This window comes from Cynocephalus volans, chromosome 10, assembly GCF_027409185.1.
Source record: "Cynocephalus volans isolate mCynVol1 chromosome 10, mCynVol1.pri, whole genome shotgun sequence".
NCBI classification, from domain to species: Eukaryota; Metazoa; Chordata; class Mammalia; order Dermoptera; family Cynocephalidae; genus Cynocephalus; species Cynocephalus volans.
In genome coordinates this window covers 58698188-58770276 of record NC_084469.1, presented here as the reverse complement: position 1 = coordinate 58770276, position 72089 = coordinate 58698188, and the positions used below count along the sequence as shown (strand labels likewise).

General features: G+C 39.9%; 1 protein-coding gene and 1 pseudogene across 1 annotated transcript; one reads left to right on the top strand and one right to left on the bottom strand.

The window, feature by feature from the left end:
* The first annotated feature begins 16552 nt into the window (after positions 1–16552).
* On the top strand, positions 16553–17868 carry LOC134387421 (carcinoembryonic antigen-related cell adhesion molecule 6-like; annotated as a pseudogene).
* A 25036-nt stretch (positions 17869–42904) lies between these two features.
* On the bottom strand, positions 42905–52104 carry LOC134387420 (carcinoembryonic antigen-related cell adhesion molecule 1-like). Its single transcript, XM_063109899.1, has 4 exons — positions 52026–52104; positions 49324–49602; positions 48695–48936; positions 42905–42970 (listed from the first exon to the last, which is right to left on the bottom strand). The coding sequence occupies exons 1-4, from the start codon at positions 52102–52104 to the stop codon at positions 42905–42907; spliced, it is 666 nt and encodes a 221-aa protein (XP_062965969.1).
* Between the last annotated feature and the right edge of the window lie 19985 nt (positions 52105–72089).

The window sequence follows — 72089 nt, the reverse complement described above, 5'->3', positions numbered from 1 at the left end:
AATGTACAAAGAAATCAATGTCCTGAAAAAAAATGTAGCAGAACTTGCCGAACTGAAGAAGTTATTCAGGGGCCGGCCCGTGGCTCACTCGGTAGAGTGCGGTGCTGATAACACCAAGGCCCCGGGTTCGGTTCCCATATACGGATGGCCGATTCGCTCACTGGCTGAGTGTGGTGCTGACAACACCAAGTCAAGGGTTAAGATCCCCTTACCGGTCATCTTTAAAAAAAAAAAAAAAAAAAAAAAAAGAAGTTATTCAGCGAAATAAAAAACACAACGGAGAGTTTAACCAGCAGGCTTGTCGAAGTTGAAGAGAGAACCTCTGAACTTGAAGATGGGCTGTTTGAAATAACACAAGCAGACAAAAAGAAAGAAAAAAGAATCAAGGACATGGAAGAAAATCTGAGAGAGATATCAGACAACCTTAAGCGCTCAAATATCCGAGTCATACGATCTCCAAATGTATTCAACCCAAAAAGGCCTTCTCCAAGACATGTCATAGTCAAATTGGTAGAACTCAGAGACAAAGAGAGAATCTTAAAAACTGCAAGAGAGAAGCGTCAAACCACCTATAAGGGAGCCCCAATCAGGCTAACATCAGACTTTACATCACAAACCCTAAAAGCTAGAAAGGAATAGGATGATATTTTCAAAATACTAAAAGACAAAGATTGCCAGCCAAGAATACTCTACCCTGCAAGGCTATCCTTCTGAAATGAACGGCAAATAGTATATTTCTCAGACAGACAAAAACTGCGGGAGTTCACTACCACACGACCACCCTTACAAGAAATCCTCAAGGGAGTACTGGGTTTGGTTCCTGAAAAATAACTACCACTGCACTAAAAAAACCCAAGAAAAATCAAAACCCACTAGTATAATAAAAATGGTATTCATGAAGAGAAAACAAGCAAACAAAAATGCTATCTACAACCTAAGGAACCAACAAACACAGAAACCAAACAGTAAATCAGAAAGCAAGGAACAAAAGACACCTAAGACAACCAAACAACCAACAAAATGCTAGGAATAAGTCAACACCTTTCAAAAACAACTCTTAATGTAAAAGGCTTAAATTCCCCAATCAAAAGACACAGACTGACTGACTGGATCAAAAAGCAGGACCCAACTATATGCTGCCTACAAGAGACCCACCTCACCCATAAAGATTCACACAGACTAAGAGTGAAAGGATGGAAAAAGATTTACCATGCAAACAAAAAAGAAAAATGAGCTGGAGTAGCTATTCTTATATCTAACAAAATAGACTTTAAACTAAAAACCTTAAAAAGAGACAGTGAGGGACACTACTTAATTATAAAAGGACTGATCCATCAAGAAGACATAACAATCATAAATATGTACGCACCCAATGTTGAAGCAGCCAGATTTATAAAACAAACTCTATTAGACCTAAAAAAGGAAATAGACACTATACCATAATAGCAGGGGACCTGAACACCCCACTGTCAATATTAGACAGATCATCTAGGCAAAGAATTAGTAGAGAAACACAAGATCTAAACAATACTCTAGACCAATTGGAATTGGCAGATATCTACAGAACATTCCACCCAACAACCTCAGAATATTCATTCTTCTCATCAGCACATGGATCATTCTCCAGGATAGATCACATATTAGGTCACAAATCAAGTCTCAATAAATTTTAAAAAATTGGAATTATCCCATGTATCTTCTCAGACCACAATGGATTAAAACTAGAAATTAATAACAAACGAAACTCTGGAAACTATACAAACACATGGAAATTAAACAGCATTCTACTCAATGACATATGGGTGCAAGAAGAAATCAAGCAGGAAATCAAAAAATTTATTGAATCTAATGAAAACAATGATACATCATACCAAAACCTGTGGGATACTGCAAAAGCAGTATTGAGGGGGAAATTTATTGCATTAAATGCTCACTTCAGAAGAATGGAAAGATGGCAAGTGAACAACCTAACACTTCACCTTAAAGAACTAGAAAAACAAGAATAATCCAAACCTAAAGTTAGCAGACGGAAAGAAATCATTAAGATCAGAGCAGAACTAAATGAAATTGAAAACCAAAAAACAATTCAAAAGATCAACGAATCAAAAAGTTGGTTTTTTGAAAAGATAAATAAAATTGACAAACCATTAGCATGGCTAACAAAAAAAAGAAGAGAGAAGACTCAAATCACAAAAATTAGAAATGAAAAAGGCGATATTACAACTGATTCATCTGAAATACAAGGAATCATTCGAGACTACTATAAACAACTGTACGCCATCAAATTTGAAAATCTGGAGGAAATGGATAAATTTCTGGACACACACAAGCTCCCAAAACTGAACCATGACGACGTAGAAAATTTGAGCAGACCAATAACAATAAAGGAGATTGAAGCTGTTATCAGAAGGCTCCCAACAAAGAAAATCCAAGGACCAGATGGATTCACAGCAGAATTTTACCAAACATTCAAAGAGGAATTGACACCAATTCTTTACAAACTATTCCAAAAGATTGAAACGGACACAAATCTCCCAAACTCATTCTATGAAGCAAACATCATCCTGATACCAAAACCAGGTAAAGATATAACCAAAAAAGAATACTAGAGGCTGATATCCTTGATAAATATAGATGCAAAAATCCTCACTAAAATACTAGCAAACAGAATACAGCAACACATACGAAAAATTGTTCATCATGATCAAGTGGGATTCATCCCAGGGATGCAAGGTTGGTTCAACATACGCAAATCAATAAATGTGATACACCATATTAATAAACTCAAACACAAGGACCATATGATCATCTCTATAGATGCTGAAAAAGCATTTGATAAAGTTCAGCACTCATTCTTGACAAAGACCCTCTATAAGTTAGGTATAGAGGGAAAGTATCTCCACATAATTAAAGCCATATATGCCAAACCCACTGCCAATATCATCCTGAGTGGGGAAAAGCTGAAAGCTTTTCCTTTAAGAACAGGAACTAGACAAGGATGCCCACTCTCACCACTCCTATTCAACATAGTGTTGGAAGTACTAGCCAGAACAATCAGAGAAGAGAAGGAAATAAAGGGCATCCAGATTGGAAAAGATGAAGTCAAACTGTCCCTGTTTGCAGATGACATGATCCTATATATCGAACAGCCTAAAACCTCTACAAAAAAACTGCTGGAATTGATAAATGATTTCAGCACAGTAGCAGGATACAAAATCAATACACAAAAATCAGTAGCATTTCTTTTCTCCAATAGTGAACATGCAGAACGAGAAATCAAGAAAGCCTGCCCATTTACAATAGCCACCAAAAAAATAAAATACTTAGGAATTGAGTTAACCAAGGAGGTAAAAAATCTCTATAATGAGAACTACAAACCACTGCTGAGAGAAATTAGAGAGGATACAAGTAGATGGAAAGATATTCCATGCTCTTGGATTGGAAGAATCAACATAGTGAAAATGTCCATACTACCCAAAGTGATATACAAATTCAATGCAATCCCCATCAAAATTCCAAAGACATTTTTCTCAGAAATGGAAAAAACTATCCAGTCATTTATATGGAACAATAAAAGACCACGCATAGTCAAAGCAATGCTGAGCAAAAAAAATAAAGCTGGAGGCATAACACTACTGGACTTTAAGCTATACTACAAAGCTATAATAACCAAAACAGTATGGTACTGGCACAAACAGACACACTGACCAATGGAATAGAATAGAGAATCCAGAAATCAACCCACACACTTACTGCCATCTGATCTTTGACCAAGGCACCAAGCCTATTCACTGGGGAAGGGACTGCCTCTTCACCAAATGGTGCTGGGATAACTGGATATCCATATGCAGGAGAATGAAACTAGATCCATACCTCTCACCGTATACTAAAATCAACTCAAAATGGATTAAGGATTTAAATATACACCCTGAAACAATAAAACTTCTTAAAGAAAACATAGGAGAAACACTTCAGGAAATAGGACTGGACACAGACTTCATGAACACGACCCCAAAAGCACGGGCAACCAAAGGAAAAATAAACAAATGGGATTATATCAAACTAAAAAGCTTCTGCACAGCAAAAGAAACAATTAAGAGAGTTAAAAGACAACCAACAGAGTGGGAGAAAATATTTGCAAAATATACATCTGACAAAGGATTAATATCCAGAATATATAAGGAACTCAAACAACTTTACAAGAAGAAAACAAGCAACCCAATTAAAAAATGGGCAAAAGAGCTAAGCAGGCATTTCTCTAAGGAAGATATACAAATGGCCAACAGACATATGAAAAAATGCTCAACATCACTCAGCATCCGGGAAATGCAAATCAAAACCACACTGAGATACCATCTAACCCCAGTTAGGATGGCTAAAATCCAAAAGACTCTGAACGATAAATGCTGGCGAGGTTGTGGAGAAAAAGGAACTCTCATAAATTGTTGGTGGGACTGCAAAATGGTGCAGCCTCTATGGAAAATAGTATGGAGGTTCCTCAAACAACTGCAGATAGATCTACCATACGACCCAGCTATCCCACTGTTGGGAATATACCCAGAGGAATGGAAATCATCAAGTCGAAGGTATACCTGTTCCCCAATGTTCCTCGCAGCACTCTTTACAATAGCCAAGAGTTGGAACCAGCCCAAATGTCCATCATCAGATGAGTGGATACGGAAAATGTGGTACATCTACACAATGGAATACTACTCAGCTATAAAAACGAATGAAATACTGCCATTTGCAACAACATGGATGGACCTTGAGAGAATTATATTAAGTGAAACAAGTCAGGCACAGAAAGAGAAATACCACATGTTCTCACTTATTGGCGGGAGCTAAAAATTAATATATAAATTCACACACACACACACACACACACACACACACACACACACACACACACACACACACAAAACCGGGGGGGGTGAAGAAGATATAACAACCACAATTACTTGAAGTTGATACGACAAGCAAACAGAAAGGACATTGTTGGGGGGGAGAGGGGGAGGGAGAAGGGAGGGAGGTTTTGGTGATGGGGAGCAATAATCAGCCACAATGTATATCGAGAAAATAAAATTTTAAAAAAAAATTAAAAAAAAAAAAGAAAGTTTATAACTGACATATAGCTGTAAATGATTATGGGGTACAGTGTGGTGTTTTAATACATATATACATTATTTAATAATTAAGTCAGGGTAGTTATTATATCCATCACCAAAACATGTATCATTTCTTTGTGTGTCAAGGTCCTCTTTTCTAGCTGTCTTGAAATACACGTATTATATTATTAGCTTTAGTCACCCTACTGTGTGTAAATCTCCAGAAATTGTTCTATCTAACTGTAATGTTGTACCTGTTGACCAAATCTCCCCATCTTTTCCCCTACCCTCCCCAGGCCACATAACTGCTATTCTACCCTCTGCTTCTATGAGACAAACTTCTTTAGATTCCACATATGGGTGAGATCTTGTGGTATTTGTGTTCCTGCATCTGCATTTTTTCACTTAACATAATGTCCTCCAGGGTCCTTCATGTTGTCACAAATGAGAGAATTTCATTCTTCTTCATGGATGAATAGAATTTAATTGTTGAAGTACACAACATTTTACTCATCAGTTCTTCTGTTGATGGACTCTCAGGTTGATTCCATATCTTGGCTATTATGAACAGTGCTGCAATAAACATGGGAATAAAGATAGCTCTTTGACATACTGATTTCTTTTCCTTTGGCTGTATCTTCAGTAGTGGGAGTGCTGGATCATAACATAGTTCTATTTTTTAATTTTTTGAGAAACCTCCATTCTGCTATCCTTACTGGCTGTACAATTTACACCACCAACAGTGCATGAAAGTTCCCCTTTCTCTACATCCTCACCAGCATTTGTTCTTTGTTCTTTTTCAGTATAGATGGTCTAACTGGGGTGAGGGGATACCTCATTGTGATTTTTATTTGCTTTTCCCTGATGATTAGAGATGTTGAGCATTTTTCATATGCCTGTTGGTCATTTGTACATCTTCTTTTGAGAAATGTCTATTCATGTCTTTTGGCTACTTTTTAATTGGATTATTTGGAAGGTTTTTTGCTGTTGTGTTATTTTAGTTTCTTTTGTATTCTGGATATTTGCCCCTTGTCAGGTTTATAGTTCACAAATTTTTTTTTCTATTCTGTAGGTTGTTTCTTCACTCTGCTGAATGTTTCTTTTGCTCCACAGAAACTCTTCAGTGTGATGTAATACCATTTGTGTATTTTTGCTTTCATTGCCTCTGGCTTTGAAGTCTTATCCAAAGACTCCTTAGCCATTTCAATGTCATAAAGAATTTTCCCTATAATTTCTTCTCAAAGATTCATAGTTTTGCATATTAAATTTTAGGTCTTTAATTCATTTTGAGTTGAGTTTTGTTTATGGTGGGAGATAGCAGTCTAGTTTTAATCTTATGCATGTGGGTATAAGGTTTTCCCAGCACATTCACTGAATATACTTCCTTTCCCCAATGTGTATTTTTTTTCACATTTGTCAAGAGCCATTTGGCTGTAAATGGGTGGAATTGTTTCTGAGCTCTCTATTCTGTTCCATTGGTCTATGTTCGTGTTTCTATTCCAGTTCCATGCTGTTTTGGTTACCATAGCTTTTTGGTAAATTTTAAAGTCAGGAAGGGTGATACCTCCAACTTTGTTCTTATTGCTGAAGATTGCTTTGTGTATTCAGGGTCTTTTGTGATTTCATACAAATTTCAGGATTATATTTTTTATTTCCATGTAGAATGTCATTGGTATTTTGAAAGGGAATGCATTGAATCTGTAGATTGCTTTGGATGGTATAGACATTTTAATGATATTAATTCTTTCAGTATATGAGCACAGGATGTATTTCCATTTGCTTCTGTCTTCAACTTTGTTCATTAAAATTCTATAGTTTTCATTATAAACATCATTCACCTCCTTGGTTAAATTGACTTCTAAGTATTTTATTTTATTGCTTGTAGCTATTATAAATTAATTATTTTCTGATTTCTTTTTCAAATAGATTGCTCTTGACATACAGAAACACTACTGACTTTCGTGTGTTGATTTTGTATCCTGAAAATATACTGAATTGATTTTTAGTTCTTTTTTTACAGAAACATAATGGATCATACATATTTGTGGGTTACAGAGTTGAATATCAATGCCTATGTACAATATGTGATGATCAAATAAGGATAATTAGTATATTCATCATTTAAAAATATGATCACTATTTGTGACCCTTAACTAGTTTCTTGCTACCTCCTCCCCTCCCACCTTGTTGTGTCTTGTAACCACAGTTCTGCTCTCCTTTTGAAAATTCAGTGTATTAGTGATTTTTGTTTCTTTCTTTCTTTCCTAGTTGCTTACTTTCTTTTTAATTTATTTATTTTCATACCTCCAAACTTATGAGTGAGGATGTGATATTTCTGTGCCTGTCTTTTTTTATTTCCCCAAATTTTGCCCAAACTCATCCATGTTGCTGCAAACGGCAGAATTTCATTCATTTGTATAGGTGAGTAGTATTCCATAATGTATATATACCACATTTTCTTTATCCAGTCATCCGTCAGTGTACATTTATGTTGGTTCCATATCTTGGCTATTGTAAATGGAGCTGTCATGAACATAGGAGCACAGGTATTCCTTTGAGCTGATGATTTCCATTCCTTTGGGTGTATACAAATTAGTGTTATTGCTGGATCATATGGCAGTTCTATGTGTACTTGTTTAAGAAGCTTCCATACAATTCTCTGTAATGTCTTCCTAAAACTGTGTTGAAGCATTCTCCTTTCTTTGCAACCTTTCCAGCAGTTGTTTTCCTGTATATTTTGATAATAGCCAGTGAAATGGGGTGAGATGATATCTCAATGTGGTTTTGATTTGCATTTTTCTGATGCTTAGTGATGTTGACCATTTTTCATGTACCTGCTGGGCATTTGTATGTCTTCCTTTGAGAAATGTCTATTGAGCTCATTTGCCCAGTTTTTAGTTGGATTCTTTTGTACTGAAAGTGTTTGAGTTCCTTATACATTCTGGATATTAATCACTTGTTGGGTGTATAGTTTGCAAATATTTTCTCCAATTTTGAAGGTTGTTAGTTCACTCTATTGGTTATTTCCTTTGCTGTGCAGAAGCTTTTTAGTTTTATGTAATTCCATTTGTTATTTTTTTTCTTTGCTGCCTGTGCCTTTGAAGTCTTATTCGTAAAGCCTTTGCCAAGTACTACATCTTGAAGTGGTTCTTCTGCTTTTTCTTCTAGGAGTTTTATAGTTGCAGGTCATTATTTAAGTCTTTAATCCATTTTGAGTTGATTTTTGGTATATGGTGAGAGGTATGGGTCCAGTTTCATTCTTCTACACATACCCAGTTTTCCCAGCAATATTTATGGAAGAGACTGTCCTTTCCCAAATATACGATCTTCGTGCCTTTGATGAAGATCAGTCATCTGAAAGTGTGTGGGTTTGTTTTTGAGGATTTTTAATTCTGTTTCATTGGTCCATGTGTCTGTTTTTGTGCCAGTACCATGCCGTTTTGGTTACCGTAGCTTTGTAGTACATTTTGAGGTCAGGTAGTGTAATGCCTCTAGATTTATTAATTTTTGCTCAGGATTACTTTGGCTAATTGGGGCCTTTTGTTGTTCTGTATGAATATTAGTATTTTTTTTCTATTTCAGTGAAGTATGTCATTGGTATTTTGATGGGGATCACATTGAATCTGTAGATCCCTTATGGTGATATAGATATTTTCACATTAATTGTTCCAATCCAAGAGCATGGAATGTCTTTCTATCCTTTTTGTGTCCTCTTCAATTTCGTCCAACAGTGCTTTGTAATTCTCATTGTAGCAATCTTTCACTTTCTTGGTTAAATTTATTCGTGGTTATTTTATATTTTTGCTAGTTATTGTAAATGAACTTGCTTCCTCGATCCTGTTCTGCTAATTCAGTGTTGGAGTATAAAAATTCTACTGATTTTTGTATATTGGTTTTGTATCCTGAAGATTTACTGAATTCATTTATCAGCTCTAGTCGTGTCTTGGGAAAGTCTTTAGGTTTTCTATATATAAGATCAAGTAATCTGCAAACAGGGACAATTTGACTTCATCTTTTCCAATTTGGATGTTCTTTATTTCCTTCTCTTGCCTGATTACTCTGGCTAGTACTTCCAATGCTATGTTAAATATTAGTGATGAGTGCACATCCTTGGTCTGTTGTTATTCTTAAAGTAAAATCTTTCCCAATTTAGGATGATATAGGTGGTGAGTTTGTTGTATATGACTTTTCTTTTGTTGAGATATTTTCGTTCTATACCTAACTTGTTGAAAGTCTTCAACATGCAGGGATGTTGAGTTTTGTCAGTGAATTTCTACATTTGTTGAGAAAACATATGGTTTTTGTCCTTGGCTTTGTTGCTGCAGTGTATCACATTTATAGACTTGTGTATGTTGAATGATCCTTGTATCACCAGAACGAATCACAGTTGAGCATCATGTATAATACTTTAAGGTTCTGCTGTATTCTGTTTTCTAATATTTTGTTGAGAATTATCTTCATCTATCTTCATCCAGGATATTTACCTGAGAGTTTTCGTTTTTTATTGTATCAGGGTGATGCGAGCCTCATAGCATGAGTTTGGGTGAATGGCATCTGTTTTAAGTTTTAAACATATATTGTAAATATTTGTTATTAATTCCTCAGTAAAGGCTTGGTAGAATTCAGCAGTAAAGCCATCTAGTGCTGGGCTTTCTTTATTGGAAGACTGGTGATTAGTGCTTCAGTCTTTTTCTTGCTATTGGTCTGTTCAGGTTCTCTATTTCTTCTAGGTTCAGTCATGATAGTTTGTACGTATCCACAAATTTATGCATTTCCTCCAGGTTTTCAAAGTTGTTAGTGTATAGTTCTTCATAGTAATCTCTATTGATTTTTTGTACTTTGGTCAATCTGGATGTAATGTCTCATTTTTCATTTCTGACTTTTGTTATTTGGGTCTTCTGTCTACCTTTTAACACTAGTCTTGCCCAGTGTAGATGCTTGCTGCCTTTGTCAAATATCAGATGGTTGTAGGTGTGTGGGTTGATTTCTGGATTCTCTATTCTATTCCATTGATCAGTGTGTCTGTTTTTATGCCAGTACCATGCTGTTTTGATTATTATAACTTTGTAGTATAGTTTAAAGACAGGCAGGATTATGTGTCCAGCTTTATTTATATTTTGCTCAGAATTGCTTTGGCTATGTGTGGTCTTTTGTTATTCCATACAAATGTCTGGATTTTTTTTTTCTATTTCTGAGGAAAATGTCATTGGAATTTTGATGGGGATTGCATTGAGTTTGTATATCACTTTGTGTAGTATGGACCTTTTCACAATGTTGGTTCTTCCAGTCCAAGAGCATGGGATATCTTTTCATCTTCTTATGTCCTCTTTAATTTCTCTCAGCAGTGGTTTGTAGTTCTCATTATAGAGATTTTTCACATCCTTGGTTAACTCAGTTCATAAGAATTTTATTTTTTTGTTGGTAGCTATTGTAAATGGGCAATCTTTCTTGATTTCTTTTTTCATGTTTACTATTGGAGAATAGAAATGCTGCTGATTTTTATTGTGTTGATTTTATATCCTGCACCTTTGCTGAAATCATTGTTCAACTCCAAGAGTTTTTTTTTTTTGTAGAAGCTTTAGGCTTTTTAATATATAGGATCATGTCATCTGCAAAGAGGGACAGTTTGACTTCATCTTTTCCAATCTGGATGCCCTTTATTTCCTTCTGTTACCTGATTGCTCAGGCTTGTACTTCCAATGCTATGTTGGATAGGAGTGGTGAGAGTGGGCATCCTTGTCTAGTTCCTGTTCTAGTTCTATCATCCTCATTCAGTATGATATTGGCAGTGTGTTTATCATATATGGCTTAAATTATGTTGAGATGCTTTCCATCAATACCTAACTTGTAGAGAGTCTTTATCATGAATGAGTGTTGAATTTTATCAAATGCTTTTTCAGCATCTACAGAGATGATCATATGGCTCTTGTGTTTGATTTTACTTATATGGCGTATCACATTTATTGATTTGCATATGTTGAACCAACCTTGCATCCCTGGGATGAATTCCACTTGATCATGGTGTATAATTTTGTGTATGTGTTGCTGTATTCTGTTAGCTAGTATTTTATTGAGGATTTTTGCATCTATATTCATCAAGGATATTGGCCTGTAGTTTTCTTTTTCAGTTGTATGTTTACCTGGCTTTGGTATCAGGGTGATGTTTACTTAATAGAATGAGTTGGGGAGAACTGTGTCTGTTTCAATCTTTTGGAATAGTTTGTAGAGAATTGGTGTCAATTCCTCTTTCAATGTTTGGTAGAATTCTGATGTGGATTCTATCTGGTCCTGGGATTTTCTTTGTTGGGAGCCTTCTGATAACAGCTTCAATCTGTTTTATTAGTATTGGTCGGTTCAGATTTTCTGCATCTTCTTGGATCAGTTTTGGTAGTTTCTGTGTTTCCAGAAATTTATCCATTTCCTCCAGGTTTTCAAATTGTTGGCACATAGTTGTTTATAGTAGTCTCTAACGATTCCTTGTATTTCAGAGGAGTCAGTTGTAATATCACCTTTTTCATTTTTAATTTTTGTTATATGGGTCTTCTCTCTTCTTTTTTTTTAGTTAGCTGTGCTAATGGTTTGTCAATTTTATTTATCTTTTCAAAAAACCAACTTTTTGATTTCTTGATTTTTTGTATTGTTTTTTGGGTTTCAATTTTATTAAGTTCTGCTCTGATCTTAACGATTTCTTTCCATCTGCTAACCTTAGATTTGGATTGTTTTTGTTCTTCTAGTTCTTTAAGGTGAAGTGTTAGGTTGTTCACTTGACATCTTTCCATTCTTCTCAAGTGAGCATTTAATGTGATATATTTCCCCCTTAGTACTGCTTTTGCTTTTTTTCCCTTAGGTTTTGGTATGATGTATCATTGCTTTCCTTAGTTTCAATAAAATTTTAAAATTTCATTTTGTCGATATAAAATGTGGTTGATTATTGTGGCCCATTACCAAAACCTCCCTCCCTCCTCCCTCTCCTCCATCCCACCCAACAGTGTCCTTTGTTTGCTTGTCGGATCAACTTCAAAGAATTATAGTTGTTATGTGTTCTTCCCCAAACTCCCAGGGTTTTTTTTGAGTGTTTGTTTTGTGTGTGTGTGACGTTATTTATTTATTTTTAGCTCCCACCAATGAGCGAGAACATGTGGTATCTCTCTTTCTGTGCCTGACTCGTTTCACTTAATATAATTCTCTCAAGGTACATCCATCTTGCTGCAAATGGCAGTATTTCATTCGTTTTTATAACTGAGAAGTATTCCATTGTGTAGATGTACCACATTTTCCGTATCCACTCATCCAATGATGGACATTTGGGCTGGTTCCAACTCTTGGCTATTGTAAAGAGTGCTGCGATGAACATTGGGGAACAGGTATACCTTCGACTTGATGATTTCCATTCCTCTGGATATATTCCCAGCAGTGGGATAGCTGGGTCATATGGTAGATCTATCTGCAATTGTTTGAGGAACCTCCATACCATTTTCCATAGAGGCTGCACCATTTTGCAGTCCCACCAACAATGTATGAGAGTTCCTTTTCCTCCGCAACCTCGCCAGCATTTATTGTTGAAGAGACTGCCCCTTCAGCAAATGGTGCTGAGATAACTGGATATCCATATGCTTGAGAATGAAACTAGACCTGTACCTCTCACCATATACTAAGATCAACTCAAAATGGATTAAAGAATTAAATATACAGCCCGAAGCAATAAAACTTCTTAAAGAAAACATAGGAGAAACACTTCAGGAAGTAGGACTGGGCACAGACTTCATGAATACAACCCCGAAAGCATGGGCAACTAAAGGAAAAATAAATAAATGGGATATACCAAACTAAAAAGCTTCTGCACAGCAAAAGAAACAATTAACAGAATTAAAAGACAACCAACAGAGTGGGAGAAAATATTTGAAAAATGAACTTCTGACAAAAGATTAATATCCAGAATATACAAAGAACTGAAAAAAATTTACAACAAAGAAACTAGTAACCCAATTAAAACATGGGCAAAAGAGCTAAATAGGCATTTCTCTGAGGAAGATATACGAATGGCCAAAAGACACATGAAAAAATGCTCAGCATCACTCAGCATTTGAGAAATGCAAGTCAAAACCACACTGAGATACTATCCCTCCCCATTTAGGATGGCTAATATCCAAAAGACTGAATGATAAATGCTGGCGAGGTCGTGGAGAAAAAGGAACTCACATACATTGTTGGTGGGACTACAAAATGGTACAGCCTCTATGGAAAATGGTAGGGAGGTTCCTTCAACAATTGAAGATAGATCTACCATATGACCCAGCTATCCCACTGCTGGGAATATACCCAGAAGAATGGAAATCATCAAGGTGAAGGTGTACCTGTTCCCGAATGTTCATCACAGCACTCTTTACAATAGCTAAGAGTTGGGACCAGCCCAATGTCTGCGATCAGATGAGTGGATATGGAAAATGTGGTATATCTACACAATGGAATACTACTCTGCTATAAAAAAGAATGAAATACTGCCATTTGCAACAAGATAGATGAACCTAGAGAGAATTATATTAAGTGAAATGAGTCAGGCACAGAAAGAGAAATACCACATGTTCTCACTTATTTGTGGGAGATAGAAATAAATAAATGAATACAGAAATAGATTGGGTTGGGGTGGGAAGAAGACACAACAATTACAATTCTTGAAGTTGATACGACAAAGCAAAGGGATATCGGGTTGTTGGGAGGGAGGGGGGAGAGGGAGGAGAGAGGAAGGTTTCGGTAATGGGCCACAATAATCAACCACATTGTATATTGACAAAAAAAATTAAATTAAAAAATAAAATAAAATAAAATATACAGTTCTGTGAAATTAGTCACATTCACAATGCTGTGTAAGAACTATCTCTATTTCCAAAACTTTTTTGTCATCCTAAGCATAAACTCTGCGCACTCATTAAGCAATTACTTCTAATTACTTCCCCCCATTTCTAGTAACCTGTAGTCTACTTCTGCCTCCAAAATTTTCTTTTTAATTTACTTTTTTCTTAATTGACCCATGATAATTGTATATATTTATGGAGTAAAATGTGATATTTGGGTACATTTATACAGAGTGCAATAATCATATCGGGCTAATTAGCATATCCATCACCTGAAAAATTTGTCACCTCTTTGTGGTAGGAACATTCGAGATCCTCTTAATTAGCTACTTGAAGTTACATAGTAATTTGTTGTTGACTGTCGTCTTCCTGTATTACTATAGAACACTAGATCTTAGTCTTCCTATGTCTCTACAGTTTTGTATCCACTGATGACCCATTCCCTCCTTTTCAGTCTCTAGTAACCACTATTCTGTTCTCTCCTTCTATGAGATCAACTTTTTTAGCTTCCACATATGAGTGAGAACAAGCAATATTTCTCTTTTTCTGTGCCTGGCTTATGTCACTTAACATAATTTTCTCCAAGTTCATCCAAGTTGCTGCAAATATCTGAATTTCATTCTTTTTTATGCCCGAGCAGCATTCCATTGTGTAAATATACCATTTTCTTTATCTAGTCTTTTGTTGATTTACATTTTGGTAGGTTTCACATCTCAGCTATTGTGAATAGAGCCACAGTAAGCACAGGAGTGTGGGTATCCCTTCCTCATGCTGATTTCCTTTCCTTTGGATATATGCCCCAAAGTGGGATTGCTGGATTGTATGGTAGTTCCTTGTGTAGTTTTTCGAGAAACCACCATATTATTTCCATAATGACTACACTAATTTACATTCCGACCAGGAATGTATAAGAATTCCTCCTCCTCACCTTCCTTGACAGCATTTGTTGTTTTCTGTCTTTTTGATAATAGCCTTTTAACTGTGGTAAGATAATATCTCATTGTGGTTTTGATTGCATTTCTCTGATTATTAGTGATGTTCAGCATTTTTTAAATATACCTGTTTGTCATTTGTATGTCTTCTTTTGAGAAATGTCTATTCAGTTCCTTTGTCCCTTTTTAACTGAATTATTATATTTTTTACTATTGAGTTACTTGTATATTCTTGTTGCACGCATAGTTTACAAGTATTTTCTCCCATTCTGCAGGTTGTCTGTTCACTCGGTTGATTGTTTTCTTTGCTGGCAGAAATCCCTTAGTTTGATAAAGTCCAATTGGTTTATTTTCACTTTTGTTGCCTGTGCTTTTGAGGTCTTATTCGTAAAATGTTTGCCAAGACCTATGTCCTGAAGCATTTCCCCTATGATTTTTCTAGTGGTTTTGTAGTTTCAGGTCTTACATTTATGTCTTTGATCCATTTTGAGTTGATATTGGTATTTGGTGAGTGACAGGGTTCTGATTTCATTTTTCCAAACATGGACCTCCAGTTTTCCCAGTTCTATTTATTGAAGAGACTGTCCTTTCCCCAATGTATGTTTTTGACATTTTTGTCAAAAAACAGTCTTCTGTAGGTATGTAGATTTATGTCTGAATTCTTTATTCTGTTCCATTCCTCTATGTGTCTCTTCATGTGCCAGTGTCTTAGTGCTTTGATCACTATATCTTCGTAGTGTATTTTGAAAGCAGGGAATGTAATACCTTCTACTTTGTTCTCTTTGCTCAGGATGGCTTTGGCTATACAGGGTGTTTATTGTTTCACATGAATTTTGGATTTTTTTTTTCTATTTCTGTGAAGTATGTCATTGGTAGTTTGATGGGAATTGCATTCAATCTGTAGATCGCTTTGGGTGGTATGGTCATTTTGACAATATTGGTTGTTCCAATTCATGAGCATGGGATGTCTTTCCATTTTCCTTGTTTTCTTTATCGTCTTTAATTGGTGTTTTATAGTTTTCCTTGTAGAGATTGTTCTTCTTGATTAAATTTATTGTGAGGTATTATTATTTTGTTGCTATTGTAAATGGTATTACTTTCTTTCTTTTTCTGCACATTCCTTGTTGGTATATAGAAATGTTAACGATTTTTGTATATTGATTTTGTATCCTGCAACTTTGCTGAATTTGTTTATCAAGTTTAAGAATTTTTGTAGAGTTTCTAGGTTTCTCTATATATAAAATCATGTCATCTCAAACAGCAACAACTTGAATTCTTCCTTTCCAATTTGTATACTCTTTATTTCCTTTCTCTTTCTTAAATGCTCTGGCTAGGACTTCCAGTACTATGTTGAATACAAGTGGAGAGAATGGATATGTTGTCTTTTTACAGTTTTTAGGTGAAAAGCCCATTCAATATGATGTTAGCCTTGAGTTTGTTATATATAGCTTTTATTGTGCAAAGATACTTTCCTTCTGTACCTTATTTGTTGGGAGTCTTTAACATTACAGGATGTTGAATTCTATAAAATGCTTTTTAAGCATCCATGGAGATGATTATATGCATATATATTTTCATTATTCTGTTGATGTGATGTAGCACGTTTATCTCAGTACATACGTCCCAATATTGACTGATTTCTCTCTCTTCCCTCCTGTCTTCACTTGTAAACTCCTGGAACTCTTCCAGCACTGCCCAACTCACTATGGTATCTGTGCCGTTCAATGCTGCTGAAGGGAAAGATGTTCCACAATCTTGCTCACAATCTGCCAGAGAATACTCAAGTTTATGTCTGGTACAAAGGAAAAAAGAGTAGGTGCTAATCTCATTGCAGCACAAATAATATACACTCAAGTAAATGCCCCAGGGCCTGCATACAGCAGTCAAAAGACATTATTCCCCAATGGATCCCTGCTGTTCCAGAACGTCACTTGGGGGGACACAGGACACTACACACTACAAATCGTAGATGCAAAGCTCAGCACTGACCAAGTATCTGGACAGTTCCACATACACCATAAGTGATTCCTCTGTACCTCTGGGTGTTGGGGTGGGGTCGATTCTACTTCACACACACATGACTGTCAGGTCTGGCCTGACATAATGCATCCCCCTCTACATTATGTCCCATGTTGGGGTTTGAACATTTAGTGCAGGGCACACACTGTGGAGACAAACTTCAGAAGATTGGCATTTCTTACTCCAGATTTCTGATCCTGCAGCCACCGGCTGCAGAGTGAATGACAGTCTGATGGGGTAACTCAGCAGAAGGAGACCAGTCTCAGTCCAGCCCCCCATCACCTCACCCACCCAAGGATATGACCCTGAGGAAGATTCTGCAGGACTTGGTCAGGGTCTGGCCTGAGGAACCTCTGGGATCCTCACAGGGAAGCTTAGCCGCAGGAAGCCTCTACTGCAGACCCCTATCCCAAGGTTCCTGATTCCAGGTGACCAAAAGCCTGTGGCCAAGTCTGGGTTTTTGCCTCTTGGGCAGAGCTTATGGGGAGCAATGATTTACCAGCTGCCCGAGTCTTATCACCAGCCCCTAGAGCTGGACACCAGCCAAGGCTCAACCCCAAGAGCCATATCTGGGGAAGGGCAGAGCCTAGTCCTTCACCTACTTGAGGTAGAGATAATAGACAGACAGGTGCACCAAGATATTAGCCAATTGCCCTTGGGAACTTAGGAGGTGCCCTAGGAATGTCAGCATGCCCGGGGGGAGAAACAGAGGAGAGAAGATGCTCTGGAAGCTCCTTGTCCACCAGGGATCAGGCCCAAGGGGCAATGAACATTACTCTTATCCACCAACCCCAGAAATTGGCAAATCACAATCACAGGCTGGATCTGTCCCTGGACAACAGGACTCTCACTCTACTCAGGGTCACAAGGAATGATACAGGACCCCATGAGTGTGGAACCCAGGATCCAGTGAGTGCCAGACACAGTGAACCCTTCACTCTGAATGTGCTCTGTAAGTAACTTCTGTTCCCAGGTGGCCCAGGCTGCCAACCCAAATTCACACAGTGAGAGGCCAGGTCACTCAGTCCCTCCCAAGTCCAAGTACACAGGCCCTCACCCCTGAAACCCAGACTGGCCATACTTTCTTCCCTAAGCAAATATGGCAGGTCTAGCTTTGAGCCAAAAACAGGAAGTGGGACGCTGCTCCTGTCTTGAGAAGCACGGGGTCAACCACCTGTGAAGGGAGAAACAGGTTAATGTCTCATACCCAAGCTCAGTAAACAGAGGGGGATATGATTGAAACTTATTTTTTTCACATTTTTTTTATTGGGCTAAAACATACACAATGAGTTGCCATTTTAAGCATTTTTAAACATACAATTTTGTGGTATTAATTACATTTCAATGCTGTGCAACTACCTCTATTTCCAAAACTTGTTTGTCATCCTAAACATAAACCCTGTACCCATTGAGCAGTCACAATGAAAGAAGAAAAAATATCCAGGATATGAAGGAGGAAGTTTACAAAGAGATTAATAACTTAAATAACATAAAAAATAATGTAACAGAACTCCTGGAAATGAAGAATTCTCTCAATGAAATAGAAAGCAGAACAGAAAGCTTGGGCAGCAGACTAGAGCAAGCAGAAGAAAGAATCTTAGATTTCAAAAAGGTCTTTTGAAGTAACCCAGGCAGACAGGAAAAGGAAAAAATAAATTTAATAAATTTAAGAGAGCTGGCAGACAACCCCAAGTGCACAAACATCCGAATCACAGGTATTCCTGTAGGGGAAAGAAAAAGAAAAGGGATTGAAAATTTATTGAAGGAATTAAGAGAAAACTTCCCAGGTATTGGTACAGATGCTGACCTTCAGATCCAGGAAGCCAAAAGATCTGCAAACAGAGTCAATCCAAAAAGGTCTTCTCCAAGACACATAATAGTCAAACTGGTAAAAGTCAAAGGCAAAGAGAAAACTCTAAAAGCAGAAAGAGAAGAGCACCAAGTCACCTGTAAGGGAGCCCCCATCAGACTAAAAGAAGACTTCTCGACTGAAACCTTACAGGCCAGAAGAAAATGGGATGATATATTCAAAAGACTAAAAGAAAAAAATTGCCAGCCAAGAATCCTATATCCAGCGCAGTCATCCTTCAGAAATGAGGGAGAAATGGTTCATTTCCCTGACCAGCAAAAGTTATGGGAGTTCATTACCACATGACCAACTCTGCAAGAAATACTCAAAGGAGAATTGGCATCCGGAGTCTGAAAAATGATAATCAATATCATGGATTAACAAGAAAGAGCAAAATCTGCTAGTAAAACCAAATGGAAATGAGAAAGAAAAAGATGCTAAATCATATCACCTCAAAATCCAACTAACATTGAAGATGAAAAATAAGGGGAAGAAAGGGACAGATGATGCTTCAAACATCCATATAAAAAGCAATATAATGACAAGAGTAAAGCAATAGTTATCAATAACAACCATGAATATAAATGGATTAAACTCCCCATTCAAGAAACACAGACTGACTGATTGGATTCAAAAGCTAGACCCAACTATATTCTGTCTTCAAGTGACACACCTCACCAATAAAGACAAGGAGACTAAAAGTGAACAGATGGCAAAAGATATATCACGCAAATGGAAACCAGAAACAGGCAGGGGTACCTATTCTTTTATCAGACAAAATAGACTTCAAACCAAAAACCATAAAAAGAGATGAAGAAGGCCACTATGTAATGATAAAGAGACCTATGCAGATAGATGACATCACAATCATAAATATGTATGCACCCAACTGTTGAGCACCTAGATATATAAACCAAACACTCTTAGACCTAAAAAAACAGATGAACCCAAATACAATAATAGTGAGTGACCTTAACACACCTCTCTCTCTGTTAGACAGATCTTTCAGGCAACAAATCAACAAAGAAGCACAAAATTTAAACTACAGCTTAGACCAATTATATCTGGGAGGCATCTAAAGAACATTTAAACCAACAACTAGAGAATATGCATTTTTCTCATCAGCACATAGAACATTCTCCAAGATAGACCACATACTAGGTCACAAATCAAGTCTTAGCAAATTTTTAAAAATTCAATTCATCCCAAGTATCTTTTCAGAACAGAATAGATTAAAACTGGAAATCAATAAACAAGTAAAATTCTGGAAACTACTCAAGCACAAGGAAACTGAATAAAAGACTCCTGTACAATCTATGGGTCCAAGAAGAAATTAAACAGGAAATCAAAAAAATTTTGAAACTAGCAAAAATAAAGATACATCACACAAAAACCTATGGGATTCTGCAAAAGCAATATTGAGGGAATTTTATTGCAATAAATGCTTACATCAAAAGAATGGAAAGTTTTCAAATAAATGACCTAAACTCTGTGTCAAAGAACTACAACAACAACAACAATTGAATCTCAAATGTACTAGATGGAAATAATTAATCAAGATCAGGGCAAAACTAAATGAAAGAGAGACCCCCCCAAAATAAACAATAAAAAAGATCACTGAAAGAAAAATTAGGCTTTTTGAGAAGATTAGTAAAATAGATAAACCATTAGGTAGGTTAACAAGACAGAGAGAGAGAGAGAGAAGATCCAAGTAAGAAAAATCTGAAATGAAAAGAGAGACATTACAACTGATGCCACAGAAGTATGATGAATCACTAGAGATTATTATAAACAACTGTACACCAACAAATATGCTAACCTGGAAAAAATGGATAAATTTCTGCATGTATACAAATGACCAGGACTGAACCAAGAAGAAACAGAAAACCTGAACAGGCCAATAACATGCAATGAGGTTGAAGCAGTAACAAGAAATGTTCCAATGAAGAAAGCCCAGGAATAGATGGCTTTACAGCTGAATTCTATCAAACCTTCAAAGAAGAATTAATACCACTTCTCTTCAAACTTTTCCAAAAACTTGAAACAGAAGCCATTCTCCCAAACTCATTTTATGAGGCCAGCATCACCCTGATACCAAAACCAGATAAAGACACAACAGAAAAAGAAAACTACAGGCCAATATCTTTGATGGACACAGATGCAAAAATCATCCACAAAATACTGGCAATCAGATTACAGCAACACATAAAAAAAAAATTATACACTATGATCAAGTGGGGTTCATCTCAAGGATGCATGGTTGGTTCAACATATGCAAGTCAATAAACGTGATACACCACATCAACAAAACCAAGGACAAAAACCATATGATTATCTCAATTGATGCAGAAAAGGCATTTGACAAAATTCAACATTGCTTCATTGTTAAGACTCTGAGCAAATTATGTATAGAAGGAAATTATCTCAGTACAATAGAAGGCATTAATGACAAACCACTCACAAATATCATCCTGAATGGAGATAAGCAGAAAGTGTTTCCCTTAGGAACAAGAAGAAGACAAAGATGCCCATTCTCACCAGTTGTCTTTTAACACAGTATTGGAAGTACTAACCTGAGAAATCAGAGAAAGGAAAGAAATAAAGGGCATCAAGATTGGAGAGGATGAGGTCAAACTTTCCTTGTTTGCTGATGACATGATCTCATATATAGAAAAACATATAGACTCTACCACAAAACTCTTAGAGCTGATTAACAATTTCAGTAATGTTGCAGGATACAAAATCAACACCCCAAAATCAATAGCGTTTTTATACTCCTATAACAAACTAGTGGAAAATGAAATCAAGAAAGCAAGCCCATTTATAATAGTCACCAAAGAAATAAAATACCTAGGTATCAATTTAACCAAGGAGGTGAAAGATCTCTACAATGAGAACTACGAAATGTTAATGAAAGAAACTAAACAGGACACAAAAAAGTGGAAAGATGTACTGTACTCTTGGATGGGAAAAATTAACATTGTGAAAATGTCCATCTTACCCAAAGCAATCTACATCAAAATGCAATCCCCATCAAAATACCAATGACATTCTTCACAGAAATAGAAAAAACAGTCCAAACATTCATATGGGAAAACAAAAGACCCCGAATATCCAAAGCAATCCTAACCAAACAAATAAATAAATAAAGGTGGAGGCATAACACTACCCAACTTTAAATTATATTACAAAGCTATTGTAACCAAAACAGTGTGGTACTGGCATAAAAACAGATGCTCAGATCAATGGAACAGAATAGAAAACCTCAGGATCAGCTGATACTTACAGCCAACTGATCTTTGACAAAGGCAGCAAGATCATACACTGGGGAAAAGACTGCCTCTTCAATAAATGGTGCTGGGAAAATTAGACATCCATATGCAGAAAAATGAAGTTGGACCTGTACCTCTCACCATATACCAAAATCAACTCAAAATGGATTAAACACTTAAATATAAGACTTGAAACCATAAAATTACTAAAGGGAAATATAGAGGAAACACTAGGACTGGCAAAAGACTTTATGCACAAGACCCCAAAAGCACAAGAAACAATAGAAAAAATAAATAAATGGGATTATATCAAACTAAAAACCTTCTGCACAGCAAAGGAAACAATAAACAGAGAAGAAAGACAACCTATGGAACGGGAGAAAATATTTGCAAATGATACACATCTGATAAGGGATGAATATTCAGAATATACAAAACTCAAATGACTATACAGTAAAAAAAACAAATAACCAATTTAAAAATGGGCAAAGGCTGTGAATAGTGAATAGAAATTTTTCAATGGAAGACATACAAATGGCCAATAGGTATATGAAAAAATGCTCAGCATCACTAGTCATCAGAGAAATGCAAATGGGGGAGAGGGAGGAGAGAGGGAGGTTTTGGTAATGGGCCAGAATAATCAACTACATTGTACATTGACAAAATAAAATACAATAAGAAACAACAAAAATAAAAACAAACAACAACATCAAAAAAACCACATTGTGATATCATCTCACCACATTTAGACTGGCCGTTCTTAGAAAGATCAAGGATGACAGATTCTGGTGAGGACTTGGGGAGAGGGAAACGCTTCTACACTGTTGGTGGGACTGTAAACTAGCATAGGCATTATATATTTTTTTTCCTTAATTTTATTTGGTCAATATACAATGTGCTTGATTATTGTGGCCCATTACCAAAATCCCCCTCCCTCCTCCCTTTCCCCCCTCCCAACCAACAATGTCGTTTCTGTTTGTTTGTTGTATCAACTTGAAGGAATTGTAGTTGTTGTGTCTTCTTCCGCATCCCCACCCCCAGTTTTTTTTCGTGTGTGTGTGTGAATTTATTTATTTATTTTTAGCTCCCACCAATAAGTGAGACCATGTGGTATTTCTCTTTCTGAGCCTGACTTGTTTCACTTAATATAATTCTCTCAAGGTCCATCCATGTTGTTGCAAATGGCAGTATTTCATTCGTTTTTATAGCTGAGTAGTATTCCACTGTGCAGATATACCACATTTTCCATATCCACTCATCCGATGATGGACATTTGGGCTGGTTCCAACTCTTGGCTATTGTAAAGCGTGCTGCAATGAATATTGGGGAACAGGTATACCTTCGACTTGATGATTTCCATTCCTCTGGATATATTCCCAGCAGTGGGATAGCTGGGTCATATGGCAGATCTATCTGCAATTGTTTGAGGAACCTCCATACTATTTTCCATAGAGGCTGCAATATTTTGCAGTCCCACCAACAATGTATGAGAGTTCCTTTTTCTCAGCAAAATCGCCAGCATTTATCGTTCAGAGTCTTTTGGATTTTAGCCATCGTAACTGGGGTGAGATGGTGTCTCAGTGTAGATTTGATTTGCATTTCCCAGATGCTGTGTGATGTTGAGCATTTTTTCATATGTCTGTTGGCCATTTGTATATCTTCCTTAGAGAAATGACTGTTTAGCTCTTTTCCAGTTTTTAATTGGGTTGCTTGTTTTATTCTTGAAATGTTGTTTGAGTTCCTTGTATATTCTGGATATTAATCCTTTGTCAGATGTACATTTTGCAAATATTTTCTCCCACTGTGTTGGTTGTCTTTTAACTCTGTTAATTGTTTCTTTTGCTGTGCAGAAGCTCTTCAGTTCCATATAATCCCGTTTGTTTATTTTTACTTTGGTTGCCCGTGCTTTTGGGATCTTATTCATGAAGTCTGTGTCCAGTCCTATTTCCTGAAGTGTCTCTACTATGTTTTCTTTAAGAAGTTTTATTGTTTCAGGGTGTATGTTTAATTCTTTAATCCATTGTGAGTTGACTTTAGTGTATGTTGAAAGGTATGGGTCTAGTTTCATTCTCCTGCATATTGATATCCAGTTCTCCCAGCACCATTTGCTAAAGAGGCAGTCTCTTCCCCAGGGTATAGGCTTGGTGTCTTTGTCAAAGATCAGATGGCTGTAGGTGTGTGGATTGATTTCTGGTTTCTCTATTCTATTCCATTGATCAGTGTGTCTGTTTTTATGCCAGTACCATACCGTTTTGGATATTATACCTTTGTAGTATAGTTTAAAATCAGGTAGTGTTTTGTCTCCTGCTTTTTTTTTTTTTTGCTCAGCATTGCTTTGGCTATGCGTGGTCTTTTGTTATTCCATATAAATGTCTGGATAGTTCTTTCCTTTTCTGAGAAAAATGTCTTTGGAAGTTTGATGGGGATTTCATTGAATTTGTATATCACTTTGGGTAGTATGGACATTTTCACTATGTTGATTCTTCTAATCCGAGAGCATGAGATATCTTTCCATCTTCTTGTATCCTCTATAATTTCTCTCAGCAGTGGTTTGTGATTCTCATTATAGAGATTTTTCACATCCTAGGTTAACTCAGTTCATAAGTATTCTATTTTTTTGGTGGCTATTTTAAATGGGCAGGCTTTCTTGATTTCTCTTTCTCCATGTTCATTATTGGAGAGTAGAAATGCTACTGATTTTTGTGTGTTGATTTTGTATCCTGCTACTGTGGTGAAATCATTTATCACCTCCAAGAGTTTTTTTGTAGAGACTTTAGGCTGTTCGATATATAGGATCATGTCATCTGCAAACAGGGACAGTTTGACTTCATCTTTTCCAATCTGGATGCCCTTTATTTCCTTCTCTTCACTGACTGCTCTGGCTAGTACTTCCAACACTATGTTGAATAGGAGTGGTGAGAGTGGGCATCTTTGTCTAGTTCCTGTTCTAAAAGGAAATGCTTTCAGCTTTTTCCCGTTCAGGATGATATTGGCAGTGGTTTTGTCATATATGCCTTTAATTATGTTGAGATACTTTCTCTCTATACCTAACTTGCAGAGGGTCTTTGTCATGAATGAGTGCTGAACTTTATCAAATGCTTTTTCAGCATCTATAGAGATGATCATATGGTCCTTGTGTTTGACTTTATTAATATGGTGTATCACATTTATTGATTTGCATATGTTGAACCAACCTTGCATCCCTGGGATGAATCCCACTTGATCGTGGTGAATAATTTTACATATGTGTTGCTGTATTCTGCTTGCTAGTATTTTAGTGAGGATTTTTGCATCTATATTCATCAAGGATATCAGCCTGTAGTTTTCTTTTTTGGTTGTATCTTTACCTTGTTTTGGTATCAGAATGATATTTGCTTCATAGAAAAAGTTCGGGAGATTTGCGTCCGTTTCAATCTTTTGGAAAAGTGTGTAAAGAATCGGTGTCAATTCTTCTTTGAATGTTTGGTAAAATTCTGCTGTGAATCCATCTGGTCCTGGGATTTTCTTTGTTGGGAGCTTTCTGATAACAGCTTCAATCTCCTTTATTGTTATTGGTCTGTTCAGATTTTCTGCATCTTCATGGCTCAGTTTTGGGAACTTGTGTGTGTCCAGAAATTTATCCATTTCCTCCAGATTTTCAAACTTGTTGGTGTATAGTTGTTTATAGTAGTCTCGAATGATTCCTTCTATTTCAGATGAATCAGTTGTAATATCACCCTTTTCATTTCTAATTTTTGTTATTTGAATCTTCTCTCTTCTTTTTTTAGTTAGCCATGCTAATGGTTTTTCAATTTTATTTATCTTTTCAAAAAACCAACTTTTTGATTCATTGATCTTTTGTTTTGTTTTTTGGGCTTCAATTTCATTCAGTTCTGCTCTGATCTTAATGATTTCTTTCTGTGTGCTAACTTTAGGTTTGGATTGTTCTTGTTTTTCTACATCTTTAAGGTGAAGTGTTAGGTTGTTCACTTGCCACCTTCCATTCTTCTAAGATGAGCATTTAATGCAATAAATTTTCCCCTTAATACTGCTTTTGCAGTATCCCACAGGTTTTGTTGTGATGTACCATTATTTTCATTAGTTTCAATAAATTTTTTGATTTCCTGCTTGATTTCTTCTTGGACCCATATGTCATTAAATAGAATGCTGTTTAATTTCCATGTGTTTGTAAATTTTCCAGAGTTTCGTTTGTTATTGATTTCTAGTTTTAGTCCCTTATGGTCTGAGAAAATACATGGGATAATTCCAATTTTTTTCAATTTGTTGAGACTTGATTTTTGACCTTATATGTGATCTATCCTGGAGAATGATCCATGTGCTGATGAGAAGAATGAATATTCTGAGGTTGTTGGATGGAATGTTTTGTAGATATATGCCAAGTCCAATTGGTCTTGAGTATTGTTTAGATCTTGTGTTTCTCTGCTGATTCTTTGCCTAGATGATTTGTCCAATATTGACAGTGGGGTGTTCAAGTCCCCTGCTATTATGGTATTAGTGTCTATTTCCTTCTTTAAGTCTAATAGAGTTTGTTTTATAAATCTGGCTGCTCCAACTTTCGGTGCATACATATTTATGATTGTTATGTCTTCTTGATGGATCAGTCCTTTTATCATTATGTAGTGTCTCTCATTGTCTCTTTTTATGGTTTTTAGTTTAAAGTCTACTTTGTCAGATATAAGAATAGCTACTCCAGCTCGTTTTTCTTTTCTGTTTGCATGGTAAATCTTTTTCTATCCTTTCACTCTTAGTCTATGTGGGTCTTTATGGGTGAGGCGGGTCTCTTGAAGGCAGCATATAGTTGGGTCCTCCTTTTTAATCCAGTCAGCCAGTCTGTGTCTTTTGATTGGGGAGTTTAAGCCTCTTACATTAAGATTTGTTATTGAAAAGTGGTGATATATTCCTAGCATTTTATTGATTGTTGTTCGGTTGTCTTATGTGTCTTTTGTTCCTTGCTTTCTGATTTACTGTTTGTTTTCGGTGTTTGTTGGTTCCTTAGGTTGTAGATAGCATTTTTGTTTGTTTGTTTTCTCTTCATGAGTGTCATTTTTATTATACTAGTGGGTTTAGATTTTTCCTGGGTTTTTATGGCAGTGGTAGTTATTTTTCAGGAACCAAACCCACTACTCCCTTGAGAATTTCTTGTAAGCGTGGTCGTGTGGTGGTGAACTCCTGCAGTTTTTGTTTGTCTGAGAAATGTACTATTTGCCCTTCATTTCAGAAGGATAGCCTTGCAGGGTAGAGTATTCATGCCTGGCTATCTCTAGGTTTGTGTATTTTGAGTATATCATTCCATTCCTTTCTGGCTTTTAGGGTTTGTGATGAAAAATCTGATGTTAGCCTGATTGGGGCTCCCTTATGGGTGATTTGATGCTTCTCTCTTGCAGCTTTTAAGATTCTCTCTTTGTCTTTGAGTTTTGCCATTTTGACTATAACATGTCTTGGAGAAGACCTTTTTGGATTGAATACGTTTGGAGATCGTTGAGCTTCCTGGACCTGAAGATCTGTGATTTTTCTTATACCTGGGAAGTTTTCTGCCACTATTTTGTTGTATATGTTTTCAATGCAATCTCCTTCTTCCTCCCTTTCTGGAATACCCATGACTCGGATATTTGGGATTTTCTTCAATGCATTTGATTCTTCTTTCTTTCTTTCTTTCTTTCTTTCTTTCTTTCTTTCTTTCTTTCTTTCTTTCTTTCTTTCTTTCTTTCTTTCTCTCTCTCTTTCTCTCTCTCTTTCTCTCTCTCTCTCTTTCTTTCTTTCTTTCTTTGTCTGCTTGTTGTATTTCAAGCAGCCCATCTTCAAGTTCAGAATTTCTCTCTTCAACTTCCACAAGCCTGCTAGTTAACCTCTCCGTTGTGTTTTTTTTTCGCTGAATAACTTCTTCAGTTCGGCAAGTTCTGCTACTTTTTTTTCAGGGCATTGATTTCCTTGTACATTTCCTCTCTCAGGTCCTGTATACTTTTCCTCATTTCATCATGATGTCTAGCTGAGTTTTCTTGTATCTCATTCAGTTTCCTTAGAATTATCACTTGAAATTACTTGTCAGTCATTTCAAGGGCTTCTTGTTCAATAGGATCTAGAGCTTGAGAGTTATTATCTTTTGGTGGTGTACTTTCTTGATTTTTTTGTATTTCTGATATCTTTTCTTTGATGTTTATTCATTGTGGCAGGGGGTTTCACAGTCCTCAGGTTTGACACTCTTGACTGACTAAGATGTTGCTGTTGTTGCCAATTTGGTATGGCTGTCTCAGTGACTCTCTGTTCCGTGCACTCTGGCCTGGGCTGCTGGGATGTGCTGAAGCACCACAGAGAATGTGGTCTCTGCAGAGCTTCCCCTTCCCCTGCAGGATGTCTCCCTGCTCTGTGCGTGCTAGGCCGGGCTTGGGATGGAGCCGGGTAGTGGCAGTGAAGCCTACCTGCTGCTGGATCGTGCATTGGCAGCCCCGCCACAGGGTGTGTGGACTCTACAGAGCTTCTGTCTCCCTTGCTGGGTGGCTCTGTGCTCTGTACACCTTTTGCCGGGCTGCTGGATTGCATAGCAGCAGCCTGGACCCCGTGGAGGTCCCACATCCCCTGCCGGACGTCTCCCCACTCTGTGTGCTCTGGGCTGGGCTGGGAATGAAGCTGGGTGGCGGTGGTGAAGCCTACCTGTTAGATCACGCAGTGGCAGCCCTGCAGGGCATGTGGTCTCTGCGGAGCTTCTGCCTCTCCCACTGGATGTCTCCCTGTCTCGGCAGCGGGTTGATTCGCTTCCATCTCCAGGGATGGGTGGGTGGGTGCAGGGGTTCAGAAGCCGTGGTCACCGCTACAGCCCGGGGTGACACACGCCGGCTCAGGTCTCCATGTTTCCACGTCTGCGGCTGCTACGTGGGCTGCGGTGCACCGGCGGTTCGCACGCATGGGTTGGAGGAAGATTCCCAGTTCTCGGCAGGGTAAAGACACCCTTTCAAACCCGTTCCTTTGTGCCAATTCTGCTACAGCTGCATCTGGCATGGGCCTCTGGCTGCTTCTACTCATGGCGGAAAAGCAGCAGGCAGCTCTCCTCTTCCGCCATCTTGACCTCCACTTGGCGGCTCTGGCCCATGCTCCCACTGGCTGAGGGCTCTGGCACTCAGGTAACAGCAACCGGTGCCTGCTCGGGCTCCCAGGGACTGACCTGAAGTAAGCACTTAATGTAATAAATTTCTTCCTTAGTACTGCTTTTGCAGGGTCCCACAGGTTTTGGTATGATGTGTCATTATTTTCATTAGTTTCAAGACATTTTTTGATTTCCTGTTTAATTTCTTCTTGGACCCATATGTCCTTAAGTAGAATGTTGTTTAATTTTCATGTGTTTGTATAGTTTCAAAGTTTCATTTGTTATTGATTTCTAATTTTAATTCATTGTGATAGGAAAAAATACATGGAATAATTCCAGTTTTTTTTTTAATCTGTTGAGACTTGCTTTGTGACCTAACATGTGGTCTGTACTAGTGAATGTTCCACGTTCTGATAAGAATGTTGAATATTCGGAGGTTGTTGGATGGAATGTTCTGTAGATATCTGCCAAGTCCAATTGGTCTAAAGTGTTGTTTAGGTCTTGTGTTTCTCTATTGATTTTTTGCCTAGACGATCTATCCAATGTTGAGAGTGGGGTGTTCAGGCCCCCCAACTTATGGTGTTAGTGTCTATCTCCTTCTTTAGATCTATTAGTGTTTGCTTTATAAATATGCCTCCTCCAACATTGGGTGTGTATTTTATCATTATATAGTGGCCTTCTTTATCTCTTTTTATGTTATTTGCTTTAAAGTCTATTTTATCTGATGTAAGAATAGCTATTTCAGCTAATTTTTCATTTCCATTTGCATGGTATAACTTTTTCCATCCTTTCACTCTTAGTCTATGTGTGTCTTTACAGGTGAGGTGAGTCCCTTGAAGGCAGCATATTGTTGGGTCCATCTTTTTAATCCAGTCAGTCAGTCTGTGTCTTTTGAGTGGGGAATTTCATCCCTTTGAAAGCTGTTGATTTACCCCTAGCATTTTATTGATTTTTGTTTAGATGTCTTAAGTACATTCCGTTCTTTTCTTTCTGATTTACTGTTTGTCTTCTGTATTTGTTGGTTCCTTGGGGTTGTAGATAAACCATTTTTTTCTCTATTGTTAGCGTTTTTGTTTTACGGGTACATTTTGTTCTTTCTTGAGTATTAATGGCAGTGATGGTTGTTTTAGTGGTGTCAAACCCAGTACTTCCTTGAGAATTTCTTGTAGGGCTGGTCGTGTGGTAGTGAACTCCTGCAGTTTTTGTTTGTCTGAGGAATATACTCTTTGACCTTCATTTTGGAAGGATAGCCTTGCTGGGTAAAGTATTCTTGGCTTTCAATTTCTGTCTTTTAGTATTTTGAATATATCATCCCATTCTTTTCTGGCTTTTAGGGTTTGTGGTGAAAAGTCTAATGTCATTCTGATTAGTGCTCCCTTATAGGTGACTTGCTGCTTCTCTCTTGCAGCTTTTAAGATTCTCTCTTTGTCTTTGAGTTTTGCCAGTTTGAGTATAACATATCTTGGAGACAACATTTTTGGGTTGAATATGTTAGGGATCTTTGGGTTGCCGGAATCTGGTGATCTGTGACTTTCCCTATACCTGGGAAATTTTCTACTATTATTCCATTGAATATCTTTTCAATGCCATTTCCTTTTTCCTCCTCTTCTGGAATACCCACGATTTGGATATTTGAGTGCTTAAGGTTGTCTGTTATCTCTCTTAGATTTTCTTCAATTTTTAAAATTATTTTTTCTCTTTTCTGGTCTGCCAGTGTTAATTCAAACTGCATGTCTTCGAGGTCAGAAATTCTCTCTTCTGCTTCTTCTAGCCTGCTTGTCAGACTCTGTTGTATTTTTTATTTCATTCTATGAATCCTTCAGCTCCACAAACTCTGCTGCATTCTTTTTCAGGGCATTGATTTCTTTGTGCATTTTCTTTGTATAATTTTTCTCATTTTATTGTGTTGTCTAACTGAATTTTCTTGTATCTCATTTAGTTTCCTTAGAATTGTTGCTCTAAATTTTTTGTCAGCCATTTCAACGTCTTCTTGTTCTATAGGTTCTTGAGCTTGAGAGTTATTATTTTCCTTTGGTGGTAATGTACTTTCTTGATTTTTCATATTTCTGATATCTTTCCTTTGGTGTTTAGTCATTATGGCAGGGGCTATCACGGTCAACTCATTCCACCCTGATGTCCGAACTAGATCCTCAAGGGACTGTCAATCCTGGGCAGTGGCAACTAGCCTGTGCTAGTGGTCCTGTGGCACCTGCCTGTACTGGCACAGCTGACTCAGGGTGTGTGGGTCTGGCAGCTCTCAGGCCTCTCTGGGCATCAGGCACTGACCTGGCCTGGGGTTCCCACACTGCCTGCCTGTTCTGGCACAGCCGACATGGAGCATGTGGGCCCAGCAGCTCTCAGGCCTCTATACATGGCAGGGACTGGACTGGGTTAGGGGGTCCCATGTCACCTGCTTCTTCCAGGGGGGCTGACTCAAAGTGTGTGGGCCCAGTGGCTCTCAGTCCTCTCTAAGCAGCAGGGACTAATCTGGATAGAGGACCCATAGCACATGTCTTTCCTGGTGCAGCTGACTTGGAGCACATTGGCCCTGTGGCTCTCAGGCCTCTCTGGGCAGCAGGCACCAGCCTGGGTTGGGTGTCCTGTGGTGCGTGTCATTTCTGGCATGACTGACTTGTGGTGTGTGAGCCTGGCAGCTCTCAGGCCTCTCTAAGCTGTGAGGGGTGACCTGGCCTGGCGGTCCACAGCGCCTGCCTTTTATGGTGTGACTGACTCAGGGTGTATGGGCCCCATGGCTCTCAGGCCCCTCTAAGCAGCAGGGACTGACCTGGGCTGGAGGTCCCACAGTGTTTGCCTTTTTTCGTACAACTGACTCAGGGCATGTTGTCCCCATGGCTCCTAGGCCTCTCTAAGTGGCAGGGACTGACTTGGATTGAAGATCCCGTGATGCGTGCCTTTTCCAGTGTGACTGACTTTGGGTGTGTGGGCCTCATGGGTCTCAGGCCTCTCTAGGTGGTGGGCACTAGTCTGGGTTGGAGGTCCCACAGCACCTGCTTTTTCCAGCATGGCTGACTTGGGGCATGTGGGTCTGGTGGCTCTTCGGCCTCTCTAAGTGGCAGGTACTGACCTGGGCTGCAGGTCCCACAGCACCTGCCTTTTCCAGTGCAACTGACATAGGGTGTGTGAGCCCCATGGCTCTTTGGCCTCTCTGGGTGGTGGGGACTGACCTTGGCTGGAGGTCCCATGGCACGCAGCTCCTGCCTATTCTGGTACATCTCTCAGGCCTCCTGTTGTTGCTTTTTAATAGTTACGAATTTGTTGATTTGTGGGAGAGAATGACACTAGGAAACATCTACTCCACTATCTTGACCAGAAGTCCATTCTTGTATTTTTTTAAACCAAGAATTGATTTATTTCTGTTCTATTCATTCTTATTTTATTTTTTCTCCAATTTTGGGTTTAGTTCATTCCTGTTTTTCTAGTACCTTGAGGTGCAATGTGAGCTATTTGTTTGAAATCTTTCTACTAGTTTTATGTAGATTTTATTAACATGAACTTTCCTGCTAGAACAGCTTTGGCTGTATTCCATAGGTTTTCATAAATTGTTTTTCTATTTTCATTTTCAGGAATTTTTAAATTTCCTTTAAATTTTTCATTGACTCATTTATTTTTCAGAAACACGATGTTTAATCTTCATGTATTTCAACAGTTTTCAGTGTCCCATCTATTATCAACTTGTAATTTTATTCCATTGTGGTCATAAAAAGATAATATGATTTCAATTTTTAAAAAAATTGTTGACTTGTTTTGTGACCTAACATATGGTCTGTCCTGAAGAATGTTCCATGCAGTATTAATAATAATGTGCATTCTTCAGCTGTTGGATTGAATGTTCTCTAAATATCTGTTAGGTTTATTTGGTCTGTAGGGCAGTTTGCCTCTTACTTACTGATTATTTTTTTCTTTTTGGTCTGGGTTATCTGTCCATTGCTGAATGTGGGGTGTGAAATGCCCTGCTGTTACTGTATTGCAGTCAAATTCTCCCTTTAGGTCTATTAATATGCTTTATATATTTAGGAGTCTTCTTGTTGAGTGCATTTATACTTACAATTCTTATATCCTTTTGGTGTATTTATTCTTTTATCATTATATAACACCTTCTTTGTCTTTTTTTTAACAATTCTGGACTTAAAGTATATTTTATCTGATATAAATATAGCTACTCCTACCATTTTAGTGGTTTTCATTTGTATAAAATATCTTTTTCCCTTCACTTTTAGTCTATGTGTGTCTTTATGGTGAAATGAGTTCCTTACAGGCAGCATATGGTTGGGTCTTGTTTTTTAATCCATCCAGCCACTTTATGTCTTTTAATTGAAGAAAGTAATTCACTTACATGCAGAGTTATTAATGATAGATAAGGGCTTACTACTGCCATTTTGTTACTTACTTTCGAATCCTTTTTCCCATCTCTTGCAGGCTTTCTTCATGGCTAAGTGATTTTTTCCTTTAGCATATTTTGATTCCATGCTATTTATTTTTTAGTGTATCGACTATAGGGTTTTGCTTTAAGGCTACTATGAGGCTTACAAAAATATTGTATAAAAATAGTTTCAGGGATTATTTTTATACTTTATTACTAGAGATTTTCTCAATGTGCACACCACCAAATTGCTTAAAGAAGTTCTATGACTGGAAGCAAAAGAATGATAACCTCATTTAAAAAAAATACACAGAAAGATAAAACTCAGTTGTAAAACAGATACACAAATGGAAAGAGAAAGGAATGAAACATTAGTTTCAGAAAATCACAAAACAGCAATGAAAAACAATAAGATAAGAAGAAAGAAATAACATACGTAAATCAACCAAACAGCAAGTAAACAATGGTAGTAGTATTCCCCTATCAATAATAATATTTAATATAAATGGGCTAAATTCCCCAAATAAACTGGCTGAATGGATAAAGAAACAAGGCCCAACTATATGCTGCACAAAAGAAACTCACTTCACCTGTAAAGACACACACAGACTGAAAGTGAAGAATGGAGAAAGGTATTCCATGCAAATGGAAACAAAAAGCAAACAGAAGTAGCTATACTCATATCAGTTAAAACAGGCTTGAGGACAAAAACTTTAAAAAGAGACAATGATGGTTATTATATAATGTTACAGTTGTCAATTCAGGAAAAGGATATAATTGTAGATAGATATTCACCCAACACTGAAATACCCAGATATATAATGCAAATATTATTAGATCTAAAATAAGAGACTCCAATACTATAATAACTGGCAACTTCAACACTTCACTCTTAGCATTGGTCAGGTCATCCAGATAGAAAATCAACAAAAAAAAATTAATTTGATTTAAACTGCATTATAGACCAAATGAACTTTACAGACATATTCAGAACATTTCATCCAACAACTGCAGAATAAACATTCTTCTCATCAGCACATGGAGCATTCTTCAGGATAGACGGTATCCTGAAGAATGGCACAAAATAAGTCTCAACTAATTTTTAAAAATTGAAATCCCGGCAGTGCCAGCACATGACCCAGAAGGTAGGCCTCACCACTGCCATCTGACTCCATCCCCAGCCCGGCCCTGTGTGCACAGAACAGGAAGATGTCCAGCAGGGGAGGCAGAAGCTCCACAGAGACCACACACCCTGCGGTGCCAGCACATGACCCAGAAGCCCAGACGAGTGCATGCTGACCAGAGAAGCTGCTCCCCAGAGAAGCCCAAGAACCAAGGCAACCACACACACAAGACACTAGTGGCCAACTGAGCAGACACTTAGGCAGCCATACCAAATTGGCAACCCCAGCAACATCCTACCCAGACAATAGTGTCAAACCAGTGGACTGTGAAACCCCCTGCCACAATGACTAAACATCAAAGGAAAGATACCAAAAATATGAAAAATCAAGAAAGTACACCACCAAAGGGTAACAACTCTCAAGATCTAGATCCTATAGAACAAGAAGCTCTTCAAATATCTGACAAGGAAATTCAAGTGATAATTCTAAGGAAACTAAATAAGATACAAGAAAACTCAGCTAGACAACACGATGAAATGAGGAAATGTATATAGGACCTGAAACAAGAAATGTACAAGGAAATCAACACTCTGAAAAAGAATGTAGCAAGGCTTGCTGAACTGAAGAATTTATTCAATGAAATAAAACATGCAACAGAGAGTTTAACCAGCAGACTTGCAGAAGTAGAAGAGAGAACTTCGGACCTTGAAGAGGGGCTGTTTGAAATAATACAGGCAGACAAAAAAAAAAAAAAAGAAAAGAAAAAAGAATTAAAAGCATTGAAGAAAATCTAGGAAAGATATTAGACAACCTTAAGCACTCAAATATCCGAGTCACAGGTATTCCAGAAGGGGAGGAAAAAGGAGATTGCATTGAAAACATATTCAACAAAATAGTGGCAGAAAACTTCCCAGGTATAAGAAAAATCACAGATCTCAAATTCAGGAAGCTCAAAGTTCCCCAAACGTATTCAACCCAAAAAGGTCTTCTCCAAGATGTGTTATAGTCAAATTGGCAAAACTCAAAGACAAAGAGAGAATCTTAAAAGCTGCAAGAGAGAAGGATCAAATCACCTATAAGGGTGCCCCAATCAGACTAACATCAGACTTTTCATCACAAACCCTAAAAGCTGGAAAGGAATGGAATGACATATTCAAAATACACAAAGACAGATTGCCAGCCAAGAATACTCTACCTTGCAAGGCTGTCCTTCTGAAATGAAGAGCAAATAGTATATTTCTCAGACAAACACAAACTGTGGGAGTTTACTACCACACGACCACCCTTACAAGAAATTCTAAAGGGAGTACTGGGTTTGGTTCCTGAAAAATTACTACCACAGCCATAAAAACCCAAGAAAAATTAAAAGCCACTAGTATAATAAAAATGGCATTCATGAAGAGAAAACAAAGAAACAAAAAGGCTATCTACAACCCAAGGAACCAACAAATACAGAAAACAAACAGTAAATCAGGAAGAAAGGAACAAAAGACATTTAAGACATCCAAACAAAAATCAATAAAATGCTAGGAGTAAATCAACACTTTTCAAGAACAACTCTTAATGTAAAAGGGTTAAATTCACCAATCAAAAGACACAGACTGGCTGACTGGATTAAAAAGGAGGACCCAACTATATGCTGCCTTCAAGAGACCCACCTCAACCACAAAGACTCACATAGACTAAGAGTGAAAGGATGGAAAAACATTTACCATGCAAACAGAAATAAAAAACGAGCTGGGATAGCTATTCTTATATCTGATAAAATAGACTTTAAACTGAAAAACCATAGAAAGAGATAATGAGGGCCACTACATAATGATGAAAGTATTGAACCATCAAGAAGACATAACAAATATAAATATATACACACCCAATGTTGGAGCAGCCAGATTTATGAAACAAACTCTGTTAGAGTTAAAGAAAGAAATGGACACTAAAACCATAATAGCAGGGGACCTGAACACCCCACTGTCAATATTGGACAGATCATCTAGGCAAAGAATCAACAGAGAAACACAAGATCTAAACAACATACTAGACCAATTGGACTTGGCAGATATCTACAGAACATTCCATCTAACAACCTCAGAATATTCATTCTTCTCATCAGCACACAGATCATTCTCCAGGATAGATCACACGTTAGCTCACAAATCAAGTCTCAACTAATTCAAAAAAATTGGAATTATCCCATGTATTTTTTCAGACTACAATGGATTAAAATTAGAAATCAATAACAAATGAAATTCTGGAAACTATACAAATACATGGAAATTAAACAGCATTCTACTTAATGACATATGAGTACAAGAAGAAATCAAACAGGAAATCAAAAAATTTATTGAAACTAATGAAAACAATGATACATCATACCAAAACCTGTGGGATACTGCAAAAGCAGTACTAAGGGGAAAATTTATCACATTAAATACTTACTTCAGAAGAATGGAAAGATGGCAAGTGAACAACCTAACACTTCACCTTAAAGAACTAGAAAAACAAGAACAATTCAAAGCTAAGGTTAGCAGACGGAAAGAAATCATTAAGATCAGAGCAGAACTGAATGAAATTGAAGCCCAAAAAACAATACAAAAGATCAACGAATCAAAAAGTTGGTTTTTTGAAAAGATAAATAAAATTCACAAACCATTAGCATGACTAACAAAAAAAGAAGAGAGAAGATTCAAATTACAAAAATTAGAAATGAAAAAGGTGATATTACAACTGATTCATCTGAAATAGAAGGAATCATTTGAGACTACTATAAACAACTATATGCCTACAAATATGAAAATCTGGAGGAAATGGATAAATTTCTGGACACACACAAGCTCCCACAACTGAGCCATGAAGATGTAGAAAATCTGAACAGACCAATAACAATAAAAGAGATTGAAGCTGTTATCAGAAGGCTCCCAACAAAGAAAAGCCCAGGACCAGATGAATTCACAGCAGAATTTTACCAAACATTCAAAGAGGAATTGACACCGATTCTTGACAAACTATTACAAAAGATTGAAATAGACACCAATCTCCCAACCTCATTCTATAAAGCAAATTTCATCCTGATACCAAAACCAGGTCAAGATACAACAAAAAAAGAAAACTACAGGTCAGTATACTTGATAAATATAGATGCAAAAATCCTCAGTAAAATACTAGCTAACAGAATACAGCAATATATACGCAAAATTATACACCATCATCAAGTGGGATTCATCCCAGGGATGCAAGGTTGGTTCAACATATGCAAATCAATAAATGTGATAGGCCATATTAATAAAATCAAACACAAGGACCACATGATCATCTCTATAGATGCTGAAAAAGCAGTTGATAAAATTCAACATTCATGGGCCGACCCCAGTGGCTCACTCAGGAGAGTGCGGCGCTGGGAGCGCAGCAGTGCTGGGAGCGCCAAGGCCATGGGTTTGGATCCTATATAGGGATGGCCGGTGTGCTCACTGGCTGAGCGTGGTGTGGGCGACACCCAGCCAATGGTTGTGACCCCCTTACCGGTCGCAAAAAAAAAAATTCAACATTCATTCATGACAAAGACCCTCTATAAATTAAGTATAGATGGAAAGTATCTCAACATAATTAAAGCCATATATGATAAACCCACTGCCAATATCATCCTGAATGGGGAAAAACTGAAAGCTTTTCCTTTAAGATCAGGAACTGGACAAGGATGCCCACTCTCACCACTCCTATTCAACATAGTGTTGGAAGTACTAGCCAGAGCAGTCAGAGAAGAGAAGAAAATAAAGGGCATCCAGATTGGAAAAGATGAAGTCAAACTGTCCCTGTTTGCAGATGACATGATCGTATATATTGAACAGCCTAAAGCCTCTACAAAAAAACTCTTGGAGTTGATAAATGATTTCCGCAATGTTGCAGGATACAAAATCAACACACAAAAATCAGTAGCATTTCTATTCTCTGCTGGGTTCCACCAGCAGGTTTTTCCTCCCTTTCCTAACTTCTCCCATGTCGAACCCAAGAGCGAGCTGCCCTAATGCTTCACCCCTCGGCCCTAGAGACAGCCAGGGGATCTCCCTGGGGGGAGTGAGTGATCTGCCCGCCAACCCAGCCCTGTAAGCAGGACACTCAGGTGTGGCAGGGGTTCTGTCAAGCAGTTCCGTTTATTGTTTGTTAAGCAAGCGTATTTAAGCTTTGCCAGTGGGGGAGTTACCTCTGTCCAGCCAATCAGGGTAAAGATCACGTGGTCATGCATGGGGGTTCCTTAAGCTATACTAAGCAATTAAACAAAAACACACAAAAGTAAACAAAAACAAAATGTGGAACCCAGCTGTCCCCTCCCACCTTGCTTCCTCTCGGCGCCATCTTTAGGTAGCCGTATAGAGAGGGCCTTGCCTAAATCACCATTTTGGCGTTACTGAATTGCATATGAGCCCAACATTTCCCCCTTTTTGTATTTTATGAGGGTAGCCAATGGCAGCTAGCCGCTCAGCCTCACCATCTCCCATGCGGTTGTGCCTGTCTTAGGTTGTCCCCACTGATAGGGGATCTTACCCATCACTGACTATCTAGCTGAGCACTGGCGGGGGGGGTGACAAGCAGAACCCTTATACCTGGGCATGAAGCTTTTGCATAGCCATGTTGACCCATGGGTTTTGGGGATTGTGGTCTTGTGAGACTTGCTCAACCACCTGAATGAGCATGGTGATGGATCCAATATTTCCTTTTATTAAAGCCACTATTTTTCCTAATATGCAAGGCCCAAAGGAAACTAAAAGGAGTAAAATAATGAGAGGACCTGCCACAGCAGAAAGCAAGGTGGTAAACCAAGGGGAGGCGGTGAACCAATTTTCAAACCAACTAGAAGTGGGGCTTTTTTGTTGCTTGCATTTTTCAATCCCCTCTTTAATTTTAGCTAGGGAATCTGTAACCACCCCCGAATGGTCAGTGTGAAATCAGCACTCTTCACCGAGGGCTACGCAGAGGCCCCCTTGCTGGAGGAACAGGAGGTCCAGTTCCCGGTGATTCTGTAAAACAACCTCAGACAAAGACCTTAGAGATGTTTGCAAGTACCCAACTGCCTTTTGCACCCTGTCCAGGTCTAGGTCAATCCCTTCTCTGACCCAGATGAGCATGGTTTTGGTGGTCCTGCGAAGAGGGGGGAGAGACTGCACTCCTCCAAACTGTTGGAGATGTTATCTTTGTGGATGTGGGGGGAGAACTTGAGGTTTTGGGTGGACACCCATATGGGGCTGGGTGCATTGATGGGGAAGACACATCCAAACCCTTGGCCCATGGTTAATAACAGGTCAGGGCCTCGCCACTGGCCCGTGAGGGGGTCTTTCCATCTTACTTGAGCCTTGAGCCGAGCTGGCTGAGTTACCCAGTGCCTTTGAAACGCTGACGGGGGTTGTGTTGGGAAAAATTTTAAATGTTTAAGGTAAATAAGGCTGTGCCTAGTTGCACGTGGGGGCTGGTGGTCCCCCCTTTTTGTTTTAAAAGTTGGGTTTTTAATACCTGATTTTGTCTTTCTATGATGGCTTGGCCTTGTGGGTTGTGGGGGATGCCAGTGGTATGTTGGATGCCCTATGTGTTTAAAAATGTTTTAAAGGTAGAGCTGATAAAGCAGGGGCCATTGTCAGTTTTTAGCTGATGGGGGAGGCCCAAAACAGCAAAGCACTGTAATAAATGGCTTTGTGCATACTTACTTTTTTCGCCCGAGTGAGCTATTGCCAGACAGGCATGGGAATAAGTGTCAATAGAAATAAATATGTATTTTAACTTTCCAAAGCTAGGAAAATGAGTTACATCAGTTTGCCATAATACATTGGGCTTCCATCCCCAGGGATTAATGCCTGGGGCTTGCAGCGGTGGGACCTGCAAATAGGGTGAGCATGACTTACAGGTATGGACAATTTTTTTGAGCTGGGAGATGGGGACCTGTGGATAATAGGTGTGAAGGCCTCTCCAATTGGCATGTGTTAGCTCATGCAGTTGGGCGGCCTGTTGAGTGTTGTTGACCTTGGGCCCACTGGATGCTACCTGGTCAGCAATATTGTTGCCCGATGAGAGCAGCCCAGGTAAGTTCTGGTGCCCTCTGAGATGTGTATCATAAGGGGAGTGACGGGGTTGTTATCTAAGCGTATGTGGGAGCGCAGCAGTCCCAGCAACAGGTTAACCATGTGCAGGCTGTCTGAGAACAAATTCATGGGGTTGTGTACATTTTGTAGGGCCAGTGCAACAGCCAGCAACTCTTTAAATTATGCTGATCCCCTGGCTGGCTGGAAAAGGGTTTGCTTGGGGGCCCCAGGGGACTGGCCCATGGGTGCAAGCACTACTACTGCCATCCCGGCTCGCCCTCCATCTGTGAAGACATTGCACCTGTTTAACAGGGGATGGGGAGAGAATAGCTGGGGGGCCACCCAGGGCAGGTGGCTGATTGCTGCTAGCCACTTGCAAGGGCTATAGTGACAGTCAATATCTCCCATGAACCCCTCTAAAGCTATGGCAATTCTGTTGTTATTTCTTGCTAACCAGGTAAAATCTGTTAATTTATATGGGAGGACAGTTTTTTCAGGCTCCTTAGCGTAATAGCGCAGAGCAGTAGTCCTTCCTTTCTGAAGCAAATCAGCGGTTTGGTCAACTAAGGTATACACCTGGGGGGGCCCACCCAAAGGATACATGGACCCATTGGATGGCCGTGCTATCTTGGACCAGCATGGCCATAATAGATTGCTGGCCGTGAATAAGCCACAACTGCAATGGTTTGGTAATACTGAGCCGGCCGAGTTTAGCCTGATTTAGCTGGTCTTGGATGGTGCGGAAGCTGTCCTGATGTTTTTTCTGCAACACGATTTTTTGAGTGTCGCTGTGGGTTCGCAGCAACTCAAACAGGGGACTGAGATCCCCTACTGAAAAGGGTAGCCAGGGCCAAAGCCAATTAATTTCTCCCAATACCTTCTGTAGCTCTACCAGGTTGTATTCACTTTTAACAGATAATTGCGATTTTAAGGGGCTGACCCCCTCCAGCGTTAACAGTGAACCCAATATTTTAAAAGGAGGCAACATTTGGGTTTTATCAGCAGAAATACACAGATTTCCTTGAGTTAAGCATTTTAGCAACACTTGGTAAGCTGATGACAGCCCCTCCAAAGAGGGGCTGCCCCAAATAATGTCATCCATATAAACATATAGCGTGACATGCGGGAGTTGCAAGACAGATTGAAGCAGCTGGTACACACAATTTTGACAAAAGGTGGGACTGTTGGCCATGCCTTGGGGCAAAACCACCCACTTGTAATGCTGGTCTGGTCCCTGATAATTGACAGATAGGACAGAAAAGGCAAATTTCTCACAATCCTGGGGGTGTAAAGGGATAGAAAAGAAGCAGTCCTTGAGGTCGACCACGGCCAAGTATAAGTGGCTGGGAATGGCAGGAGCCCAGGGCATTCCCCAAAGTGGTGCTCCCTGGATTACCATGCACTTGTTAACTTCCCGAAGGTCTTGGAGCATTCTCCATTTGCCTGACGCCTTGCGGATTACACAGGGATGTTCCAGGGACTAGAGGAAGGGCGTATGTGGCCCAACTGCAGCTATTCGATAATGATATCTTTTAAAGCCATTAACGTGGAGGATGGGAGGGGCAACTGATCCACCCATACTGGTGGGCTCTCCTTCCACCTGATGGGGGGGTCAGGGCAGTGGCACTTAGAATTGGGGGTTCACTATGATTCTGGAGCAGGGTTGATGGGATCTTGCTCTCTCGAATTCAGGATCCCCTCGATATTTGGGAATGCTACTGAATCATGGGGCAGGATTGTGAAACTGCTGCTGGTATTCCTCCTCATCCAGAAGGTCGTCATAAAACCCCTTGTGGTCGATGGTAATATAAGCATCAGCCTGCCCTAGGATATCCTGCCCTAGGAGATTGGCATTAAGCCCCGACGTAATAAGTGGCTTGACTTGACCCACTGAGCCATCAGCATCCTTCGGTTGGATGTATGTTTTGGTTTCATATGAAGATGTTTGGCCCCCTACCCCAAGGATTTTAGGCCCGGGGACAAGCTCCCAATTGGGGGGGGGTCTCCTCCCTTCGGAGGACGGTGCAGTCCGCTCCTGTATCTATAAGGTAGTGGAACCACTTTCCCCCTGACAGTGATGTCCATCTTAGGTCTAACCCCCTCAACGATGGGGATGGTCCAGTTGGCCCTAGGGGCCTTTCTTGTGTTTGGACACGATAGCTCCACTTGTGGCAGACTTGAACTACTCCCTTGGGATAACAGAGCTGGGAGGTGCCCCCCACCTAGTTTAAAGGGTTGCATGCTTGTCATACTTGGATCGGCACTCCCTCTTCCAGTGGAATCCCTGCTGGCACTGGGGGCAGGGGGTAGAGGGCTGGCCCGGCTTACCCCCTCGTAGGGGGTGCCCCAGGGGTGAATCCTGTCCCTTGGGGCACTGTTTCTTAAAGTGCCCAATTTCCCCACAGCTGAAACACCATCTTTCTTGGGGCCTGGTTTTACTGGGGAGGGCCAGAGAGGCCATAGCTTGGGTCATGGCCTCTGTTAAGGCTTCTGTTTGGGCCCTCAGGGTGGAAGAAAGGGATTGCGACTGGTGATGCTGTGTCCCTACATCCTTGGCAGCTATGACCCACCACTCCAGGGATCTTTCTTTAAGACCAGTGCAGGCCAGTTTGTGGTCGGCGGTCATTCCTTCCCACACCAGCATTTTAATAAATTGATCCCTTAAGGGACCAGGGGGGAACTTCCTCTTGATACTTTCCTCAACCAGAGCGATAAAGGACAGGAAGTCCTCAGTGGGCCTTTGGGTAATACCCGATATCAGGGGTTCTGAAGGGCCCTCTGCGAGTTTCCTCCACGCAGAGAGTGCGGCTGCCCTGACCTGATCCTGGTAAGGAGGGGGAGTCGCTGCTTGCTGTATCCCTGTATGGTACTGAACTGCCATCCCCGAGAGCATCCCGAATGTGATGGGGATTGGGGGGTTGGCGGCTTGGTTTCTTTCAGCTTCCTAATGACGCTCCTCCTTGTAGAAGGCACAGAACTTAATGTAAAGGTTGCTGGACAGTACTTATTTAGTTTTGTAAGGCTGGAACAAGAAAACAGAATAATAACTTAAAAACTGATTGGTAAACCTCAGACTACTTTTTTGTAAGGGTTAAAGCACAGGGGACTTCCTTATTAAGGTGAATCGGATAGACTGGAATCTTCTGTTTTCAGGAAATTCTTATCTGTTTGTGGATCTGTCTGCCAACTTTCAGTTTGATTATGTAACATTTTTTGTAATGCTTGATCATATGAAACAAAAAGTAACCAAAGTGAGATTTTTAAAATTTTTATTTTTTTTATATTTGTTATGACTATTCATGAGATACAAAGCTGATTGTCCTCCCTCCTGCTGGTGATGTGGGAGCCAGATTCATACTGGGGGCTTAGCATGAGGAACTCCATTTTGTTTTGGTCTGGTCTGTTGGGATCTAGTGCAGATGCTGTTTAAAACAATGGCCTCTCACAATTTTTATTTAACAATTCCCACATTTTGTTCATTGGCACATTACTGCTACTCTCAGTTAACATCATTTTGTGTTTCTGGTGTCAACACATTTATTCATAGTTTATGGTGCCCTCATTATCATGCATTTCTTTAAGTTTTTGTTACAGCCCAAGGGAGACCATTTCATGTTTGATGGATGGCTGCATGCAAATACTTAAAACCTTTGAAAGAATACAGTGCACCAGGGAAACTGTTAAGACTATCAGGGAGATAATACTAAGATCTCGAAGTATGATTTTTATCCAGGGTTGCCATGAACAAAATCATTGACAATAGGATAGTTTAAAGAAGGAGATAGGGCCAGAATTGGCATCTACCTGATAATTTTTGCAAGTGAGCCTCTACAATACTCAATTTATTTATCCATTTGCAACCAGAAGTATTAGCAACTGCACAGAATCCTCCCTGTTCAGCTAGTAGGTACCAATTCTATTATCTACTATTTCATTTCTGGGTTAAATTAAAATGAAGTGAGAACAAGTAGGTCTAGAAATCTAACTTTATAAAAGGGGTTGCTACTACAATTTAAACAAGCACTTGTATTAAGGATGTTGCTAATGTTACCCACTAGGTGGCTAAAAAAATCCCATAGGTCATGTAAAGATTTGGGTTTGACATGAAAGATCTAACACTTCATCAAGTTACCCACAGAAGTTAGTGATTTTTAAATTTTAATTACATCATTATCCTGCCAAGTGAAAGAGGTAGACATAAGCAAGAAAAACGTAAGAGGCATAAGAGAATCGTTATGATGGAAAGCTTATTTTGATATCTTGTTTAAATTTTCAACCCACACTGCAAAGTCATCAACTTCTTGTCCTGGCTCATGGTTCGAAAGTCTCTAGATATGGTGTTATTTGGGGTAACTCTCTGAGTGGCCCACACATCAGTCATGAGGGATATTTCTTGAAATTTACATTGAGTTATCTAGCTTCAGCTTATAGTGCTTCAGGAACAGAGCAGTTCTTATTCTTAGTGATAACATGGGAGAAAATTGTATGGGAGAAAGCTAGAGATGTTCAGGATCCAGTCCATTCTACAGGTAAATAAGTAAAAACTCAAAAACAATGAGCAGGGCTACAATGCAATGACAGGTCTACTACAGTTTTTCTTTAGAAACATGCTTTTTCTCTCTATAGTCACCCCTATTTCTATCAGAGACAATTAAACTAAGACTAATTTGTTTGCAAAATAAATTTAATCTTATTAAACTTGGTGTAATTATTCATGTATGTGCATTAGGAATAGAAATTGATTGTGTAGGCTCTTTTAAATTTTTCTTTGCCGGAACTTCTGATAAGAAATCTCAGATTGAACCTTTTAAAACCTCGCAAGACTAGGAATCCAAACCAAGGCAGATTTTAGATTTCACCTGTGGTACCTATATATTTATTCTATGTAATTCTCAAATATGATGTCCTAGTGGAAAAGTAGAATAAAAAGATCATATGAATTTTTCCATGAACTTTTTAAAGACCTGCATTAGTCCACTTCTGTTGTTTATAACAAAATACCTGGAACTGGGTGATTTATAAGAAAACAAAATTTATTGTTTACAGTTTTGGAAGCTGGGAAGTCCAAAGTTTAGGGAACACATCTGGTAGTGATGACAGTGACCCAGGGGGTCTCACATGGCAGAAAATGGCAGAGCAGAAAGAGAGAACTTCTCATGTGCTCTTTTAAAGCACTCAGGACCATGGCCCTGACCACCATTATTAATCCTTTCGCTATAGCACGGTCCTACAATCTAATCACCTCTTCAAGGCCCCACCTTTCAATAATCATAATAGGATTTCCCACCTTCTGCAGTTACCATGGATATTTAAGCTTCAATGAAGTGGGGGGGGCATCTAATCTACAGCAGGACCCCTAGTATATTCCTTCAGTTATTTGTCCTATACATTTCCTCTTTCATATGTTGGAAAAACCAGTCAGTCTACTTTAAGACAAAATTATTCTCTTTTTCCCTTACCAAAAATACATTTTTCATGTAAGCTTCACTTGTTAACAGTGTGTCATACTTTCCTTGCATAAGAAGTTGTTTCCCTTATTATTTCCACTTTAATTCCTGTATATGAATTAGAGTTTTAACTGTTAGTATATTAATTTTTAGAAAAACACTAGGAAGTAATTTTTAATTGTTTTATATTAGCATTAGGAGATGAGCACCATTTCACATTTTCTTATAATGCAATTTATTCATGTTTATTAATAGACTCAAGTATATTTAGCTTCTCTATAGGGTATAAAAACAAGATGCAAAAATACATATACTTTATTTTTATTTTTATATATTTCATTTTTTAGAAATTTTATTTATTTATTTTTTAATATTCAAAGATGTTGTTGCAAAGCAGTGGAAGGGGCAGGTGGGGTGGTAGGGAAATGGAGGTGGAGGCGGGGTGTGGAAATCACCCACAGCCAGCTCCTTTGCTGGCCTGCCTGTGGAGGGCAGGGGGTGGGAGGGCATGGTTGAGGCCTTCAGACTCTCCATGCTCTGGCTTCGGATCCTCAGGATTCTCGTGGAGGATCAGTAAAGGATGGGATGAATGCAGATGTTGGGGGGCATGGCTGAGGCCCGAGGGGGCTTCTAGTGGTGCTTGGGTTGTTGCTGGGCTAGATGCAAATGTTAAGGGGTGTGGCTGAGACCCTGGTACCCCCTTCACCCCAGCTCTGGAGCCTGAGGGACTTCCAGCTCTTTCAGGTTTTATAAGTATTCTTTGGTGGTGTTAAACCTTTACTAGTTACTATCAGAACTTTGATCTGTGGGTGTTTTGTGTTTTCTTTCATTTCTGTGTTTGCTTACTAGCTACCCCCACCACTTAAACTCTGCACTGGAACTAATTTGGCCACATATAAAAAGTTCACAGTGAATATCATACTCTTTGGTGAAAGGCTAAAAACATTCCCTGTAAGATTACAAACAAAATAAGGATGCCTGCCTTTGCCACTTTTACTCAACATAGTTTTGGGAGTCTTAGCCAGAGCAATTAGGGGGAAAAAAGTAAATAAATTGTATCCCAAATGGAAAAAAGTGATAATGTGTCTGTGTGCACATTACATGAAGTTATATGTAGAAAACCTACAGATCTGATAAAAAAAAAAAACGGTTTCAAAAAGAATAAAATATGTAGGAATAAACTTAACCAGGACTCGTACCTTGAAAACTACAAAACACTGTTGACTGAAATTAAAGAATACCTAAATAAATGGAAAGACATCCCATTTTTATGGATAGGAAGACCTAATATTGTTAAGATGACATTTCTACCCCAAATGGTCTACAGATTCAATGCAATCCCTATTAAAATCCCAGGTACAATTTTTGCAGGTATAGAAAATCAATCCTAAAATTCATGGAATTGCAAGGGATGGCAAATAACCAGTCTTGATAAAGGAAAACAAAGCTGGAGGACTCCCACTTACTGATTTCAAAATTTGCTACAAATCTGCAATAATCAAAACAGTGTAGTATGACACTGTAGTATGGGCATAAAGAAAGACATATAGACCAATGGAATGGAATAGAAAGCTCAGAAATAAATAGTCGTATATATGTCCAAAAGATTTTTGACAAGAGTGCCAAGACTATTCAATACGGAAAGGATAATGTTTTCAACAAATGATTTTGAGAAAACTGGATATTCATGCAAATGAATGAAGTTGAAGCTTTACCTAACACCATGTGCAAAAATTAACTCAAAATCAATCAAAGACCTAAATGAAAGTGAAAACTATGAAAATTTTAGAAGAAAACATAGGGTGAGAGCTTCATGATGTTGGATTTGGCAATAATTTCTCAGCTATGACAACAAAAACACAGGCAGCAAAAGAAAAATTAGATAAATTGGACTTCATGAAAATTGAAATATTTCGTGCATCAAAGAACATCATGAAGAAGGTGAAAAGACCACCTACAGAACAGGAGAAATACTTGCAAATCATATATCTGACAAGAAATTAATATCCAGAATATATACAGAACGACTACAACTCAACAGCAAAACTAAAGAACCCAATTAAAAAATGGGAAAGGACTTGAATAGACACTCCTCCAAAGAAGATAAATGAATGACCGACAAGCATGTGAAAAGATTCTTAACATCACTCATCATTGGGGAAATGCAAATCAAAACCACAATGATGTACCAGCCTTGTATGTTTTTGTAGCTCATGGAGTAGGTAAAATAAAGCAAAAAGGTGACAAGGGGACATGTTAGAGACAGAAGCAACTTGACCTGGATGACCCTTTTTCCTGCCCCCTCTGTGAAGCTCTTCCCACTACATGGAATTTCTAAAGGCTGAGAGAACCCCCTCCTCACATTCCAGTAAGTACCTAAGGTCAGCCATGGGAAACCAGAGAAGGAAGGTAAGGAGACAGCCTGGAGAGATGGAGTGGGAGGGCTCAGGGGGAGAATTAGGATTTTGTCTGTGCCTGTGGGACGCAGGCTGAGAAAGAAATTTTTTCCCGGATTTTCTTTGCAAACAAGGTAGACACCACCCCAGAGCTTGGTGCCGAAGTTGCAAGACTGTGATCGTCTTGACTGTGGTCCTGTTGAGGCCTGTGGCAGAGTTACAGGCAAGGCAGGTATAGGATCCACTATCATTCACAGTGATGTTGGGGATAATGAGCTCTTGTGTGGATAGCTGGGGCCTCCCATTGATAAGCCACAAATACTGTGCGGGTGGGTTAGAGGCCGCGTAGCAGAAGAGGCTGAGGTTTGTATGGTAAGATGAGTCTGAGAGGGAAATAGAGAGGGTGTCTTGTCCATCTGGAACAAAGAGAATAAAGCCACAAATGATGTCATTGGGGGAAGGGGCCACTCCTGGTTTGTTGAAGGGCCATAGTATCCCTTTGATCTATGTTCCAACCTTCTTTTGATCTCCCATTTTCACTGAACCCGAATCTGAGATATTAACCTGTTTCTCACATCATGTGCTGTCACCCTGAGGTTCCCAAGACAGAAGTAGCTTATCCCCTCCTGTTCTTGGCTTGAAGCTTGGCCAATCGGGATTTGCCTTGGTCAGATGTCATGGCCATCCTAGGTGTCCTGGAGTGAGGGTCTCTGTACTTGGACCTGAGGGAATGAGTGGGGTGGCCTTTTGTCATTGTGGCTTGGGCTGGCAACCTTGGTGGTGGGGGAACAGAAGTTTCTGACAGGACATATTCTGGGTGACTGGGTCACTGCAGCCGGTGCTCACTGGATTCTTGGTTTCACACTGATAGGGTCCTGTGTCATTCCTTGTGACACTGAGTAAAGTGAGGGTCCTGTTGTCCAGGGACAGATCCAGGCTGGGAGTGATGTGGAGCCTCTGACCATTTATCCACCACAGGTAGGTTGTGTCCTGAGTCTCAGGTTCACATGTTAATGCCACAGAGTCCTCATCCTCCACGGGGTGGGGGTTGTTGCTTGTGATGGAGGGTTTGGGTAAATCTGCTGCACAGAGAACAAAGAGAAGATTGTCCTGTGTGGTACCTTTGATTTCTCCAAAGGCATTTTTCAATCACAGTTGGCATTTTTCATCTTTCAGCCAACCTGAGTTCTTAAAAGAACCAGGCAGGTGTATGTGTCACAAGATAGATGTATGAGAATTTGCAGGCTTAGACAACGTGAGGCCACCTGCTCTGTGTCTATGGGAAGCTTGCTTTCTCACATGTGAACTGAGCAGCAGCACTTCATTATGGACAGACATAAGACCGGGAGTTACAGACCCCCTGGTGTCTCTCCTAGTTCCTTACTCACCAGCTGACTCCCTGACAAACCTGGGGACATGTGGGTTCTGAGTCTCTTCCAGCTGTACAGTCTTACATTGCTCCACCTAGGAAAGTTTTCTCTGAGACTTCACTTTAAAAGGATAGTCTAGGATGGGTCTGGATGGGAACTAGGTGTTTGAGCAGAAATGACAAATAGAGACCAGGAGCAAGTATGGAGTGAGTTCAGAGGTCAGGGCACAGGGCCACAAGGTGGGAAAGTTCTGCCCAGGTGTTTGATGGTGACTGACTTGATCTAGTGAACTAATAATAGTGGAGCATAATCCAAGGAATGAGCTGGAAAAGAGTGAGGGGAACAGGCAGTAGCTGTTGGCTTTGGCAGCAAAGCCATGTTCTCTATCCTTGCTCTTTGATGTCTCTTCTACCACTGCACCTGTATGGACCGTGTGTGTTTGGTGGATGTGGGATAAAAGTTGGAAAAGTTAAATTTCTGGCATATGTGAACATTGTTATTAGCATCCAGGATCTAGAACCAATTTCTGAAAGGAGTATATCTCTGCAGAGCAGGGTAAGGTCTTAGGCACAGCTCTGAAGTCCAGCAGGGTCACAGTATGATCAAAGGAAGATGCAAAAGTCAGTTTAAAATCAGCAACTCCTTGGGTAGAGAGAGACCTGTGAGTGCTGTTAAGAGGACAGAACTGGTCAGAGGGGAAGGCTGAGGTGTCTCAATTATATAAAAGGAGAATGAAGAGGATGGAACAAGATGGCCAAGTAGAGTAGTCTGGCGCTTGTCCCCCTCCCCACAAGAGAGACCAAAGCGACAAACAACTGCATTTGGACTGGAATGACTGAAGAAGTATGCTGCGGAGCACGAGCGGAGTGAAGAAACCTTTGGAACACAGAAGATAGCACCGTAGAGAGCAGAACTACAGAGACTGGCTTGGGGTCAGACAGAGAAAAGGCGAGCTGGAAAAACCCCATCTGTTTACACTGCTGCCACAATCGTCACTAATCTCTGCCAGAGGATGGTCTCCCAGTCCTCACAGGTCCCAAAGCCACTTGGAGAGTAACTGGGAGTTTGTGCAGCTTCACCACCTCATAGTAGAAGACCAGGGAGAGGAACCCAACCCCCAGCCTAAGCAGTTAAGTTACAGTGTCATCTTGAAGCTAAACACTTGGCTAGAGTGTAGCCTGCCTGGGCAGCTGGTGGAAACAGTCTTCCTCTGTCCTCAGGGCCCACCTTCATTCCACCACATTCACAAGGGTGTCTGCAGGACCACGACCCCAGGTACCTGGTGCCTAGGTTAGACAGAAAGACTGATGCCCCAGCATTTGAACCCACATGGCATCCCCTCCCCCCACCCACCCAGGTGAAAACGCAGACCCACCTGCTCAGAGGGAAACTGCCAGTAAGCGGTGGTCTACCACATTTACATGTACCTGCTCTGTACAGCCCACAGGCCTGGTGTGCCTACAGGTGCCTGCATCAGCCAACAACCAGCCTGCCAGTAGCCCTGCCTTTCCCCTGACCCTCTACAGAGCTGCCAGGGCCTGCTTCACCAGTGTACACCTGCTCCCAGACCAACAGTGACCAGGCAGTGGCCTGCCTTGTAATACCAAGCCTCTACAGATCCATCAGACTCTGCTGCTTTCTGAATGATAGCAGAGCAGGCAGTGGCTTTGACCCTCCTTGACAGGCCTCTACAGAGCTTCTGGACCTTGCTGTGTCCTTGTGGGATTCTTCCAGGATCAATGCCTGATCCAATGGCCCTCTACAGAGCTGCGAGGCCCTACAGCACCAGTGGTCACCTGCCCTCTGACTTGACTGACATCAGAGAGGGCAACAGCTTTTCCTTATCACACCAGGCCTCTGCAGAGCTGCCACACCTGCCTGCACCCTTGCAGGCTTGGTCCAGGCTTAGTAGCTGATCCAGCCACCCTCCACAGGGCTGCTGGGTCCTGCTGCTCTGGTGTATGCCTACTGCTTGTCTGACAATAAACCAGGCAGTGGCCTTGCCTCTTTCTGGTAGAACATAATGAAGTTTCTAGGCCTTGCTACATCCTTGTTGGCATTCTCCAGGCTTTACTGCTTATCCAGCAGCCCTACCCAGAACTGCCAAACCCTGCTGCACTGGTGTGTGCCTGTACCCTGCTGAACAGTGAATTGGGTGGTGGCTTGAATCCTCAGGCAGGCCTGCATAGAGCCATCTGGCTCTGCTGTGTCCATGCATGCCAACTCCTGCCCAGACAGTGACATCCACTCCTTTGACAGGCCTTGGAAGTGTTGCCCTACCTTGTACCCAGGCTCACCTGTTTCCAGCCCAAAAGCTCATCAGACAGTGCTCCTCTCCCTGGAGACACAGCCTCAGAGCTGCACCCACACATGGCCTGATAGCTGAGCAGGCAGAAACTCTGAGCCTTAGAGAGACCACTGAACAGCCCTTTGGCCCTCTGTGTCTGCACATGCCTGCTCAGCAACTAGCCAGGAAGCTCCAACCCAGTAAAACAGTACAAGTGTTTGCACACATTCCTGCAGACATCATGTAAGAGGATTACATCCAAAGAAATGAAACAAAAACTATGCTACTGAGTCCATGCAGAACAAAGTTAATGCCACATATCCAACAGACACCCTAGAATTGTTTTCCAGTGCTCCTGGCTCAGCCTCCAGCACTCACTGTATGGGATCTCAAGGAAGAGCAGTTTCTTGTCAAACCTTCCTTTCTCTCGCACTGCCTGAGGCTTCAACAGGTCTCCCTGGCACAGGGATCTGGGTGCTCGTCAGAGGGAGCAGATCCTGCAGAGCTGGGTGTCTGCCCTAAAGGGTACAGAGGGGACCCCCTGAGCTGAGGAGAGCGATCCTGAGGGTCCTCAAGCCCCACACAGCGTCAGGTGCTAAGCAAACCAAAGCCTTTGCCTCAGGTAACTGTCCCATTGTTGGTGAAAACCGCTCTGTGATGGAACCTGGGCCACCTCCTGGGAAAGCACCTCTGAGGCTCAGTGTCCCCACCACAGCAGGACACCATTACTGGGTCAACTGTGGGGGACTGAGTCCTCCTCCCTCACTTGCAGGGCAGAGGAGGGGCTGAGACCTTCCTGTAGAGTTGGACAATGGAGGAAGGCAGGTGAGTCAGCCAGGTGGATGTGAGAAGAGGCCATTGTTTCTGGGGGCAGGGGTGGTAAGGTGATGGGCAGACAGGAGGCACAGAGCCTGTTGAGCACTGCCCAATGAGTCAGTGGGTGAGAGCATTTCCCCTGGGAATCCAGCTTTTTCCTTGCAAACATTTAAGACCCTGCCCCTTCAGTGCTTCTTTGTTGAGGCTCCTCAGTTCTGCTCCCTGAGCTCCCAGTGCCAGCTTTCCCACACCTCTGAGGCCTTCAGTCCTATATCAGCCCACTGTCCTCATCACACTGTTGATTAAAATGATCAGATATGCGAAGGAAGACACAGCAGACGAGATGCAGGTGAAGAGCGGGGGGCCACTGCTCTCTCAGGCAAGTAGCACCGACTCAGCCACTGTTACAGCTTTTATTACATTTAGCAAGCTTGTGCATGCAAGATAAGCATAAATGCATAAATTCTGTTATACTTTTCTGAAGAGCAGAAGGCTGTTACCTCCCTTCTCAAGGACTTGGTTATCTATAATGCGCCTCCTGGGAACATCCCAAGAAAGTGTTCTCACAACTTCAAGCATTCTCAAGGATTGTTTGCAATCCTTGACATTTCTTGGTTAACTCGTTTGCGAGTTCACCAAGTGAACACGTCCTTGGGTGCTGACCACAGAAGTCCATTAACCATTTCCTTCATCTCCCCCTTTTTGTTTTTGCCATTTGCAGTTTAATGTTTTAGCAAAGACTCAGCTACATATTGTAAGAAACCAGCAGCAGGGGAGTCCTGCCATGGTAAATTAAGTTTTACTGGTAACCAAATGCCAATTCTTGCCTTCAAGATATATAAACTATTTTTAGAAAAATTAATGTTCATGGTATGATTTAAACAAGTATATAATGAGCAATTACTTAAACATTTTATCTCACCAGTGGTTTGGTTCCAATTCATTTGTCCAATTATCATTAAATAAGGTAATCGTACACAACTGTGAACATATATGAAACTGTTTACAGTGAAGCTTAAGGAATAGTTTGATGAGGAATTAATCACACCGCCAATCCATGTATGTAAAAGATATAAAGATGTGGGAAGTTTCCACAAATCTTTTTGTAATGGATAATATGGTAAATGAGGAAATGGAGGTGCAAATCCTCCACCGTGCCATACGATAGACTCATTTCCTGTAGTACTTCTAGTATGATTATATTTATTCCACTTTAGATCTGAGGTGTGGCCTTTGGTCCAAGCAGAGCCAATAGGACTCCAATCAATGACATTTCCATAGGAAGTATTAACCAGTACTCGGGCCGTTTCTCCCCTACAAGTAGTCCAGGGAGCCCATTGGGGCAAGTGATTCAGAATAGGTGTTTGACAGGGAGGAATATGGGGTACAGAAGCATTTGAATCAAGTGAAGAATTGTGGAAACTATAGGCACTTAACAAAAACAGTCGTCGTAACTGTTCCTTTTTGTAGTATTTCTTGTAACAGTTAGCCATGCCTGGGGTGCAATTTTAAGACAATGATCACCATGTCCAATACAAATAGGAGGTCCCCCCAGTCCTACTGTATAATTTGTAACATTAGTCCCTTCCTCTTCAGGCTTTAAAAGTCCTCGCTGGGAATATGTTCCAGGCATCCATCTAGAGTCATTAGCGTACACTAACAATGGGGCATCATACCAAGAAATGGCCTGATTAATGGGAGGATGTGGAATATAGGCCCAATAAGTATGATTATCAGCAGTGACAAAACCAACCTGAGTGGGCAGCAAAGCCATCATGTCCAAAAACATTGCCAATGCATTACCCCCATGACCATGTTGTTCAGTGATCTTATTCACTTCTTGAGTCAATTTCTTTATCTGTCCCCAAGTTGGTATAGTCACCATTTTAGTGCTTGGTAGCAGATAATGAAACATTTTTCAGCTATTTGGGTCAATCTGAAGATCTGCTGTGCCTTTCCAAACCTCTTCCATGTTCTTCTTTCTCTTTTGAGCCATTTCTCAGTTTAATCCTCTTATCCGGTGTCCAAAAAGATTCAGTATGTGTGGAGATATAAGCATAACCTCTGCCCCAACGGTTAGCTACTGCCGGAAACCAAAGGGATTTTAGTGTATCATAATAATACATAGGTTGTTGTAGTGGTTCAGTAGATACATGTGCCCATTGTCTTTCAGCTGGTGTTGAATTTTCTGCATTTCTATTCAAAAAAATTATGAGTAAATAGAGCTTGGGCTATTCATCATCTTGGGGATTCCATACAGTCTCTCCCTTTCTGTTTTTGTAGTAAAGATTTAAGTGTTCTATTATGCCGTTCAACAATGGCTTGACCTGTGCTATTATAAGGGATACCAGTAAAATGTTTGATATTATAGGCCTGGAAAAATAACTGACATTTCGTAGATAAATATGAAGAGGCACTGTCTGTTTTTAACCGTATAGGAATTCCCATGACAGCAAAGGTCTGCAAGAGATGAGAAATAACTGCATCAGCACGCTCAGATGCCAACGGTGTTGCCCACATAAAACCTGAAAAAGCATCCACAGAAACATGAACATATTTCAGCTTACCAAATTCAGGAACAATAGTAACATCCATTTGTCATAACTGTAAAGGAGCATTCCCATGGTCGTTGGCCCCGGCCGATAAAGGAACTGCATCTAATTTTTGACATATGGGGCATTGTTGTACTATCGCAGGGGCTTGAGTCCATGAAATATGATTATCATGATGCAAAGAGTAAGCATTACAATGAAAACAGGAATGAGCCTCAGTGGCCTGCAAAACAGAACCTACAAGAGTATCGATTAATGCATTACCTTTACTCAACAGCCCAGGCAAATTGTTGTGAGCACAAATGTGCGTAACAAAAAGAGGTGAAGAATGAGAGTGAATAACTTGCTGCAGTAAGCAAAATAAAGCATGTAATTCATTAGAATCAGAAGGAACAGTAACAGTTTCTATAGTTTGTACCACTTGGACAGCATATTGAGAATCTGAAAGAATATTCAAAGGAATATCTCCAACATCAATTAAAAGTAAATATATAGCGTATAATTCAGCTTTCTGAACCAAAGTATAAGGACTTTGAAGGACTTTATGGTTTACTGTGTCTGTATATCCTGCCAGGCCATAATTGTTAGCATCTGTGAAATAAGTTTTTGCATTAGTTATAGGAGAAAATGTAACACAATGAGGAAGGATCCAAGACGTTCTCTGCAGAAGTTGAAGCATCTTATGAGAAGGCTAATGAGACGTAAAACTTCCTAAAAATTCACTAACAGCCAATTGCCACCGTACATTCAAAGCATATAAGGATTGTATCTCTTGGTGAGACAAAGGCAGTACAATAATACAAAGATCTTGACCAGTTAACTGACGGAAACAGAGCCGTCCTTTAGTAATCAAAACAGAAATTTTATCTATATATGTTTCCAATGATTTAGTAGTTTTATGCAGAAGAAGAAGCCATTCAATAATATTATCTTGTTGTAGTAACACACCAGTGGGTGAATGAGGTGTATGAAAAATCACAAGTTGTAAATTTGTATAGTCAGTAATTCTTTGTAATTGAGCTTGTTGGATAATATTTTCCAATTGTTGTAACTCAGATTCTGCTTCCTGGGATAACACTCGAGGGCTGTCCAAGGTTGGATCACCCTTTAGTGTTGAAAATAAATGATGCAAGGCATATGTTGGGATACCCAATGAAGGGCGAAGCCAATTTATATCTCCCAATAACTTCTGAAAATCATTTAAAGTCTGCAATGAATCCCTTCGAATTTGTACGCTTTGGGGAATAATGATTTGTTCAGTAATCTTCTGTCCTAAATAAGAAAAAAGAGGCTGCGATTGAATCTTATCCTCCACAATTAAAAGACCAAAATCCTGAAGTGTGGCACGAATAATCTGTAACAATTCTGGGCAAGAAAAAGTTGGAGGCATAGCAATTAAAATATCATCCATATAATGAATAAATTTCAAATCCGGAAACTGAACCCATAAAATCTCCGAGCTTGCTCATTACTAATTGTTCTTTTGACAGCAACATGAAGCTAAGCCAAAAAATCAGTATAGGGTTCATTAGGACCTTGCATTATCTTAACAAAAGTTTGGAGGGATTGTCCCGAGTCTTGAATCCGCTGCCAAGCTGTAAGTCAAATTGCCCTTAATTGGGCAAGGGCAGCAGGGTTCATTTGACATTGCTGTTTAAGATCTGCCCAGTCACCAGTACCTGTAAGTTGTTCCACATCAGGCCCTCCATTACACTGATAAACGTTTAGGCGAGACACCCTTTCTGCTTCATCTCGCCACCATGATTTAAACTGTATGTACTGAGGAGATCCTAAAGTCATACAAGCAAGCATTTCCCAATCTTTTGGGATAAGTAAATTGTCCTCAGCAAAAGACATTAAAAGTCCAGTAACATAAGGGGAGGTAATACCATAAGTACTAACAGCCTGCTTAAGTATCTTTAAATATTGAAAACTGACAGGATCATATTGCACTTGAAAAAATCCATTAGGAAATTCTTCATTAGGAGGTATTTCCTGTCTTAAAATGGGAAAATTAAAAAATCCATTAGGAGGCATGTCAGGAAGAGTCTTTTGGGGAGCCCCTGAATCAGCATCTAACATAACCTTTGTCATTTGAGGCGAATTTGGAAATTTAAAAATACAATGTGGAATGCCAGGGGCAGAAGCAGACGGAGGGATTGATTTCTGCTGTACAACAGGGAACGCTTGTGCATCCTGTAAGCAAGCCTCCAGTTTTTGAATAAGATCGTCCAAAACATCCAATTTTGGATCGTCAGGGGTCTTAGGTAATGGTGGGTATGATTTAGATTGAATCAGACATTTCTCTTCTAATTCAGGTTTTGGAATCTCAGTCTCATCATCGGAAAAATCAGAATGATCATCAGACTCTGAATTGGGCATGGGAGGGGCAGAAGGCTCAGGAGGAGTCTCATATATATGTGGAGAAAAAATTTTCTTTTGTGGCTTTACTGAATCAGATTGAGAATGCTGACTGCTGTCATCTGAATCAGATGGAAAAGGTTGCAAGGCTAAAACCACCATGTTAAAAGCTGCCCATTCCTCTGACGATGTAACTTCTCCAGCATGATGAGCTCTCCATAAAGCTTTACCATCCTGCCTCCAAATTTTTAAATCAAATTGGTTCTTATTGTCTGGAGTAAACCAATAGCAATGTTTCTGTATCTTTTTTAATAATGAAGGTAAAACCTTCTCTTTAATTTTTAATCCTGAAGCAGTCAACAATGATTTCAATACTGCCATATAATCACTTAACACTGACGGGGAATTCCCCATTATGCCCCGACTCTAAATTTCCTGAAGAGATGGCGTAACTCTTCACCGTCAGGAAAAACCTCCTCAGTCCCGTCCATTCCCATGTCTTACCTTTCATGACCCTTGTTTGGGTGCCAGATGTTGATTAAAATGATCAGAGACATGAAGACACAGCAGATGAGATGCAGGTGAAGAGCGGGGGGCCACTGCTCTCTCAGGCAAGTAGCCCAGACCCAGCTGCTGTTACAGCTTTTATTACATTTAGCAGGCTAGTGCATGCGAGATAAGCATTAATGCATAAATTCTGCTATACTTTTCTCAAGAGCAGAAGGCCCTTACCTCCCTTCTCAAGCACTTGGTATCTATAATGCGCCTCCTGGGAACATCCCAAGAAAGTGTTCTCACAGCTTCAAGCATTCTCAAGGATTGTTTGCAATCCTTGACATTTCTTGGTTAACTCATTTGCAAGTTCACCAAGTGAACATGTCCTTGGGTGCTGACCACAGAAGTCCATTAACCATTTCCTTCATCACACTGTGTAGCTCTGTGTGACTGCTCAACTCTCCTGATACCCCAGGTCTTCAGAGTGGCTGTCAGCACTGCCTCTATGCCCACCAGGGTGATTGGCCTTTGGAAGCAGAGTTCTGCCTTCCTCATCAGCAGTGGGACCAGCTCTCAGGCTCTGTCTTCCTGATTATCAGTCATCCCCCAGGAGATGGCAGCAGCTGAGCAAAGGAGAGGAGACAGAGACCATTGTCAACAGTACTGTGCATCTGCAGGTCAGCCTGGCAGTGTGAGGGAGCAACATAGGAAACGATTGAACTTCCAAGTTGGGTGGTGGTAGGTTGTACTATGGGAATGTGGAATTTAATCAGAAAGTGGGGGTACTTTTTATTTTGCAGTCACAGTTTAAGTTTGGAACTGCAGGTTCTCTTTGGATATCAATGTCAACTTCAGTCCCCTCTTCACAGCCCTCTCCCCACCACAATTTGGGGCACAAACTGCAAATTCCTCACCCTGATGCAGGGTTGGCATTGGGGGTACTGTCAGCCTAACTCAGGGGACCCTCTGTGTGCAGTTGCTACAGAAAGATGTGTTCTCTGTTGGAAACAGTGCTCCTTCTTCTTTCAGCACCAGTACCTGGGTCCCTGCTGTCCCCCATCCTGCCAGCAGGCCCTGACTTCTCTGAGCTGCTTCCCCCAGCTCCCTCTAAGCCCTCACAGGAACCTCTGAGCTGACTGCCCCAGGGGCATCATGCAGGTCATTCATGATGTCTGCTCTGCTCGTGATGCCTGCCCAGTGCTGTCCATTTTCCTGCAGTTTCCCTGAGGGGTGTGTGTGTGTGTGTGTGTGTGTGTGTGTGTGTGTGTGTGTGTGTGTGTGTGTGTGTGTGTGAGATGAGCTTCTGTACATGTGAAATATCAAAGTGAGGGAATTTGAGTCATTCAAAACATTTATTTTAAATGCAATGATTTATAGCGTCCAACCTTTCTTACTTTTAAGAAATGATGCTTTATGTTGTAAATTGGATGACTCACTGCAAGGAAACCATATTCATCCCTCCTTCATACCCCATTTACCTCAGGCTTGGCCATAAGAACATGGAGTCCTGGAAACTTCATTCTTAAAAATCACCCCAGGTAATTCTTAAGAACATTGAGAATTTGAGAAACATTCCCCTAAATAGTATTATTGGGAGTCCCCTCCCCCATTCATATGTTGAAGTTCTTACCCAGTATGTCAGAATGTGACTTTATTTGGAAATAGTGTCCTAGAGTCATTGCAGAGGTAGTCAATTAAGATGAGGTCATTAAGGTGGGCCCTAATCCAGTATGACTGTTGTCCTTATAAAAAGGGGAAATTTTGATACAGAGATACAGAGAGAATGCCATATGAAAATTAGAGTTATGATGCCATAAGCCAAGGAACACCACAGATTGCTGGCAAACCATCAGAAGCTAGAGAGAGGAATGGTACAGATTCTCCTTCACAGACCTTAGAAGGAATCGACCCTGCCTACAACTTGATCTCGGACTTCTAGCCTCCACAACTGTGAGGCAATAAATTTCTGTTATTCTAAGACACTAAGTTTGTTGTATTTTTTACAGCAGCCCTAGCAAACTAACACATTACATTTAAAAAGTAAAAATAATCAGATGAATTTAATCTTATGCTTTATTTAATCCAAGTTATTATCATTTTAACATGTAATCAATATAAAACTATTAATGAGATCTTTTATGTTCTTTTTTTTTTTCATTCTAAGTCTTTGAAATCTGGCACTTATTTTACACTTACAGCACATCTCAGTTTGAACTCGTAACATTTCAAGTGCTTGATAGCCACATGTGGCAAGTGGCTCTGGTACTGAATAATAACACATCTCGGAAGAATTCTCTCTTCATCATGCAAAGCTGTTCTTGCTCCAGTTAGAATATAACATCCGGTGTAAAGAGCTGATTCCCTGAGAATGGGGAAAGCTATAAGGGCTTGGAATAACATGCAGGACACAAAATTACCTTCAAATTTAGTATTAGCCATGCATGATCTTCGAAATCTCTGAAAGACAAGATATGGCTTCAGAAGCAGCCCAGAAAAATACCCATTGAAAACTTTGGAATTAAAAACATTTCACCCAAGTAGGAATATTCTCTTTTTCTATTTAGCAGGGTTTCAAGCACTCTGGTCTCTGAACTTTAGGCTCAAACTCATAAAGCACTTCAAGAACCTCACAGCCATTAACACCTGAGGAGCTAAAGATCCCACCACAATGGGCTTTATGAGAATATGGAACATTGCCATTAACTAATGATAGGAGGTTCCTGTAGTTCCCCAGCATCATAATTCTATATAGTCTTCTCTGAGAGGGGTACAGGAGCCACATCCTTGAAGGCCACTGGTCCCTAAAATGTCAAGCACATGCCTCACCAATGATCCATCATTAACATCTATGTCCATAATATGAAGGGAGAAGCATGAAGCACTGAAAAGGGGAAGGAACCCAAAGTAGAAATGACGCAGAATTTGTAAAGTCAATATTTACTCCATCTTTCTCCTTTCTCCTCCATATTCCCAATCCCCACTGTAGATTTTTTTTAAGTGTAAACCACCACCTCCTCTACATTTTTTTTCTTTTTAAAAAGGAAGATTGACAAAAACATTCATTTTTGTTTTTATATTGAATATTGGATATATTCAAAAGAATTGTTTATAACATCTATGCAGAGTATGAAGAGCAACAATTTTATAAAACCCACTAGTATCGGGGCCGGCCCTGTGGCTCACTCGGGAGAGTGCGGCACTGGTAGCACCAAGGCCGCGGGTTCGATCCTATATAGGGATGGCTGGTGTGCTCACTGGCTGAGCGTGGTGCGGACCACACCATGCTGAGGGTTGTGATCCCCTTACCGGTCAAAAAAAAAAAAAAAAAGCCCACTAGTATCTTCATCCACCTTAAGGAAGAACAAAACCAGTACCCCAAAGCCCCTGTCTCCTCCAGCCCAATGTCATTGCCAACCCCACCCCAGCAACCAATACGCAGACTATTCTCATACCTTGACTTTTATTATTTTTTCAACCACCTACTGTATCCTTAAAGACCACACATTTTGTTTTGCATGTTTTTGAGCTTCATAAAAATGAAATACTGAAATTTCAGCTACTTGCCTTGTTCACTCAAAATTAGGTTCTCCAAATTCATTCATGTAGATGTGCATGGCTGGCTATGCATTTTTGAATTTTCATTGCTATATAGTCTCCCATCGTATTAACATACCACATTTTATTTCTCACATGTTATTGGTGAACACTTGTGGGTTTTGTTTGTAGTTTTTTTCTATATATATATATATATGCTGCCACTTTGCACTTTATTCTTTTACACGTCTCCTGCTGCACGTGTAAAGATTTCTAGAGTGTGACTCGTTCAGCTTTTCCATTGGATTGCTCTTTTCCTCATTGCTTTGTAAAAATTATTCATATATTCTGGATACGAATTCTTTGTCAAATTTAAGGTTGCATATCTCTTTCCAAGTTTGTGGCTTGTCTTTTTACTTCCTTTACAGTATTCATTCATAAATAGATGCTAATTTCTTTGTGTTGAGGACTTTTGACCTCCTCTCTTCTAGGCATTTCATAACATGTGGTAAATTATTGTTAGTTACAGGTGCCTAGCTTGACTGTACATCCATAGAACTTATTTTTCTTAACTAACTGTTTTGTGCCCATTAACCCACTTCTTGGTCTCCCCCTCCCCCTTTCCCAGCTCTAAAAACCATAGTTTTGTTCTCTCCTTCTGGAAGTTCAACTAATGTTATTATGATTGTTGTTTACTTCTTTCCTTCTTTCTCTTTCTCTCTCTTCCTTTCTTTGTCTCTTTCTTTCTTTCACTCCCACTTATGAGTAAGGACATGTGGTATTTTTCTCTCTGAGCCTGACTTATTTCACTTAACAACATTTTCTAGAAGCTCATCCATGCTGCTGTGAATGACAGAGTTTTGTTCTTTTTTATAAGCAGATTAGTATTCTGTTGTGTATATATACCACATTTTCCTTATCCAGTCATTCGCTGATGTACATTTAGGTTGGCTCCATACTTTGGCTATTGTAAATAGAGCTGCAATAAACATGGGAGAGCAGGTATCCATTTGACATGATGATTTCCATTCCTTTGGGTATATACTCAGCAGTGAGATTGCTGGATCATATGGCAGTTCTATCTGTAGTTGTTTGAAAAACCTCCATACTGTTGTCTATAGTGGCTGTACTAATTTACAGTCCCATCAAGAGTTTAGGAGGGTTCCCCCTTTCTGGAATCCTTGCCAGAATTTGTTATTCTGTGTCTTTTTGATACTGGCCAGTCTAACTAGGGTAAAGTGATATCTCAATGTGGTTTTGATTTGCATTTCCCTGATGCTGAGGGACGCTGACCATTTTTTCATGTGTCTGTTGGCCATTTGTATATCTTCCTTTGAGAAATGCATATTCAGCTCTTTTGCCCATGTTTTAACCAGTTTACTTGTTTTTACTGTTAAGTTGCTTGAATTCCTTGTATAGTCTGGGTATTAATCCCTTGTCAGATGCATAGTTCAAATATTTTCTCCCACTCTGTAGGGTGTCTTTTCACTCTGTTAATTGTTTCTTTTGCTGTGCAGAAGCTGTTTATTTGATATAATCCCATTTGTTTTTTTCTTTTGTTACCTGTGCTTTTGGAGCCTTACTCATAAAGTCTTTGCCCAGTCCTACTTCCTGAAGTGTTTCCTTATGATTCCTTCTAGGAGTTTTATAATTTTGGGTCTTATGTTTTTCTTTAATCCATTTTGTGTTGATTTTGTTATCCAGTTTGCTTTAGCCTGCTGCTTAAGTTCTCAGTTGTGTTTTATCTCACTGAATAAATCTTTCAGTTCCAGGAATTCTGCTACATTCTTTTTAAAGGTATTAATCTCTTTGTAAATTTCTTCTTTCATATCCTGGATGGTTTTTCTCATTTTGTTGTGTTTTCTAACTGAGTTTTCTTGTATCTCATTGAATTTCCTTAAGATTGTTTCTCAGAATTCCTTTTTAGTCATTCCAAATGTTTCCTGCTCTATAGGGGTCTGATATTTGAGGATTATTGTATTCCTTTGGTGGTGTCATATTTTCTCTTTTTTTCCCATATTTTTAGTATCTCTACATCGATGTCTGGTCGTCTGGTGGAGCAATTGCTTCTTCTATTACTCTGGAGTAGGCTTGGAGAGAGAAACTTCCTCCCATAGATGTGTTTTATATTGACCAATGAGTGGGGTGTTTTGGCATTGGTTCTGGGTAGATGCAGTAGTGTAGTCTCCATATAGGTACTTCTTCCATATTCAGTATCAGAGTTGTGTGTAAGCATCTCTGGCCTAGACACTGGGGCAGTTAGTGATTCCTTGCCAGGGTTAGTGCCACTGAGTTGGGTCACTGAGGATGTGGACGGGCTCTCAAGTTCTAGGGAGAAGCACATGGATGCCCTCTCACCCTTTGGCTGGGATGGGTGACCCTGGGTGGGCTTGTTGGCACCCTAACTAGCATTCCACGACCCTGATGGGTGCTCTGGAGTGATCTGAAGGTCTTCAGTTTAAATGGATACCCTGGGTGGGGATTTGGGGGGTTGGGATTAGGACTTTAGGCTTTGAGAAGCCCCTCAACTAAAGTGGGTAACTCAATGGTGTCCCTGGGGCTGTGGGCAGATCCCTATACCCCAGGGGAGGCATGGAAGTACTCTGCATGTTTGCTCTAGAAGTGAGCAGTGCTCAGTGGTGTCACTGGATTGGTGTGTGGGGCCCTGTATTCTCAGGAAGGATACTGAGATGCTCTGCAGCACAACCGCTCAAGTCGGGTACTCTGGGAGAGATGTTAGCAGTTTGGGGTGGGATCCTTCACCACCAAGAGGGATGCTAGGGCCCTCTATTACTGTTTAGCTGGAGCGACCACTTTGGGAGTCTTCTGTGGTTGTAGACAGGCCCCTGTGATCCTAAGAGCATTACTGGGACACTCCAGATCTCCTCAGCTGGGGTGGGCTGTCCCACATGGGCTGGGGCTGTGGGTGGACTGCTGTGCCCCCAAGAGAGATGCTGGATCCCTCTGCAGGAGGGTAGGCCACCCTGGGCAGGCTCATTGGTGCTGTAGGTGTGTGCCTGTGCCCAAGAGAGGCATATGCATCCTCAACTACCTCTTCATGGCTTTACAAAATGCAAGGGTGCCTCGCCCAAGGTGGGGTTGCTGGGAGTGGCTAGATACTTCAGTTAGTTTTCTGACTTTGGAAAGTGTGTGCTCCAACACCCTCCATCCTGAGGGTGGCACCCTCACTGCAATGGACCGCCTGTTCCCAGGGCACATGAGCCATGTCGCTGTGGGTGTAGGCAAGCCAGCACAATGATGTGACCTCAGGGGAGTGAGATTCTGTGGGGGACAGAGTTACATGGTCTTGTATGTTGGGGCCAATCTCAAATCTGCAACCACCACAGAAGTCTGGGGTCTGAGGGGTGAGGGCGGTTTAGCATGTGACCCTCCCTGGGTCAGTTCAGATGTGTATGCTGCCAGGAGTTCCCCGCACCAGACATCTGCCTGCTGAGGCCACACCAGAGATAAGCATGTGGGTTCTTCTCTCCCTTATCACAGCAGTATGTATTGAAGGTGCATTCCACCAACATAGGCAGGGTCATTGGCTGTGCACAGCACCAGGCCTTCTGGGTCTACAGGGAGCATGAACCAACCTCCTCTGTCCTGAGGGTGGCACCCTTGCTGCACTGAACTGTTCGCAGGGCTGAAACCAAGCACTGATCCTGGTCCCAAGCTCACCACAGAAGTCTGGGACCCAGGGTGTGTCCCTCCCCTGGTCTACGCAGCCACCCATACCTGCAGCAGTTCCCAACACTGAATGCATGGCCACAGGGGGGTGGCACGGACTCCCCCATGGGCTGGGTCACAGGTCCACTCACTTTCCCATGGGCAGAAGCTCCACCTAAGTCCCAGTCACTCTGGAGTGGGGGATGGGGAGGAGTTGGCTGAGGAAAATTTTTCTGTTTTCTTTGTGGTTATCCTGAATCTCTGCACTCACCAAGGTCTCTGCTACTCCGTCAATGTATTCCTTCTCCCTTTTTATTTTTCTCCTCCAGGTGTAGTTGTGCATTTGATGTAGTTTCCATCCATTCGAGTGAGACAAATAATGACAAATAATGTCTCCTTCTAGTCATCTGTCTTGCTGTCTCCTGTTTCTTTTTTATTTCTTGGACCTTTTATTTTATTTTATTATTTTTGTCTTGCTGAATGGTAAGGACTCCCTGTACACTGTTAAAACACACTCATCTTGCTCCCTGATCTTAAAAGCATGTTTGCTGTAGGATTTCATAGATACTCTTTATCAGATTAAGGATGTTCCCTTGTATTTCTCTTTTATTTATTTATTTATTTACTAAGTTTTTAAGATGAAGTAAGGCTGAATTTCAGCTACAGCTTTTTCTGAAGGCAGTATTTGAAAATATCATATGATTTTCTTTATTTAAACTGTCATGCTGTGAATTACACTAAACTGATTTTCTACTGTTAAACTAACTGTATTCCTGGGATAAACCTCACTTGTCACTGCACATTATCTGGTTCATTTACTGTTGGATTGTGTTTAAAATTTGTTAGGCTTTTTCCATTTACCCAGATTAGCCTGTTATTTTCCTTTCTGTATTTTTTCTGGTTTGAGAAAACCAGGTTATACTAGCCTCACAAGAAGGGCTGGGGAAGTGTTCCCTCCTATTTTCTCTATGAGTATGTTTAAGATTGCAATTAGTCATTCCTTGAATATCTGGAGAACTCCCTTGTAAAATAATCTGGATCTGGAGTTTCCTTTATTGAAAGGTTTAAAAATACCAATTCAATTTCTTTATTGATTAATAGGGCTACTCGTGCTTTTTTTCTTCTTGATTCAGTTCTGGTTTCATCTTATTATTTTTTTACATATTCATTCATTTTTACCTAATGTTGCAAATATTTGGCATAAGGATGCTCAGTGTTCACCTGCTGTCTGTTTTGTAATTTCTGCCTTTCTAATTCCTGTTATTGCTTATTGATGCCTTCTCTCATTTTTTCTTATCTGCCAGAAGTTTGTATTTTAAAGAACCATCTTTTAATTTTGTTGATTTTTAAAGTCACATATTAACTATCTACTTAATTTTTTGCTTTTACCTTTATTTCCTTTCTTCTTTGAAACTTTGTTCTTTTTCTTACTTCTAAAAGTGAATAATTAGCTTATTAATGAACACTCTTTCTTCTTTTCCACTTTAACCATTTTAACACTTTAAATGTGCCCACAAGTAGCACTTCAGCTGCATCCTACATACTTTTATGTAAAGTATTTTTATTTTTAGTTATACATATTTTCAGATTTTCATTATCATTTCTTCTTCAACTGATGAGGTTTTTTCCAGTAAAAGTTGTTTCCAATCACATGATGGGTTCCTGGTTATCCTTTTATTCTGTTTTCTAACAATGCCACAGTGGTCACAGAATATGGGCTGTGGGATACAATCTTTGAGTATTTGCTCAAATTTAATTTTTGGCCTAGTATGTGGCAAATTTCCATAAATGTGCCATGTGTGCTTGAAAAAATGTATTACAATAAAATATACGTCTGCAAGACCAAGATTCTTGCATTGTCCAGATGTTCTATATCCTTACAGATTAGTTTGCCTGCTTGATCTATTAGTTACTGAGAGATATATGCTCTAATCTCCTACTAAGATAGTGAGTTCCAAGTGGCTTTTAAAAGAGAAATGTGTCAACCTAATACATATTTGCCAAAAAAAGCCTGCAAAAATTCTATAACAAATTAAACCATAAAGAGTTATTTAATGTTTACTAAAGAAGCATATTGTTTTTCCTCTTACTTTTTACTCAGTGAAGCTGCTGTCCTACAGACAAAAGAAAGAGTTTCTAATACCCAGGGATTTATTATATAATCAAGTATGGTGAGTGTATTCATCCATTTCCGTCGCTTATGACAAAATACTTGGAACTGGGTAATTTATTTTAAAAAAACAAAATTTATTGCTTACAGTTTTGAGGCTGAGAAATCCAAAGTCCAGGGAACACATCTGGTGAGGATCTTCTTTGGTTACGGCTTTACAGCAATGCAGGGGTTTCACATAGCAGAAAACGGCAGAGCAGAGAGAGAAAAACTCTCATGTGCTCTCCTTTTAAAGCCCTCAGAACCACACCCCTGCCACCATTTATTAAGTCAGTCACTACCGCATGGTCCTACAATCTAATCATCTCTTCAAGGTCCCTCCTTTCAATTACCATAATAGGATTTCCCACCCTTTTAACACGTTCACAGTGGGAACCAAACCTCCAACACATTAAACTTTGGGGAGACACAACTCAATCCATAATAGTGAGAATCTGGGAAACAGAGATTCTTATATTTTCACAATGCATGTGGAAATTCGTATAACCACTCGAAGGAGTATTCTGGCAATAACTACAATCATTAAAGATGGCTGTGCCCAAGAACCAGCAGCCCCACTTTTGTGTATGTAGTAATAGATCCCCTAGAGAAACTCTTCAACATGAGCATGTTCAAGTATATGCAATTGCTATTACAGCAAAAAAATGCTTTTAACTTACTGCACCTCAGAAGGGGAAAAGATTGTGGTTTATTCCTACAGTGGGATTCTACTCAGGAGTTAAAATAAAGGAGATTGATATATAACAACAAAGATGCACACAAAAAATAGTTGACTTTAAAAAAAAAATCTTGTTGCAAAAAATACTTAGCTTATGACCCACATGTAAATTTTAAAAGTATAAAACTGTACTATATAAACTACACTTTATGAATACAAACATGCATAAAAGTATCAAGATACACATGGGATAAGATGCTCCCACTACAGAAAAGTGGTTACCTCTGGGGAAAAAGGAGAAAAAGGAATGAAGTGGTGGCATTCAATTTTATGTAACATTTTGTAATATTTTGTAATATGTAAACATTCTTTCAGAAAAGGGAGATCTGAAGCAAATATCTAAAATGTTCACATCTGTTAAATCCTCAAAGTGAGCAAATAAATTATTATAACATTTTATGTATGTATGAAATGTTTCATGATTAAAAGCAATCTAGTTCTGTAGATTAAATATGTAAAAATGAGAATTTCTCAAAGAATGAACACATTTTAAATTTGGACAATATATAAACACGTTTCTTTTGCCAAAGTTTATGATTTATACTCTCTACAAGAATATTTGAAATGACTCTTTTTTTCATGTTCAACACTACACATCATCAAACTTTTCAGTGATAGCTAACAATTTCCCATTTATTATCTCATGTAATCATCACAATAATCCTACGACATTGGCAATATCATGGGGGTACAAAATGGGGGTACCATTTTGCAGATGAATAATCTGAGGCACAGAGAAATTAAGTGACTTGTCATTTTCACACAGCTCGTTAGTGGGTGAGAAGGGATTTGAATCCTAGCAGACTGACTCCAAAGCCTGCACCGATCTGAACCACTCCAACTTTTGACAATCTAAAAGTTTTTTAAAAAATTTATTTATATATGTTATATATATATTAAAATCATATATATTTTCATATAAAGTTTAAATTTATAATCAATTATCTATTGCTGAGGATAAGAATGTTTGCCTGAGATCACTGGGCATTTGTGCTTCTTCACTTATAAACTGCCTTCTTACAACTTCTGTTAATTTTTCTATTGGGGGCATTTATTTCTTCTTATAAATGTAGAAGGGCTTTTTATATTATAAGGATGGCATAATAGATAGTAGATATAAAACGTTTTTACACAGCTTAACACTGAACATATAATAACTGTAAAGGCTTGAGAGTAACTTTTAGTGTAAGAATTGTATAAAAAGAGCACTTTTTTGCAGAGTTCTTTATCCAGTAAAAATCGACCCAGTTACCCCAAGGTAGATGACTGGGCTCTGGTCCCTGGATGAAACTCTTGACATAGCTTTTGGAGGAAACAGGATAGCAGGATTTAAAACTGACCTCATCATTTGCTCCTTCTCCAAAAGTAACCAATATCTCATACACACAGACCCCATTTCCATATCTCTAACATGTGGATAATAGCACTTAATTTAACACAGCAATTAGAAATATCAAAAGTAGTAACTAAATTAAAGTACCAGCACTGAAAAACCTTTACTCCCCCGCCAAAAAGAGAGATATATCTCCTACTGGCAAATGAGATGGCTTTGCAGGAGAGAAAAAGAAAAGCCAACACACTCGTAATTTGATCACGCTTTCTTGTTTTAGGGATGGCCAGAAACCTGAGAAGGTAGAAACGCGAGAAACGGGGGAGGGAAGAAAAGGCTGTCGGGGTAAGAGAAACCTTCTTATCAAAGCGCTTCCACTTCCAGACACATGGGACTAGAAGGGCCACGGGTATCATTCTCGCGTTCCTTGAACTCACCCGGTCCTCACAAAAAACTCCAGGAGGGTGTGGATCGGCAGAATGGAATTCACTCTGGTCTCCACGTCCTCATACTGCTTGTGGTATTCAACCCGCCTGAACCCCACACCGCAACTGATTTGCCAACTACAATAATAAAATACCTATCAAATCTCCAAATTAGTTCTCCCAGGAACAGAGGTCTGGGAGCAAACGGTTGAAACACTTCGCAAAACTGGATTCGAAGGCACAAGCTGTTAATTTACTGAGGATGAGGAACCCCAAACCCGGGTACACGAGCCCGCATCTCCTTCCCAACCCTCAGAAACCAGATTCGTCTGCCCGTGATTTTGCAATACCTCGGCCCTAGCGTGCCCTGCTCTGAGATCCCACCCGCACCGTACACGTCAGAGCTCCTCCGTTCCCAGCACGGAACCGCCTTGCTGACTCCTGGGTACCAATGAAATAGCCACGGCCGCCCCGGGCGGAGGGGGGGGGGGCGGGGGGAGTGCGCATGCGTGGGCACTATGGACTACATTTCCCAGAAGTCGCCGTATCAAGCTGTTTCTGATTGGCTCACTATGATTTTCGGTAGAAAATAACGTTCTCATCTGTAAAATTGTAAAAGCGTTGCAGTTCTTACTCCTAGATATTGTTGGCAGAGATACGAACATGTACTAACGTGCACTATTGCTGACACTGACCAGATGTAGGCTTCTTAGAGGGCATTTCAGCAGTATCTGATAAATTATATACATTTATAAATTATACATATTATATGTATACCTTATATATAAACGATGCATATCATATATATAGCACACATTAACCCGCATAGTTTTGAACCAGCAATTTCATTTATCAGAAGTAACTAGATATATAATCATACATATGAATAGTGAGAGAACTACAGGAATCTCCACTGCAGCATTTTTGTATTAGGAGGGAAATTTAAATGTCTATTAAAGAGTGAATGGCTGGCTGCGGTACATGGACTAGTAAGAGAAATTAAATAGAATGAGGTAGATCCCTACAAACTGATGCAGAAAAAAGCCCAAGCAAATTGTTGAATGGGGAAAAAAAGCAAATCGTCTTCTAAAGGGGGAAGGAGAAAGTCTATTTCTGTGTACATGCGTTTATATCAATCAGCCTGTGTTCTTCCCTTTGATTCATGTAACAAATACTTATTGAACACCTACTATGTACAAGGCATTATTCAAGGCATTGAAGATGTAGTAGTCAGCCAGAAACACGAAGTCTGTCAGTGGAGGAAGAAGAAGAGGAGGAGGAGGAGGAAGTGGAGAAGTGGGGGGAGGAGAAAGAAAAAGAAAAAGCAAGTCTGGGCACTAGTAAGAAAAGACTTTAAGAGAACTATGGCAATGGGAAGACATTCAAAGACTAAGCAAGAAATGCCTCAGGGAAGGGGTAGGTGGGGAAAGCTTCTAAATACAGAGACTGCGTGTTGAAAGGCTATGTAAAGAGAAAAGTGAGAGTGCTAAAAATTACCAGGGAATTTTTTGAAACTTAACAAACTGAGTCAAATATTGCAGTGAGAGGAAATGAAGGCAGGAAGTGTTCTTTTTTGGTTAGGCGCTCAGGACAGTGGGGGGGGGGTAGGGGAGGACCTGAGCTTGAGATGGAGCAAACAAGTCCCAGTGGGGGACATCCACAAAATTCAGGGTCTAGCTGTCATAGTAAAGAAGCCTAAAGTTATGTCAAGCACAGTTTGGTCAGCCTTGTCAGGTCCCTCCCTTGAGATGTCCCTTCTTAGAGAGATCTCTTAGCTTTTCCACAGAGACCCTCAGGAACCTAGAGGACCACAGACAGCCCCCACTTCCATCCCACCCCCCA

What these genes read in the sequence shown, in the direction of transcription:
- LOC134387420 (XM_063109899.1), bottom strand. Translation starts at nt 52,104, where the DNA reads ATGGACACAGCAGAGCCAGATGGCTCTATGCAGGCCTGCCTGAGGATT. An exon ending in CCAATTCACTGTTCAGCAGG is followed by an intron (nt 49,603 to 52,025) that starts GTACAGGCACAC and finishes TTCTCTGTGCAG; the next exon opens with CAGATTTACCCAAACCCTCC. An exon ending in AGTCACCCAGAATATGTCCT is followed by an intron (nt 48,937 to 49,323) that starts GTCAGAAACTTC and finishes TCTTTGTTCCAG; the next exon opens with ATGGACAAGACACCCTCTCT.